The sequence below is a fragment of the Grus americana genome, chromosome 5 (genome assembly GCF_028858705.1).
Source record: "Grus americana isolate bGruAme1 chromosome 5, bGruAme1.mat, whole genome shotgun sequence".
Lineage (NCBI taxonomy): Eukaryota > Metazoa > Chordata > Aves > Gruiformes > Gruidae > Grus > Grus americana.
The window spans coordinates 7,487,066-7,553,140 of NC_072856.1; the positions used below are offsets into that span (position 1 = coordinate 7,487,066).

The 66,075-nt window shown below is 37.6% G+C and overlaps 1 long non-coding RNA gene across 1 annotated transcript; it reads left to right on the forward strand.

Annotated features, from left to right (window-relative positions):
• Positions 1–45,691: 45,691 nt before the first annotated feature.
• Positions 45,692–48,074, forward strand: LOC129207643 (uncharacterized). Its single transcript, XR_008577497.1, has 3 exons — positions 45,692–45,758; positions 47,342–47,405; positions 47,983–48,074. It is a non-coding gene; the product is annotated as an uncharacterized LOC129207643 (long non-coding RNA).
• Positions 48,075–66,075: the final 18,001 nt, after the last annotated feature.

The window sequence follows — 66,075 nt, forward strand, 5'->3', positions numbered from 1 at the left end:
TTTGACACAAGTGTTTGCACAGCCAGGTGCAGTCCTGCATATGGGTCAGGGCAATCCCAAGCACAACTACAGGCTGGGTGGAGAATGGATTGAGAGCAGCCCTGAGGAGAAGGACTTGGAGGTGTTGCTGGATGAGAAGCTCAACATGACCCAGCAATGTGTGCTTGCAGCCCAGACAGCCAATGGTGTCCTGGGCTGCATCAAAAGCTGTATGACCAGCAGGTCAAGGGAGGTGATGCTGCCCCTCTACTCCGCTCTTGTGAGACCCCACCTGAGTACTGCATTGTGGTGGGCTGACCCTGTCTGGAGGCCAGGTGCCCACCAGAGCCACTCTATCACTCCCTCTCCTTCACTAGACAGGGGAGAAAAGGTATAACGAAAGGTTTTGTGGGTCAAGATAAGGACAGGGAGAGATCACTCACTAATTATCGTCACGGGCAACACAGACTGAACTTAGAGAGAAAATTCATCTACTTTATTACCAAGCAAAACAGAGTAGAGGAATGAGGAATAAAATCAAATCTTAAAACGCCTCCCCCCACCCCTCCCATCTTCCTGGGCTCAAATTCACCCCTGGTTTCAACCTTCTCCCCCCTCAGCGGCACAGGGGGACGGGGAATGGGGGTTACGGTCAGTTCTTTCTGCTGCTTCTTCATCCTCAGGGGGAGGACTCCTCTCATCATTCCCCTGCTCCAGCATGGAGTCCCTCACACGGGGTGCAGACCTTCAGGAGCAAACTGCTCCAGCGTGGGGTCCCCCACGGGGTCACAAGTCCTGCCAGCAAACCTGCCCTGGCGTGGGCTCCCCTCTTCACGGGTCCACCGGTCCAGCCAGGAACTTGCTCCAGCGTGGGCTTCCCATGGGCCACAGCCTCCTTCAGGTGTCTCCACCTGCTCCGGCGTGGGGTCCTCCACGGGCTGCAGGTGGAATCTCTACACCCCCTCATCCTTCCTCCATGGGCTGCAGGGGGACAGCCTGCTTCACCATGGCCTTCACCACAGGCTGCAGGGGTATCTCTGCTCCGGCGCCTGGAGCACCTCCTCCCCCTCCATCTGCACTGACCTTGGTGTCTGCAGAGTTTCTTACATCTTCTCACTCCTCTCTCTGGCTGCCAAAGCTCTCTCTAACTTGTTTTTTTCCCCTTCTTAAATATGTTATCACAGAGGCGCTGATTGGCTTGGCCTTGGCCAGCGGCGGGTCCGTCTTGGAGCCAGCTGGCGTTGGCTCTGTCAGACACAGGGGGAGCTTCTAGCAGCTTCTCACAGAAGCCACCCCTGTAGCCCCCCCGCTACCAAAACCTTGCCACACAAACCCAACACACACTCTCAACAAGGAATTCCAACAAATATATCTTTTTGGCATATACTGTATTTACTGCAACAAACTAGGAGAGAAGCAAAGAATGAATCATCAACCAATTAGTGGCTGCAATGCCCCGAGGGTATAAAGTGGGCCAGAGTTACCTGCCCAGGAAGCTGCATAGGTAGCCTTTTAAAAACAATTGCTTGGTGGTGCAGACACAAGCCTCCATTTATTATGGAAGATCTTGATTTATTTTCTTGTTGAAGTATTAACGTCCTTTCCTTGCACCTTTTTAGAACAATGCGTGTTGAGCAATTTTTATTCTTTTTTTTTTTTCAACAGGCATTAAAAATAAATCTGGTAAACCTGGTTCTGATTTCACTGACAGAAGCATAAATCAGTTTGTGCCAGCTAAAGGTGATAGACCTCATTCTCTCACTTCTGGCACTTTTAGGCAAAGTATGCTTGTTTGTCCCATTTTCCTCTCTTACACTGGTATAAGTTTAAAAGAACTGTACCAAGGGAAATGAGGTTGTTAAAGTTAATAAAGTTTGAGAAGAACAAAAGGTTTCCTTGTACACATGTACATACACTGTAATATTGCCTCTGTTTATAAATAGGTGATAGAAGAAAAGGCTGCAGCAATATATGAACCAGTGTGTTGTGTTCTGACTGGTCAAAACCACTATCTGTACTGGTAAATTATCTTAATTTTAAAGCAAGATCAAAAAAAATCCCACTGTCTCTTATTAAGTATAGCATTAATTTTATTCAAAAGAATTTGATAATTTTGTAGACATTTTACCATGTACCTAATTCTAACAAATCAAGTTCTAGCAACATTGCTTGTGGATTTGTCTACTTACACATTTGTTTCTTACAGAGTGTTCTAATAAAGAGGCAGTCTGGAGCAAAAATGTAAAATAGTTTGACAAATACCCTACTCAGCTGAACTTTACACATTTCTTTCCTCATAACTTCTTGTTTCAAGGTGCTGACTTGAATTTTTGCCTTTGAAGCCAAGCTATTTGTGAGTACCTGGGAATTTCTAAAACAAGTTTTTATGTCTATATTTTTTTATATATTTACATCTTGCAAAGTTGCATTAGATCCTCATGTTGCACAACAAAAGACCTCTCTTGTTTCTGGTTTCCTAACCTGAATGTCCTGTAACGATCTTAATGTTCACTGTCCTGTCCTATGGAGAAGAGAAAATATTAACTAAAGTGCTCATGTGTAAAGCCTGGATGCTCTTACTTTTATTCTTGAAGGAATTCACATAATAGCAATTCCATGTACTTGTCAAAGTTCACAAGCATGTCTAAAGCCATAGTTGTGTTGCTAGCTGTCATTCTTATAGCCTGTGCAGTAGAATTACTGTTCGGGTTACATCAGGACTTGCATTACATTGTTTTCCCATGGCCATTATTTCATTCCCCCAACAAAGATCAGCTGTATGTTCTGTGGGATGCTGCTAGGGGGAAGGAGCAGCAGAGCTCAGCAATGTAAGGTGGTGGGGTTTTTTATTTACACCTCTGTGTCTATTTTTTTAGTAGCAGTCATTCACAAAGAGGAACTTTCTTTATGTGTTTATGGGGGAAAACAAGGTGTTCAGTTTGACAAGACAATGATTTGGTGATGAATGTAATTGAATCAGGTGTTTTGGGGATATCTGTTTGAAAAATGCGGTTATCTGAATGAAATGCAGAAAAGATTCGGAGCCTGGGGATAGGGTGTTTAAAAAAATTAAAATAAAAAAAAGAGGATGAAGAAGATTTAGCCACAATAATATTTTAGAGTAGCAACGGCTGGACTGCAATGTCAAAAGGATGCTTCTTTCCTGTCATGCACGTCTTGAAATTTTAATTGAGTTCAAAGTTTCTAATTTTTTCTGGGCTGAAACTTGATCTACAAAGTCAGAAAATCTGCTGTGAGTTGAAGTTAGAGAACAAATTATGATAAACAATTTAGGAATTTCTCAGTAAACTTGGAAGTACTAATATAATCCTCAATTTTTGTTTTGCTTTTCTCTTTATTTTAGAACATTTACCTAAGCTTTGAAACTCCTTTTTATTTGTAATAGTCAAAAAAGGTTCATTACCTTTTTATATCACTTGTGAGAAAATGCTTTCCATTTTCATCATAACCCAGGGAAAATGTTACCGTTCTTGACAGCTAACAAGAATGGAAGAGATAGTAAGACTGAAGTTTTTGCTTTGTTGACATAAGCAGGCAGGTGACCAAGGAGATCTCTCTTTATACCAAAATAAGTGATCTCATGTGAGGTAAAGAGATGATGTGAGGCTGATACCAAGTGTGCTAGCCTCGTGCTCAGAGTGTGAGCCTTGACAAGTCTGGTGAATACATTAAAAGTGTACATATTCAGATTTATACAAAGGATTATTGTTTTGGGTCTTACCTATGCAAACAGAATTCAGAATTATGCAGTGCACAGCCTACTCAAACTAGAGACCTGGTTCTCCTCTGTCAACATGTATCAGTTCCCCAGGATTTAATATAATTGTGAATACTAGTGTCTCCAGCAAGAAAGGGTCTTATCTGTTGGAATTACTTATGCTTTACAATAACAGAACCGATACTGACAGATCAATCTGTTTAAACAAAGTAAAACAGAGCAGAATCAAAGCCTATTCCTCTTTTCCCAAACTATTTACTTGCGTATAAATAACTTAAGTAGCTTATTCATGATTTCTAGATTTGTTATTCTTGGCAATGGTCTGTACTTGGTACCGGGTAATACATCTGCTTTAAATTGCATTGCTTTTTTTCTTATAATAGCTCTTGCTGCCAAAACACTTCCCCCTGCCTTGCAAACGATGATTTGATGCTCCTTAATGTAGATAAGTTAGTGTTATGACCCTTTATCCAGCTTCCATTCATTTTCAGGAATATTATCATTATTTTTGTCTGCTTTCATAATAATATGGGTGTACACCTTTAAAACCTGCTTGCAACTGTATATTTATGTCAGTCTAAATCAGTGTCCCAAGGAATTGTAAATATGATGTGCTCCATTTTCTGTCCACTAGCCTGTCTCATGGGAGAGGAGGCTGACTGCCTGGGAGACACCTTGGTATACTGAACGAAAATCATGCCCCACAGCTTTGCAGCGTGAAAATCTTGGGGATGAACACGCGGTTGGGCTGTCCGAAAGACTTTGTTATCCTAACTGCTTAGCTTGAATTCCTAATTTCTTGGCATTCCCTGCATTTACCCAAACCACTAGGTGTCTCAAAAATCATCTGTGAATATTAACGTAGCTGAAATTGAATGTAAGTAAATTTAAAATATATAGCACGTGAAAATTTTGCAAAGTAATAGTATGTACAGTAACGGATATCAGAAACTTACACTTGAATGAAAAATAACGTTTGGTATATTCTAGATGCCACTTGTCCTATTTACAAGATTCAGACAATGTCTGTACTCAGATATTTTACCTAAACTATATTGTCTGTTCCCAGAGAGCATCTCTGCCTTAACTATTAATTCCTGCAAACATAGAGTTCAGAGAGCATCCCAGAAAGACAAATGCCAACGGTCAACTGCAAAAAGGCAGCTTTTCTTTCCCCAAAAACTATAAACTTGCTTGTACGCTAGAGGAAATAAACCCTCTGCCACCGCCTATGTATGTGTAGCAGTGCCATCTAGTGAGTCTTGTCCTGACACTGAACAAAAATTCAGCAGATTTAGTTGTATTGCTATTCAACCCATTCACTATTCATCTCTTTCCTATTCAACTATTTGGAAACATCACTAGTCTGTGTTTTTTGTATTCTCCAGGTACTATCTTTCTCATAAATATTTGTCTATGAGTATTATGTGTGCTTTTTAAGACGCTAATATGAGGTGGGGTTTTTTGTACTTTTTTAAAAGCTGGTTTTGCCTCTCAGTCTTTGAAACAGAGTATGTTAGTTTTGCCTTACACTGACCATATTTGCTCTTTTATTTATTTTTGAAGTGTGGAGAGGTGTAGTTTTGTCAAAAGATGCTGTTTCTACAAAAGCTAAGCAAATGCAGGTTTTAAGCAAGCATCTTTTTTTGAAGTATGTTTCTTCCCTCATTCAAACTGAGAAAAAAGCAAATTACTTGAGTAAGATGACTGACAGGTAAAAATGTCACGAATCCACACAGCACATAAGAAAACTGTGAAGAAGAAAGTGTGATCAATGCATACAAATGTACAATGACCAGCAGGTTTATTATAGAGCAGAATAGCTGTCATAAATAAGCTGTTCCACATACATGCTGCATTCTCCTCAAAGGTGTGGCTATTACTAGTTAAATAGGTAGAACAAGCACTACAGAATGTTGTATTTCAAGTTACTCAAAAGAAAAAAAAAAAACCAAAACAAAACAGAAAAATATGTTTAACTATGATCAAACAATGGTAGTTTTGATGCTTTCAGTTTACCTTAGCATATATTAAATACTTTCAGAAATCAAAGAGTTTTAGTTAAGATCAGTATTGACCCTAAGTATTGATGATAAGTAAACTCACTAGATAAACAAAATATAATGGAAAATCCTAGAGTATTTTGGCATGCTGTTTTTCGTTGTGTTCTCTTGTAGTCTGTTAGCTCTCGGTGCTGACATCATATGAACGAACTCATGCAGGTGGAAAGCTAAGTTTATCTATTGCATGTATTTTCTCAAAAGTCTCTATATCTCGGGAGTATTTTTTTCAATGTGTATTTGTAACACAGAAAATATTTCATTACTTAATGAATCAGTTACTTTTATACTAGACTTCTAAAAAAGTGTTCGGTGCCCATGTTCCTAACAGTTTGTGAGAATTACAGCTATAGAAAATATCAAATATTTTATGATTCTGCATGGCAAATGCTAAAATAAAAAGGCACTTGCATTTTTTTATGGAAGTGGCTAAAATAAAGGAATGGATAATTGGGAATTAGTGGAAAATGAGAGTTATTCTTCAGATTTCCACTTAAATATAAGCAAGCTTGGAACAGTAATCAAAAGATATTACCATTTAATGACTGCCAATGAGTGACATAATTTGAGAGGCTTAGTTACGAATTGGCTGAATTAACATCCTATTCAGATAGCTATACTGCAATTGAACTCATTGTAGCTTTCTATATTATTTGAATCTACTAATAACTGATGATGTTCAACAGTTTATGTGGAAAATTTCACAACAAAGAAACTTTTGTCTAACAATTAAACCCACTCATAGTGGTTTTTAAGAGCTATCTAAGAACTGGAGGTGCCTCACTGCCAGGTTACGGAAGCAAGACTGTGGACCCCTGAAGTTTTCAAAAGTTTTGTGTCTGTCTTGCCTCTTCAGTGGTGAAATTTCATTGTTTCCATAGCATCCTATATTTATAATAAAATGTACCTTCTGGTGATTAGACATTAAGACCATAGTCCCATCCAAGACAGACAACTAGTAGGGGAATTTAGTCTTCAGAATTATTGTCATGTTTTTGTTTGGATTTATTTTTCTTTTTTCTTTCATTTTTTCTTAATTTTTGTTTCACTATTGGCAAAACTTGGGCTGGAAACCTTCAGTGTCAATTATGTCAGGATTACCCTACCGTCAACAGAAGTCAGAAAGTACATGTCAGCCCGTAAGAGCTGTGCTTTGGAAAATAGTGATACCACCAGCACTTTATTTACATTCTTTGCCTGCACTGGGCAGCCTAAGGTTTGTTGATGACTGGTGTGAATTTTAAAACAGCCTTCAGGTTGCCCTAGCAATTTGAAGTTCAGTGCAAATGTAAACATAACAAGGGGAATAAAAGTATGTTCCTCTGAGAGTTGTGTGGTCTAATCCTTAATCACATCCAAAAACCTGGGAATTAAGTCCCGTATGGCTGTAGGAATATTTATCCCTTGATTCAAGGTGTTGGTGGATTATTTGATGAAAACACATTAAACTATGCCACAGATAAATCTGAAAGATACCCTAGGTAAACCTGTTTAGCTTCTTTAATAGACTGGATTTGTATAATGTAAAAGTTCATGCAAATTTTGTAAGACAGAAGCAAAAAATGAAGATAATTATATGTATTTTCTGATCTTGGGTGTTGCATATGTCCTATATTGCTGAACTAAAATTAATTTAATTACTATACTCAGTTACTTTTTTTCTGCACTCTGCTTCTGTGTCTGAGTGATGAAAGATAATGTAATAATTACTCTCATTTTCTTTCAGAAATTATTAAGTGCTGAGATTTAAAAAGCAAAGGTTTTCGCATTCCAACTGATAGACATATATCAGTTCTATAAATAGATAGACATATATCCATTCTATAAATAGAACAGTTTACTGTTTACTTTCCAGTCCTGCATTCAATTTTACAAAGGCAAAAGTATTGCAGGTTTTGTGAAGTCATTCGTAGAGTTCTTGCAGCATGTCATTATGAGCAAAAGTTACCTTTGTAACTTCAGTGTTTGAATTTAAAATTGTACAGGGAAAGACTATGACTAGAATTCTTTACACATCTAAAAATAATTTTCTGATCATGAAAGGTCATACTTTTTGTCCTTGCTAGCCTTTCAAAAATTAATTTTCCCTGTGTGATGTTGCTTTAAAAGACTTGCTCTGCTTGTGTGCGAGAGAGAAAGAATCAGGATGTTAGCATTTTCATAACACTAAGTACTTGAAGTTATTTTTACAAAGCTTTATTTAAATGGTTAAAGGTTTTTCTGTTTGCTCCAAATGCTTGTGGAAAAGCATCTTTAAATATTAACAAGAGAAACACACAACTCAATGATAAGGGGAAAATTTATGAGCATGAATGATCAAAATTGCTTTTAGTTAGAAAAATGTCTGTATTGGGTAGCTAAGATTAGTTGAGAACCAGAGCTTTCCTCAAAATAGATCCAAGTTTAACAGTCAACATGACATTTATAGTAGACTATAGGTGATGGGAATAGAGAAGCACATATAAGAAGTGTGTGTATACATATAATTCAATATATTTTTAATATATTCAAGTAGCTAACAAACACATAGGCTGTTAGATATAATTGACAGGCTGACCTTTCTCCTTTCTTGACCTTGGTTTACATCTTATTGAACTTAATTCAAGTTAGTATGATGTCAAGACTATTCCAGTTGTAGATGAGACAAATTAAGAAACTATTGTACAAAAGGGCAAGGATTGTTGGTGAACTGTGTATGGGAGTTCGCAGTGAAGTGTTATAGGTTAGCACAAAAGTGCAACCATGCCAAAAGCAATGTTGTAACGGGTTGCATCATTTGATTGTTGTATATCTTTCATCTGCTGTGTTTACCAAATGCCTGTATTGCCTCCCTGAATTACCAGGCTGAATCCTCTGTCATCCGAAATTTTCTAGGCCATGAAGCTTTTACAGTTCTGTGAAGGAGCTAATCTGACTCCCTGCATTGCTCCAGGACCCCCTGAGGCATCAAGAATCCACAGATTTCATGGGAGAAAGTTCTCTCCCATGACCATTTTATCAAGGCAGCTGAGCTTCTGTTCATTCTACTGGTAAAACCATAAGGCAATACCTATTGAAACAGGATGCTAACCAAGTAAGGGTCTTGAAGACCATCTTAATTTTTTTGCACATTAAAATTACTATTGATCCTGAGTCACAGTGATGTGATTCATCCTGAGAGTTAGATGTGTCCTCAAGATTTTGCTGCATCAGAGGCTCATACTGAAATTATCATTAGGGTTCGTTGGTTTTCTGAGGGGGGTGATGGTAGCGGTGGTGTTTTTGCTTTTTTCCTTTGTTAACAAAGGGGAAGGGGAGAAGTGAGAGACCAAATTTACAAGAGAATATATTTTTTTCTTCTACTATTTAAATACTTAAGTTGACACTTCAACTAATAAACTAGATGTTCTCTGGTGCGATACCATGGTTGCTAACGCTTACTTCCCTTTTTTTTTTAAGGAAATATTTATTTACAGTATCTGAAAACTATGCATATAGTTGAGATCTCTAAGCATATTATCCACACTCCAAAGACTTGGGTGATTTCTGCTGGGTATAGTTATGAATAGTTCTCTGAAAAATCAGTCCAATATTCATCACTGGTCAAAAAACAAATAGAATGTGAGACATTACTAGCAGAGGAATTTAAAGCAAATCAGGAACTAATTTGTGCTGGTAGATAAATCTATTTGTAAAGTGGTGTAATTTTGAAAATTTAAATTTTGAGTACTTCAAGCAATTTTGCTTGATTAAATTCAAAAATGTATCTAGTAGAACTAGAAAGACCTTGATTGATCAAAAGCATGAAATATCTTTCATATGGATTATAATGTGAATTATAATAAATTACAACTTCGCGGCTTGGAAAAGACAAAGAGGAGGAGATAGACAGATATGCAAATATACAAATTGATGTACCAAATAAAATTATTAGCTTGTAAATAAATTTATAGCTAATGGAAGAAATAACTTTTTGTACAATTTCTACTTGTAGACCCCATTACCACAGGATGTTGTGGAGACCAAAAATATAAAGGGATCAGGAAAATATACGGAGTATGTTTCCTGATTACCTACCAAACCTGATGGTCCATATATGATTTCCAGGTTCTGTAAGTCTCTCAGATTCTTAAAGCATAACACAGAGGCAATTACTGTACATGCACTGTGATCTTCAATTCCTTCAGGAAAGTACGTTGGACTAGGCAGGCCTGGGTTAAATACTGGTAAATTTGTTCGTACATTCTGACAAGATGATGATATAATATTCCAAATATTTTGGATTTATAGTATCTGGCAAATGTTAATATACTTCAGAGACACCTGGTTTGAGAAGGCTGGAAATGCAGAAAAAAGATATTGTGAGAAATTAAAAAAAAAAAAAAAAAAGTTGCTTTGTATTTCTGAATGTTTGCAATTAGGTAAAATGCTACATCAGCACAAAGTGAACAAACGTCAGCTTCTCTATTTCCATTCACCCTATTCAGGTTTATTTTATTAGAGACATCTATGATTTGTTGATACCATTTGAACATTTCATTTTTGAAGGGAAACATAGTTTTAGAGCAAGAAGCCTCTAGAGCCTGCAAGCAGGAGGCGGAAGTGAGTGGGTTGATATTGAGAAAAGCACTGTTGATTGACATGATATATTGGTTTAGAGTATATTAACTTATCTCACACTTTAAAGAGTCAAAATTATCTCAGGAACGTGTTTAGAATCCTAACACCTCAACAGATGGAAAGCTCCCTTCCTTTATCCTCCCCCAAAATCACCTGGCAAAGAGTGAGCCAAGGCTAAAAAGGTGTTTTAGAGAATTTTAGTTTGTTCTGCAAATTATTTTTTTACACTACCAGAATAGTTTGCAGCTTTCCACAAACCAGAATGCATCTTCAGAGCTTTTCTTGTTTCCTCATCAAAAAAAATGCAGGAGTAGGGTTTATTTTAATTACAGTGCGTACAGTATGTCATGGTCTAATGCGTCAAGCATTGCTATTTTGTGTCTGTGCTTAATTCCAACTTTAGATGGACATACAACGTAACTATAAACACCTGCCTAGCTTCATTAAGGATAGTAAAAATATCCCATTGTGGGAGGATCATAAGCTGTGTTTTAGGCAGTTTGTGTGTGATCTCTGACAAGAACATACCGTGCTACATCTTTCTCACTGTCTGTATTCTCAGTCAGATGAGAAATATGAAATTCTGTCTCCGTCCTTGGCCACAATGTGCGCACACACACACGCATATGCAGAGTATTCCAGCAGTACATATAGAAATTTTAAATAATTTGCAACAGTTAGACTTTTTATGGAAATATCAAACTAAATTTAAAATACTACAACATTAGCTTAACGCCGTAATATATACAGATATCTTAGAAGTCATTTATAGTCGTTGTATTGCTGCCATATATTTAAGGAAGATTAATTATTAAAAAAAAAAAAAAAGAAAAAAGCTAGGGCAGTTCTGCTTTCATTTTTTTTTTTTTTAAAAAAAGAGAGAGAGAGAAAAAAAGATGAGGTTAGTGCTTAAAAAAAGGGTAGAAGTTTCCGCATAGGGATCCAAACATGAGTAACTTGCAAACAGTCCTATCATCTGTCAAACCAACTAGCACGTCAAATTCATAAATAGCAGTGTGTAAAAAGGAAACTAGGAAAACCAAATTCCACTTTAAGCATCAGAGAAATAGGAGTTTTTAATTAAAAAGCTGAGCACTGCTAGTGTTATTATTAAAGCTCTCTACAAAGTTTGGGGGTTTTTTTTGTTTTGTATTATTTTTCAGAACACTTCCCTTCTATTGCAACCACTTACAGAAAGAAAAACTGAGGCAAAAATAGATCAAGGATTCCTGACTCCTTTTGGTTTCAAGAGAACATGAACATGCTTCATATACTGTAATGCAGGGACTCATGTAGTCATGTAGTATGACTTTCTTCTGGCCCACACTATTCTCTCAAAGCTGAAAGTAATGTGCACTACTTGATTTTATTATCATTAGAGTTAGTTCAACAGAAAACAACTGTCTACAGCATAATAATCCCAATACTCCTGGCTCTTTAATTACCAAACTGTTGAACTGTTGAAGAGTTAAATTTTAAAATAAATAAGAAAATTGACCAAACACAGAATCCATAATTTGGATTTTTGTGTGGTTTTCAGTCACATGCAGTACTGATGGGCATAAATCCAGCTTGTCGTGAAGCTCCTGTTTAAAGCTGCTCATCAGCTTTAGTGTGATCCTGGTCACGTAGGCCTTTGTTTCTAGTCCACATCTCCTCCTACTCAGGACACTGTTCCTGCTGCTAGAAAAGTCATAGCCCCTACTGATTTCTATGGAACAACACTGAATAATTGAAATAGAATGACGTGGATGCTTGTAAGAGGTGTATTGGCGTAGCAGATGTGATAATTGGGATACACAGACTCTCAGCATCTCTGTCTTCCACTTGCTCCTTTCTCGATGGGTATTAGTACCTTTCTGAAGTCTCATCCATAAAGCAATTACTTCCCCACAAAACAGGAAGTACAGTGGTAGATATTTTCATTTCCCAGATTACATGGCAGTTGTAGTCTAAATGCTAAATCGTTTCAAAATTTGGTCAGCCTTACATTTACTGTGAATAGTATGGAAAGTAATTTCAGAGACAGTAATTTCTTTTTTTTAATCTGCAGTATCACTGTGCTAGGATGCAGCTCTTGGAATTTTGCAGTTGGTTATATTAACTCCAGCATTACATAATAATTTTTTTTGGCAAGAGATTTCTTGTCACAAGACTGATTAAAAGATACCTTTGGGTAGTTTTTGTTGTTATTTTGCTTTTAAGTCTTTCTCTGTGTGTTTGTATAAGTTTTATATGGAAGTTTATATAGAGAGAAATTCATATATATGAAACCAAATTAAAACCCCTTCACCTGAAAAATAGCAGATGGACCCTAAGAAAGTAGGTGACCCATGAGATGTCTTATTCCAGCAATGTACAGGTTGGGTCACCTCTTCTGCTGCCATAACTTGTACAATGTTTGCTATCCAGAAAGCTGACATCTGTCCTTCTGACCTATACATTATTGATACATTCAAACTCTGTAGTGGAGGTGGATTTCTTGCACGTATTTCAGCTGTTCTGGAGCGTGTGAAGTGTTCCAATGTGTTTCCATAAAAACAACTTCTAAGCTATCCACTTTTCTCCAGAAAAATCATTTGAGTGCTAGTAGCTATCATCTCCAATTGCAGTAACACCTGCAACTAAATGGAAGGTGCTGTTAAATCTTTGCTGCGTTTGTTTACAAATGAACCAGCACGGAGTGGTACACCGACAAAAAATGAAATATTTAACAAAGGAACATGCACCTTTACTTTAACTGAAAAAAAAAAAAAAGGAAGGATTAATTGAAATCTGTGACTTCATTATCCTGCTAGTTACATTTTTGTTTTCATAAATAAAATTCCATGAGAATAGACAAAGGAGTTATTCTAATGTATCTCTAGGGAATGAGCACACAGAAAATTCATTGGTAACTGAATCTGCTAGTAATGACTGCTCTAGTATGTCTATGATGAGGTTACTTTTGTATCTATAGAGATATGGTACTCAGATATTAGTTTCATAGATTGGATATGAGACTTGATTGTTTTTAAATAATGGTAATTCCTCAGGAGTGTAAAACATGGTAGGCCCTCTAAGCTTTAAAAAATATAAAAGAAAATCAAGTGTGAGTGAAAGACTTTTCAAATGATCCAGTGACCCATTTGACATAGACAGTAGTAATACTAGAGGATTTGTCTTAACTGTTTTTTCAGTGAATGATAGATAGGTACGGTTCAATAGGGAATTCACACCAAGAAAAATCCTTGTACTTTCAGAAAGTCTTCAGGTTCTTTTTCAGACCTTTTCAGGTCTATCTGTAAATAACCAAAGGCTTTATTTTTATTTTGTGTTTTTTGTCATTGTGTCAAAAGATGCCCAGAGGCTGATATATAGTAGTAATTTTCACTATATGCTTAATATTAAATTATTGTGATAGATCTATGTTGTGGTGGGTTTTTGTTTTTTAATACAAGACAGCTTTTACGGAGAAGGAATGATTTTCTTACTCTGCTTTACCTTTTTTTCTATTACTGCTTTGTTCTCTAGGTCCTAAAGACAGCTGATGCAGTCTTCTAGGGCCTAAGCCCCCTCAGTTCTTGTTGAAGCTAACAAAAGGTGAGAGCACTCACATTTTTATAGGGCCTGGCTTTTGCTCGTTTTAACGTTCTTTGCTCAGCCCCCATTCACTTTATAACATGAGTCATACTCTTAAGAGTATTCTTATAACACCTTTGATTCCCACCCCAACCCCCCTTTCTGGGTTGTCAGGTAAAAACTAGAAGATAAATTAACTTTGTCTTCAGCATCCAGTCAGTAAATCCAGTCAGTCAAAGTAATATAAAGGCAGCTCTAGGGAGATATTCTGTTTTCTAGGTATCTAATCCTAATTTTTCCTTGAGGGCTAAAAACACTGAAGTCCTAGCAAAATGTGTTTCCTTTCTTGCCTTTGTACACTGTTAAAAGCCTTCTGGGGGCAGGAGGAATCATCAAGACCTGAGAAATGGAGGTGGTTGACACGTTTGATGTAGTTTGTGATTAGCGGCTTAGTGGACATGGGGAGTTACAGCAGCAAGGAACATGGTTTCAGACCACATAGCAACTAGTTCTCAAAAGCTAGATTTTTATTTTTTGGGGTTTTTTAAGATAGATATCTCTAAAAGGCAGAAGAAAGATGAGGTGATAATAAGATGTTAAACATGCTTCAAACTCCTTTCTGCCTCCTATTTAAGTTTTGCTTTGCTTTTACTTCAAACTATAGTTTCAGAGTAAGAACAGCATATGCAAAATATTTATTTTTTATTTCATCTGAATATATACAACTCTGGAATGTTATTCACTGTGTTCTTCATTCTTGCTGCCTTTTGGGGAAGAAAAAAAAAAAGGTTTTGTTATCCTAATCTCTTTTTTCTTTCTATCTAATCCTATGCAACCCCCATATAAAATTAGCCATCTGGTTTTTTTATCTCTTCATTTCATTCCTCATAAGTCTAATTAAACTTGCCAAATGAACCTACAGTATTATAGAGGTTTTTCATGGAGTGACACTTTGAGACAAATTAAACTAGGCATGGGTCTACTTCCTTTTGTGTATGGACAAAACAAGTGCTTTGAGCCAAATACTGCCTCTGAAGCATGCTGTGATCTCCAAGCTGGTTGGGAGAGATGTTAGAGGGTGGAGGCTCTCCCTTCACTCTGGTGAGTGTTCTTGCTCTCAGAGCACTTAAGGAAAAAAAACCAGATCATGGTTCTTGGTCTCTTACTGCTGAGTGAGGTATTCCTTAACTCTAAACAGCATGTTATGCTTTACGCTGTCTGTTGATAGTCTCCTCTTGTAAAATTCTGTTTTGTGGGGTGGGTTGGTTTTTTTGTTTTCTTTGTTTTGGGGTGTGTTTTTGTTCGGGGGGGGGGGGAGTGTTTGGTTTGGTTTTGTCTAGAACAGGATTAGCATCATAGGTTATCTTGAAATTCACATATAGGTTTGGAATTAGTTTGCCTTATTTCTTATATTAGAAATCTGAAATAGAAAGGTATCACTTTCCTTTATTTCCCTTTTTTCCCTTCCATCCCTTTTTTTCCTTTTTTGCACCTCTCCCCCCTTTTATTTTTCTTTACAGCAGGGTAAGAAATTATTGTTATCTTACTTTATAGTTACTTAAAGTGTTGCAGGACCAAATTTCTCTTGGTGCACCAACTGTAATTAAATCGAAGCTCTTTCTGTGTTTTTTTGATGCCTCATCTACAGAGGAAGTGATGGTACCGTAAAGGCACAAGCTAGAATTACACTCTTATTAATGGAAGGCAAAACTAATGTTAGGCACAGAATCCAGAAAACAGGCACCAAGCTTGTAGGCAGGTAACCATGGCCTATGGCATCAATACATTGTGTTGTACGAATGCATAGTCCAGAGACCAAGTAGTGCCTGCAAAGAAAGCTGGTGGAAGTAGGAATGCTAATAGACTCTTTTTATATTTTTATATCAGGTCTGACTGAAATACAAGTTTTCTTCTTTATAAGTTATGCTTCATAATGCTTTAGCCTAGTTTAGGACAAAATAAAGCTATCAAATACAGAAGAATAAAAAGAGGTAATCATAGAAGAGAACCTAAAGCAGCAGTTAACTTTTCAACTCTAAAGCAGAATTTACAAGAGGGTAGAGAGTTAGACTTGTTTAGTTACCTTTAAGGTAACGAAATTAGGGGAAAAGCTGTTTTCCATATTTGTATTAATAGAGATTTGTATTAGTGATTAGATGATGAAAGATAGGCTCCTCCCAAAGGTAGCATGCAACTGCTGTTAACCTCATGTTCGTGTGAGGTTCATGCTCACTGATGCAAGAAAATTTTTGTTTCTTTCTGATTTAATATCTAGACCTTGAATAAGATTTATTCCTTGTAAGCTGGCTAGCTGTAAATCCTGAGATGTTAAGCAGAACTAATAAAACATCAGTATTAAGATTCCTTTCTTAAGGCTATTAATGTTATACAGCAAGTACGTTGTTTTTGTATTGAATTATTTTACCTCTTGTATTACATGGTTCAGTATTTTAACACCAGTCCTTTGAGACAATTGATTTCTCTAAAGCAAATTCCTTTAATTTTTGTTTTCCAGTTCATATACAGAAGCCAGCAATATAGAAATCCACTGTAAGAATGTCATATAGCTTCTATTTTCTCCTTTTAGATTATGGTAAATTTTGGTCATCAAATGATAGACGCTTTTTTATTGTTTTCTTAGAGTGTTCTCTCTCTCATTTTTAGAGTCTGAAAACAAGCACTTACAGTATGAGGGCAACCTTGAGCAAAGAGGTAAGAACAAGTTTATTTATATTTAATAACACTTTTTATTACTAATATTGTTCTACCTTTTAAAAATCCATTGCAAATACTTCATGTATATGAACTAATCTTTCCAAAATGAAACACTATAATTGTAAATCTATTTCTTCAGTGCCAAGAGGGAACCTAAAGTAGAGGAGAAAAATTTCAGTAGAGTTTATTCAGAGGCTGAAGAAAACCAGTATCAAACTATGATTGCACCTAAAATGAAAGGATAATTCTGTTGTCCTGACCAGTCTCAGGTAGTATGCTGTCTTTGGCAAAGGAAAACAATGAATATACTTTTCACTTAGGCTAATGTAACTGAGAATTTTTTCCATTAATTGTCCCTTAGTTTGAGAAATAACTTACATTAGTTATAAGAGTTATAAATGTTTTGCCCATCATTTGGTGTTGAAAGTGATTTATCTTGGATTTTGGTAGAGTAAAACGCATTTAACCCCTGAAGGTTAAACTGAATCTTTCAAGAGAAATTGCATTAAGACAAAATAGGAAGAGAACTGAAGATTGTGTCTCAATTGTGTCCTGTGACTTTGGAACTTGTCCCGGTTTTGGTCAGGGATAGAGTTAATTTTCTTCCTAGGACCTGGTATAGTGCTGTGTTTTTGATTTAAGATGAGAATAATGTTGATAAAACACTGATGATATTTGTTGTTGCCAACCAGTAAAGGACTTTTCAGCTTCTCAGACTGGCCTGCCAATGAGAAGATGGAGGGTGCCCAAGGGGAGGCTGGGAGGGGACAGCTGACCCAAACTGGCCAATGGAATATTCCATACCATATGATGTCATGCTCAGTATATAACTGGGGGAGTTGGCGGGGAGGTGGGATGGCTTCAGAAATAGCTGAGCATTGCCTCTGGGTGGTAAGCAGTTGTGCTGTACATCACTTGTTTTGTATATTCTTTTATTACTACTATTATTATCATCATCATCTTCTTTTTCTGTCCTATTAAACTGTCTTTATCTCAACCTAGGAGTTTTACTTTTTTTCCTTTTCAATTCTCTCCCCCATCCCACTGGGGACAGGGGCAGTGAGCAAATGGCTGTGTGGTTGTTGTATCTGCCAGCTGGGTTAAACCACAACAGAACTGAAGTCCTACCTTTTTCCTTGTGAGTTGCCTCCTGCACTGCAATGAAAACAGAACAAGGAGCATAACTTTGGCTGATCCTTGACTGGCTTAGCTAGCTTGGATGTAGGGGCCTAGGGGCTATCTGAACTCATAGAATCACAGAATGGTTTGGGTTGGAAGGGACTTTAAAGATCATCTAGTTCCAACCCCCCTGCTGAGGTCAGGGACACCTGCCACTAGACCACATTGCCCAAAGCCTCATCCAACCTCGTCTTAAACACTTCCAGGGACGGGGCATCCACAACATCTCTGGGCAACCTGTTCCAGTGCCTCACCACTCTAACAGTAAAGAATTTCTTTCTAACATCTCATCTAAATCGACCCTCCTTCAGCTTAAAGCCATTACCCCTTGTCCTGTCACTACACTCCCTGATAAACAGTCCCTCACCATCGTTCCTGGAGGCCCCCTTCAGGTACTGGTAAGCCGCAATTAGATCTCCCCGGAGCTGCCTTTTCTCCAGGCTGAAAAACCCCAACTCTCTCAGCCTGTCCTCATAGGAGAGGTGCTCCATCCCTCCGATCAGCTTTGTGGCCCTCCTCTGGACTCGCTCCAACAGCTCCATCTCTCTCCTGTACTGGGGCCCCCAGAGCTGGACGCAGTACTCCAGGTGGGGTCTCACAAGAGTGGAGTAGAGGGGCAGGATCACCTTCCTCGACCTGCTGGTCACACCTCTTTTGATGCAGCCCAGGACACGGTTGGCTTTCTGGGCTGCAAGCGCACACTGCCGGCTCATGTCGAGCTTCTCATCAATCAATACCCCCAAGCTGTTCTCCTCAGGGCTGCTTTCAATCCATTCCTTGCCCAGCCTATAGCCGTGCTTGGGATTGTGCTGACCCACATGCAGGACCTTGCACTTGGCCTTGTTGAACTTCCTGCAGTTTGCACAGGCCCACCTCTCCAGCCTGTCGAGGTCCCTCTGGATGGCATCCCTTCCCTCCAGCGTGTCGACCACGCCACACAGCTTGGTGTCATCGGCAAACTTGCTGAGGGCGCACTCGATCCCAGTGTCCATGACGCCGACAAAGATGTTGAGCAGTGCCGGTCCCAGTACCAACCCCTGAGGAACACCACTCGTCACTGAGCTCCACTTGGACATTGAGCTGTTGACCACAACTCTTTGAGTGCCACCATCCAGCCAATTCCTTATCCACCGAGTGGTCCATCCATCCAATCCATGTCTCTCCAATTTAGAGACAAGGATGTCATGCGGGACAGTGTCAAACGCCTTGCACAAGTCCACGTAGATGATGTCAGTTGCCCTTCCCTCATCCACCGACGCTGTAACCCCATCATAGAAGGCCACCAAATTTGTCAGGCACGATTTGTCCTTAGTGAAGCCGTGTTGGCTGTCACCAATCACCCCCTTATCTTCCATGTGCCTGAGTATAGTCTCCAGGAGGGTCTGCTCCATAATCTTGCCAGGCATGGAGGTGAGACTGACCAGCCTGTAGTTCCCTGGGTCTTCCTTTTTTCCCTTCTTAAGAATGGGGGTTATGTTTCCCCTTTTCCCGTTGATGGAAACTTCACCGGATTGCCAGGACTTCTCAAATATGATGGAGAGTGGCCTGGCCACTTCATCTGCCAGTTCCCCCAAGACCCACGGATGCAACTCATCAGGTCCCATGGACTTGTGCACCTTCAGGTTCCTTAGATATTCTTGAACTCCTGGCAGCAGGGAACACACTGCTGCCCTGTGGTGTGTGCACCTGTAATTCCTCCCCAAGGAGTACAATGGACACCCCAGGTCTCACTTTTAATGGCATTGGGAACCTTCCATGTACACAGCATATGTAGTCCATAGCAGGTCATTCAGCAAGACAGAACTATGATGCACACAGTGAAAGATCAGCAGCAAACTGTGATTTCTTTTTTTTTTTTTTAACAGGGTAGCATCTTCTAGACAGCAAAGAACGATTAATTTTTTCTTAGTTCCCTCCTCCAGTAGGGTTAGACGAACTTGGGGAATGCTCGGATTTGTGCAGGGAGGCAAATCTATTCTACAGTGATTACTCTGGAGTAATCAAAATCCTGTGTGTGATAGCCAACCTCTCCCAAGATAATCGGAGATAAATTTGAAAAAATACTATAAAAATCAATATTTTTTGTTAAACCTTGTCTATAAGCAAACTTGCTAATAGTGAATAGTGTGGTTTAAAACAATTGTTTTGACAGAAGTGAGGAGGCAGAACTGTTTGCAGGGATAAAAATGAGATTGTGAAGATAGGAGACCTGAAAATTCATAACCTAGTTTAGTTTTTGAAGCCATGTATAGTGGAATTGTCTTCCACGTGCAAGTCATCAAATAAAGCCTAAGAGTCCTGTTCTCTCACTATACTTCTGTCTTGCATATGACTTCTGGTTTGTGTGTTGAGCCTTAAATTTCTCAAAGCTTCAGCTGTCTGGTTAGTGAAGGACTTTATAGATGGCTGTAAAAGGGGGTTAGGTACTTAATTTAAGTGTCTAAATGGAACAGTTAGGTTCTTGAAAACTCTTTTTATAGCAGTTGCTGCTAACGTACTAAGCAAATACCTTCTAGACAGGCCCGAGTGCCTTTCCCTTAACCCCAAACCCTGTTCGTGCTGTGTCTGCATATGCATATGGCTTCCCGTGGAGCTCAATGTCTGAGTCTGGGTGCGATTCCCAGACTAATATTTCTTTCACCTATTTCCATCTCAGTCCTCAGTCTGGAAGTGGCGATGGCCCATGTCTGCTGGCTGACTGGCTGTTTACTGCAGTCACCTGGTATATGAGGATCAAAGGGGGTTTTTATTTTGCTATATGAATGCAACTTTTTCGATATTATCAGAAAAACGTAGCTCAGTAGAATTCCTTGAAAAGTCCATATATCACTTTAAAGCTTGATTTCATAGTGCTTTCTAGTACTAAGCAGAGGGCGTCATAGCACTTGTTTTCTCTCTCTTACATATATTTTGATTACTATTTACAACAGATGAGAACCTTGGTTTTTAATGAAGTGAATGACATTTATTAACCACCCCATGACTAGTTCAAAATAAATCAGCAAACTCTGAACAAAATAAAAATAATTAATCTACAGAGATGGTTATCTTCTGTGAATCACCTAATGCCACCTACCTCGGATTGGCGTTTCAGGAACCATTAGTGAGGATTTTTCACTTTGTGGCATGGCACAGTGATGGCAGATATGTCCAATTAGAGCTTTTCCCAGTAGGCAAGGTATTCTAATTATTTTTAAGGAACAGAAAAGAGGTGTCTGGTAAAGAATCATAGGAAAGAACTCTTTCTCCTTCGTCTGTACATGCGATACCGCACATACAGAAATATAGTTCATAACTGTGATCTTTAAGAAAACACTGAAGGAAAACATACATCTATAATAGCCTGATTAAATTTTATTCTGAAGTATGAAACAAAAGCTTCTACTTACAAATAGAAAAAAAAATCTATATTAAAAACCTGTTTCATATTTTAAAACAATTTCTTTTGAGATGTACAAAGAATGCATAATTCAGAGATTGTTAAAGTTCTTAATTTAGATGGATACTTTTTATTATGCTTGACTTCAGCATATGTGAAGATTAGTATTTATTGGATATGAATATTTATTGGGTGTAACAACTTTTTTAATATATATTTCAACAGTAAAATATAAGTTTATTAATAAAGTTTCACTTAGTGCGGTTGCTTTTCTGTGAAGACAAGATTGTCTCTAAGAAGACTGAGTTCTGAAATGTAATGTCACAGGGCAAGGAGTTTGACCAAAACCTGGTTTTCAAGAGGCCATATCATCTATCTGTTAGCTGGTTGTAATTGCTGTCACCTGAAAATTTTCTACTTCCTCTCAGTCTAAGTGAGACAGTAGTTTAGAAAGGTATTCGGGTATCAGGATCAATGATTAAATGATTTGGTTTAAAGGGATCTTTTAAGGGGTTGTTTTGGCAAGATCATTTTTAATCAAAATGTATTTAGTCTAGTAACTTGCAACCCCACTCCTTTAACAGTTGTGTTAGCTGAGGAGAAGGGATAAAAGGAGCAGCTAACTATCATGGCAAGGACTCCTTAAGATGGCTTTGTTGCCACAATCCAAGTCTATGTAACTTTGGACATAAAAAGGCATGCAAAATTCCATAGAGGCTGTGAAGCCTCTGCCAGACTGCACGTGCAGCTGTACGTAAAAGTAGAAACACAATCGGCTTATAAGTCATGAACTTGCACCTCATGTTCAAATACAATTTTTTACATGATTGCTTTCTGCGCTTTGGTGGAGTTGTCCCACTAGAAAGGAGCCCAAATTGTTTCCTCTGTGATTTTCCAAAGAATGTGTTACAACCTGTGTGTTCCTGCTACCTCCTTTCCCCATCTCCTGCATCTGAGCTTTCCCTCTCTCCACCCTTCTTTCTTTTGTGTTTGTTTGTGCGTTTGTTTTGTTGTTTTGGGGTTTTTTAGACTAACTGGCAAGAGAGGGAGAAAATCAAAGATGAGGTAGGAGGAAGAAAAGGAAAGAGCCAGAATAGAAGACAGTAAAAAATTGATACGAGTGTGATGAAACCAAGGTAGAGTAGAGAGACTTTTCACCATAGATTTCTGTGAGTCAGTTCAGGCTGAGACTGAACGACTGTTGCCTTGCTTTTAGGAGGCAGAAGTCATGAAAAATGACTTTTTCATTAAAAAAGGTGCTCAGCACAGCACTCTATTGCTAATTATCTGTTTCCCCTGTAGTCCGTATGTAAAGTACCAGCTTGCTTGAGGTTTGGATATGACTAAAAAATTCTGAGACCCCTGTTGAATCAACAAGTTATCCTGACTTTCAGAGTTTTGCTTACTAAGAATGAAAACAAAAAAGAAGGAAAACAATTAAAATTGCTCAATTTTGTCCTTGTACATGGTTGTTTCTTCATATAAAAGCCTAAAAAGAATTATTTAGTAGAGCTTCTTCCCCAAGCCCAAGAATAATCTGAAAAGAGATATTGGGATTGGGTTCTACAAATATGTTGCTTTTGCCAGCTGAAAATACTTTGAAGTGAAGCATTCACCTTGAAAATATTGAAAGCTAGAACTGAAAGAATTTTCCTATACTTGTACTTTGTATCAAAATCTGGTTTATTTCAAGGTAAAGCATGAATGATTAATTCTTAAGAGAAACTTACATCCTTTATAAAACTTTACTGAACGTTTATGTTTTTGCTCTATTTAACACATACCAAATATCTACAAGAGTGAACGCTGGCAGCTCTGATCAGGAAAAAAAAAAATCATGACGCAGTCACTATGTCATTCTATCATCATATTTTGGCTTCAAGACATTTTCCATGGTTTGTTCATTTCCAGATCTTAAAATTCCTCCCACACCTCAGAAATACATTTTAAGGTGATGTTGCATGTTCAGGATTCATTTCCAGCTTAAGAGAAAGGTGCAAGCAACTGCTGAAGTTTTGGCAACTGATACGGAGAGGCTTGCTATGGTAGAAACTACAGGCTGAAATCTAGTCAGATTCTTGGAAATGGGATAAATTCAATATGGTTGAAACTAGTACTTTTTCCAGTAAGAGGGAAAGGGATACTATAACTGTTACTGTACAAGCTAGTAGTATGATTCAGAACTAGAAAATATGTCTCCAGCTCTATGTGATAAATTTATCACCAGCTCCATCAGAAGGTATGAGAAAGAACTCTAGGAGCTTTATTTTGCACGTGTGTTTTTGAGAAAGATAGGAAAAGGGAAAAAGGAAACTAGGTTCAAATAAAAACAGTCTTATTTTGAGATTTCTGCAATAGTTTTGTAGAACTGGCTGAGCCTGGAAAAAGATATCAGTGAACAAGATTCCTATTAGCTTAAAAGTTTTGAAATTCTCACCTGGCAGAACCTTTCTTACACCACAATAAATTAAACCTTGGCTCCCTACGGTGAGGTTGAGAAAGAGGATCAGAGAGCTGTGAACAACTTTGCCGCCTTCTCTCTTTGCTCTGTGTAGCCTGGCAGCAGAAAGTTCAGTCTTTAATGCCAAGTCTGCCGCTGAAAGTTGAAAAGGTCTGAGTACTGGCGTGCATGTCTATCGGTTTTGATATATTTCCTTCTTCCACTTCACTTCCCCTTGTGCATGAAGAAAAGATTATAATGATGATTCCATGAAGTTAGAGGTCACTGTAGGCATTCCCCATGATGAACAGAAAAAGGAAAAAGGTTTTATACTGTATTGACATTGCAACTTATACCGTATTGACGTTGCATCACGTTCATTCAGCAGGTTCAACAGACAGCAGTTGCATATTACCTAAGCAGAGGACTTTAACAGTCAGAAAGTTCACAGTGTTTTCCTTTACGTGCTGTTTTAGGCTCATTGCAGACAAGACCAACTGCCCCTGTATTCTATTCTCTCATTTTAAAAGTACTCTTTACACAATAGGAACATGAAACTTTTAGAAATCTGTTTCAATATGGTAAGAATTTCAAGCAATAAAGAATTCAAAAATGAAACCTGGAACACTGTAATAAATAGTGAATCCTTTACAATCAATTTGCAATGAAATTTGGGAGTATATTGATCTAGTTTTTATTAGGGATCAAAATAAATATGTATTTTTTTAATGAGAAATTTAGAAATTGAGCTAAGTCCAAGTAAGGAAATGGTCACGTACAATAGAGGCTATTTAGAATTTTTTTTATTAGCTTATGAATGTTCTTTTTCATTTTTTGCTTGGCAGAAGGGAGAATTCTGCACTTTCCTCTTACATACTTATGATATTCAGACAGACTAGTTCTCACGTTTAATAACATAGATTCTTCCAAAGGAACTGCATCTCAGGAGATGAATTCCTTTGTTATATATGGAAGAAGCCGTGTTCCTTTTCTCTGGAAAATGTCTAGCATTATATGTCATACCAGAAGAGAAAGAGCAATTTCAGTTCCATCTGATTTGGGGATATTGTATCAGTGATGATCAAGTGGGTCAAACTCACTGGGTTTTATCTACCCTTCAGAAATCTGATGTTTCTTTCTTCTTGACTGTTCAGTATGCCTGCTGCCTCATGGCTTGATCCTCAGAACATTTCCTCATGTATGTTTCCTAGGTCTCAGTATAACATTATTTTTCACAAAGGTAAAAAATGGTCTTGTTCACTTTGTAAAATTGTGCAAATCAGAGCAATGTTTGAATTGATATTCTAGGTGCCTAAGTTGATGATTTTGGAGACATAGTGTGTAATGCAAGTGTCCAAAATACAAGCTAAGCATAATTTACTGGCTGGCCAGAGAGGCTAAAGGGCTAGCTTTCTACCACAAATATCTGCTGGGATGCCTAAAGTCCATGTGCCAGGAGGTATCACTATTTCAACTGAGCCAACCATCATGCAGGCCTATTTCCTATTAAAGATTTATGATTTCATTTCCACAGAATCACATTTTTTAAGTCTCCAAAGGTTCCTGAACATGTTTGATATGCACCAGAAAATTGAGTTCAGTGTTCAAGTTTGGCTACCTTTTCTCAGAAATTCAGACAAGAGGGCTAATACTATCCTCTTTTGAAGGAGAGCTTAGAAAGCCTAAATTCAGTTTCCTCGTTGCCCTGGGATAATACAAGCATGATACTTATTTTTTATTTTTTACTTTCCTGCAGAGTGTTTTTGCTAGCTGGCAGCTGAATTGCCCCAGTTGGGTGATTCTTCATCATCATGTTGAACCTGTACTACTTGCAGAAATTAGTATGAGAGTTATGGGGCAAAGAGGAACACAACTAGAAGAAAACTTAAGCTTGGAGACCAAGCAGTCGTTTCAGTTTTTCTGCAGTCCTGTTCCCCAGTGTTAGTGGCTGTGTTGTGGTCTGTGCTATACGGCCCAGCCAAAGGTGACAAAAGGGCTCAGGTGGTAACAGAGGACTTCTCATTCCAGAGGGCTGGAATGGTCCCATGCAGAGACCTCCCCAGTAGGAGCCAGGGAGATTCCTTATTCCTTCCACCAACATTCAGCTTATGCCTGACGGAAATCAGAATGGTGCAGTCATTGGGGATACCAATCTGTGATTGCATAGGTCAGAATCCTGAGCACATTTCCCAGCTGGTGTATAGCATGTTAGGATAATTCAAGAGTGCTGAAGGTGGGGAAGTTTGTCATGACCATAGAGTAATGGTGAAAAACAGAGGAAAAAGGTGTGTTTTCTAGTAAAAGAAAAATAACATAGATTAAAAAGCACAGTCCCAAGATAGTGAGAGAGTTATGTGCATAGATTCTGGATATTTTAAAACAAATGCACAAAGTTCAGTGCTATAGGGCATATCATTAATTAACTCTCTAAAATCACCTCCCCAGTTTGTATATTACATTATTCTTTCTTTTGATGGTTGAGTATCATTATATACAAGGTCATGAAAGTGCTATATTAAGTTCCATAGTAACAACAGGCTTTCTGGAAATTCCATATTTGCAAACTAAAAGAATTGCAAGTTACAAAGGTATAATTTATTATTACAAATTAACCGTTAATTTGCTACAACTTTGATAATTTCACAACAACATTATTTTCTGGTCAATTTTAGATTTTATGTTTGTAATCTTAGGGAGAGAACTGCAAATTTTGTTGTATAGAAACCATGATATAGAACATAGCCTGGCTTTTTTGCTTCTCTTTAGTTGGATTTTTGCTTTTCGATCTCAGCTGGACTATGAACTGTTTGAGATTTGCATGCAAAACTACCTCTTTACCAGTGTCTCCTAGAAATTGAACAGCATACATATTTTTGAAGGGCCTTACTCTAATCTCACATAAAATCACTGTAAATCACTTGTGATTCAGTGAGCTTCTTCACTGTCATGCATACAAAAAGAAAGTCCCTGGTGTACTGAGATAGCCACCTGTCATGCTGAATAGCTTTGTTTCACTCTTTCCACCACCAATCCCCCTTTTGTTCTATTTAATCCCTTTGTTTCTTTTTAAAATTTCAAATACATTATTTTTTAAAAGAGAAGGAACTCTTTCTTTGTGTACAATACCTAGCAAAATAATATCTTCATTTCCTGACCTAGGTACAGGGAGAGTAAGAATAAAAAAATCATGGGTTAATACCATAAAAATAATTTATACTAATAGTCATTGAATTATTTGTAGGTTTTTTAAATGAAATCCAGGTCAAAACAGTCCCTAGTCCTACCTTGCTATGTTGGAGAACAGCTGCTTGTGTTTCCTGTATAACACACCTGTACATGCATAGAAGCAGCTATTGGGAAAACATGTTCTTTAAAATGACCAAATATGAACTCTGCAGAAAAATAAAATAAAATAAAAAAAACCCAAACAAAATCACTTTCACTGCCTCTAAGGTCTTTATGAAATATTGTGCACAAAGATTATTAAACTGATGTCGGTAGCAGGTAAAGCCTTAGGGTCATTCTAATTGACCAAGGACAGCTTTCATGTTAGAGATTTTAAAATATGAAGTTCATTAATGTTTGCCTTCAGAGTCTGTGTATGAGACACCATAGACGCTAATGTGGAAGCACAGGGAGGATGAATATGTTCGCACGTTCTTGCCTTTGGCTACAATCTAACAGTCTTGTTTCTCTCAATGCACCAATATAACAATATGCAGTCATAGTGAGGTCACTGGAACAGAATCCACCAATGACTGTTATTAGCAGAATAGGAATTATGACCCATTGCTTTTAAATCCTGGACTTTTTCAAGATTTGAGTTAGATTTAATCATTAGATTAGTCCTGTAGATTGTAATAATCCTTTTCCTCTATTCAGTTTGGGAATGATATTCAACACACTGTGAAGGTTCTTGAATAGAAGTTGAGGTTTCAGGAGAGTTCAGCATCATTTTGTTACAGAATCAGGGCATTCCCTTATGAATTAGTAGGAACGGAGTAACAAACTCATGCATATTATGCTGTCAGTTCCACACAAAACATTCTGGAGGAGGTAGCACAATTCTGTGGTGCTACTGTGTTGGTGGTTGGTTGGTTTGTTTCTTTTACTGTACTAAGAAACACTACTTACTCTCTTATTCAGAGCATGTATAAGAAAATATATCTCTTCTGGATGTAGATAGAAGCTAGGGATTTCAGGTAGGTCACAGTCCTGTGCAACTGGAAAGGGAGAGAACACTGTCTTTCCAGACTGTCAGGCAGAGAGTTGAGCCAGACAGACGTCAATCTCAACGCTTACTTCATTTTCTGAAAATAAAAGGGGTGCAGAGGTGTGTATGAACAGATCTTCAGACTTTCTTTTGCCTTGTCTCTCAGTTTCTGTGATAATGAAAAGCTCTGTGAAACTGTTTTGATTTTGGCAGACTGTGAGCCATATTCCTTATTTGTTCTCCAGTCCTTCTACTTAGCACAAGAGGTTCTATTACTCCTGTGTGTGAAGAGGAGAGGTCATGTTTGCTCCTTAAAGTCATTGGCGAAGAATAACAGAATAGATTGGAGAAGTTAGAGAGAGTGGAAGAAGAATGGAGTGTACCAGAACCATGTTATTTCTGGTTTTTAAATGAGAAGTAAATGCATCAGAAGTCCCGCCAGTGTAGAGTGATGGTATAGATCCCAAGGGAAAAAACGTGAAGCCAGGCTTTTTTCTCTGTAGAAGGACATAGGCCTATGAAAAATGAGGACCAGAAGCTCTTCAAAGAAGTTCATATGGTCAAAAACTGTCTAAACTTTATCTTTGGCTTCTATTTGACATTAGTGACAATGCTGCATGTTCCTTTCACGATCTTGTTATTCAGCCAGTCCAGCTGACTCATGCATTCATTAATCTCTCTGAAGGAACTGTTGTTATAGACATGGCTGCCTCCCATCTGCAGGGTGAGGGAAAAAGAGATTCCCTGTCATCAGATTAGGGCTGAAACCAAATGACAAAAAGGGATCAGCTTCAGCAATTTAACTGGGGATGCACTTTGGGTAATTCAGGCAGAACTCTCTGGTATGTTAAAACAGGTCTCTCAAACTTTGGATCCTACCCGTCATGAAACCTCAGCTAAACTGGGGCAGAGAGCTTTCTTGAAATAAGAAATGGTTAACATATTCAACTGAATTTACTTGGGAGATTGTAGAAGCTTGTCAAATCCTGGCTTCTCTTCACAAGTTCAATTCTAAATAAATACATGCTGTATAAGATAAGATGCATAACTAAAGATATGGTATTACCATAGTAATTTTACTCAAAACTTGTAAAGTTTTAAGAATCAAAATTCATAACTGAAATGGTTATCTTTTTCTTTCTCCCCCTGCCCCCTCTCCCCCCCCCCCCCCCCCCCCCCATCCTCCCTTTTAAGAATAACATTATGGCTAAAATTTCATTATATTTACTGATACTTTAGGTTTTTAAAACTCAGATAGAATCTTTTTGCTTTTTAGAAAATCTCTGGAGAAAAGGGAAAGAACAAATTAGACTAAACAAAAGTTGGAAAAGAGAATATATTTAACATTGTGTATTGGTTAAAATAACAGGAAAAAATAGTAACTAATAATGTTCTGAATTGAAAACTAGCTCTGAGTCTCATTAAAACCTTAACTGCTTTAGGCTTTCCCTTCTCTCACCTGCCACCCACTGATGACCTATGAGTCACCAACTATTCCAGCTTCATCTGAAATCTTTATTAAATTATTTTAAACCCTAAAGCCCTGTGTGATAAGAAAAACAACAGCTTTTATACTTTTAAATTATAAGATTATCTGTAGATAACAGAAATCAGTTTCCTGTGTACATATCTACATGCATATATGTATTAACATCTACAATTTTCATAATTGTATAGTTTTAAAGCTCAAAAGGAGTAAATTATGAAAAATTATGATGTTTTAGCTCATTACAGTTCACTGTTCATAAACTAACCCTTTCAGAAAATAACTAGAGGACTTTCAGATTTACTCAAGAGTATCAGCCTCTGGGCAGCAAACAAAATGTAAATCAGGAAATACGTTTCTTCCCAAATTTTTTTTTCTTGTTGGTAAGTACAACTCAAAATGGCTATTGATTTAAAATTATTTTTATTCAATAACGTAGACTAATACTAAAGGCACTGTTTTGTCAGTGTTTTTCTCTGTTAAGAGCTTGGCTTTAGTCATTGCCTGAACGCTTCTCAACAATTACATGTGCCAGGTAACTACCTGCTGTTTGTCTCACCAAGGCACAGATAACAACTTTGTGAAAAATTGCAAGGTCATTGAAACTGAAAATCTCTTACTGACCTGATGCAACTGCTCACTGAAGGCAACTCTACTTGGGTGTGTCAAACAGTGGGTGAGGTTCCTAACCATACCATCAGAAAAATTAGAGATGCATTGTAGGGCTGCTTGGTTTCTGTTGTGTGTCTGGAAAAGTAGTCGTTGTGAGTACCTACCTCCATGAGAGGTCTTGCAGATGTAGATTCTGTAGTGGGAAGAAATCACTGTTAGTTACACCAGAGTTCAAGGGGGACATATGTAGTTCACACCCCCTTCACATGTACCTTTCACAAGTACTCTGCAGAACAGGATTTTCTATTGGGTGGCTTAGGTGCCTCCTCATTCAGCATTTCAGATTTTATTAATTTTGCTAGCATTGTTAATTCTTCCTGTGTATCATATAGGAAGTTAAGTAATTTACCTATCAATTAGGTATGATTTCATTACCCTACCATGTAGCAAGGTATGTAAAAGGTAAAGGCTGCAATATTAAACTCCTTGAAGTCGCACTGTGAGTCTGTGATGGAACACAAAACACACCCAGGCCTCCAGAGTACTATTTAGTCACTTAACTTTTTGGCCAACCCTTCTTTGCCACCTTCCCCTAGAACATGGGCTAGTATAAGTGCAAATCAAAATTCTTTCCCCAAATCCACAGGATGAAGGAGCAATACTTGAAGAAAGGACCCGATGAGTTGCAGCAAATAGTCAAAATAACGATACCAAAGTGGCTGATGCTTTATGGTGTGCACAGAGTGATGTGAGGCAGAGAATTACATAGGGGTTTAGGCTTCTCTATGATGAAGCACTTGCTTAAGTTCAAGCATATGAATAATCTTACAGAAATTATTTCAGATTTGTTAAGTTTCATTTAAGCATGTGACTAATAACTCTCCTAGGTCAGGACATTAATCATGTCTGAATGCCTTCACCAGTAGGTAAGATGATCATTGAGAGATGGTCATTTTGTGAATATGGTTTTATAACTCCTTTAAAATACAGATCTATGTCACTGATGACTCATATGATGGAAAGAGCAGTTGAGAAGATCAGTGCTAGTACCAAAATATAACCTTTTTCCTGCATGAACTAGACACGCTGACATACCAGTATAACTTCTTCTGGCTTAGTCTGAAATTAAATTCTGTCATGGTATGTACTTTTTTCCCCCTTTTTTCCTTTTCTCTTCTATTGTGATAATTAAGTGGACCCAAAAGTGATTGAGCTCTGCTTTTTAAGATAACCTTTATTTAAGACAAATTTCCACTTCGGTCAGCTGTAAAGGCAGCTTTCCGTATGTTGATTAAGAGGGAATCAAGTCTACCCATTGTAACATTTTTTTCTCTTTTGTGCTTATTTTCTTACGTATTTTATTCTCTCTTTTCTTCATACAATTAAGTACCTCCTTTTTATTTTTCAGTTCTTTTTGTGTTAACTTCCATTTTATACTCTATCCTGTTTTTGTTTCGTATTAATGTATGTAGACATTTTGCCATTTCTCTTTCCTTTTTTTTTTCTCCCCACTTGACTTATCTTCTCCTTGCCCCTTGCAGAAGTGAAAATATATCACCTCCATTCCTAGGAGTCCACAGATATTTCATGCCTGTTTCTGGGTCCATTACAGAGTCTCTGTTCCAAACCTATTTTGCATTTTTGTTCATGTTTGCTTGTTACACTAAAAGCTAAAAATCTGAAAATGTGTCTGTCATAATAACATTTTCATGGAATCCCCCAATCTTATGACTAGTTCATTTGATAAAGCTTGCTTAAAAAAATAAAATAAAAAAAAATCACAGAACTACCTCATCTGTAAAGCTACAGACATTTTTATAAAAAGAAGACACTTAGGTTTTATATATCTATATCAGAGAAATATCTTTTAAGACAATGTTTATATATCTGCTTTAACAACCTATGTGGGGAAAAAAAAGTAGATTTCACTGTAGATATACAATTATAAATAATTAGAACACAGTGAATAATGGTGCTGAATCACGGACCTCTTTTTCCTTGAGGCAGATCACCAAAACATATAGTGTTTTAAAATTAATTATTTGCAAAGGTCAACAAAATAATTTATGGGACTTTTTATGCAGATCAAAGAACTTTTGGTCCTTTTCTAAACTTGTAATAATGTAGATCATCTCAACTGCTGACCTTCAAAAGACCATATTTGACATCACCAAGTTCTACTGAAATGACTGCCTGCTCATTATGTTCATAGCACAATGAATTTTCTAATCCTCACACCTAAGCAGATTACATTGTTGTCTAGTAGATGCTGCCCTTTCCTATTTAAAAGCACCTTGTCAGACACTAACTATTATTGGGATAGAAATATCTTTTACTGTTCTTCTGAAAGCCTACCATAATTTCTCCTTATAAAGTAATAGAGGGGATCAAAAAAGAAAAAATCTACAGGATTTAATGAGTAGAAAATGTAGAGGAAGAAAGGGGGTGCTGTTCTTCCCACAGAAGAGTGAGCATGCAGATGAATGACCAAAACCAAAGAGCTGTAGTTTCCTGCCTTTCTTTGTTCCTAGAAGAAAGTAACCTGTCACCTTGCCGCTGGTCTCTTTCCACTGTGCTTTTGTTTTTTTTTTTAAACAGCCTCTATTTTCTATCTCCGTGGCTGAGACAAGTTTCAAAAAATTAATATTCTTTAATCCTGTCTCTCCTATTCTTGTGCTCTTGTGCTCCACAGTATCAGAGAAACTCCTGTATTTCTTAGTTCAAAATCTAGCTCAGTTGCCTAAGAGTGACTCTTTCACTTTTACTGTGTTCCCGGGACTCTAACAAATTGAGATCTTATTCTAAAAAGCTCTTTCATTTAGGCTGAGCTTATTCCAATTTAAATAACTCATGGATGCACAAGTCCTAATAAACATAATTGGAGATGGGGGGAAGTTCTAGATTCATTTTGACCTAGTGTAACATGTTTTGTCATATAGCATGTTATCCATGTTGAAATTATCTATTCAGCTATTTAGACAGAAAAAAAAAAAAAAACCCACCCACAAATGGGTCTGTAGTGATAAATCTGCTTGTGCTTGTCAGTCAAACTAGCTGCACTTGTCTGTTTTCCAAGAAAAAAAGAAAAGCTTTAAAAGCAGCACATCTTTTAAAATAACAAGGAGAACCAGTACAGTACTTAAATTCACACAGTCTATCTGAACGATAAGTAATGCAACATTTCCTTAACTGTAGTAAAGCTAAACTAGAGACAACCCACAGATATGGGCAGTTGGTGAGTGGGTAGCACTCCAGAACAGTCATGGCTGAGAAGTAATTGCATTGTAATTGGTATTTTTTGCTTTTGCTCTCACTTACACAGCTTCCAGCAAGTGGATACTCTTCTCCCCCCACACACTCCTCTTACCTGACATGGACTGGGGGAGTGCAGACAACTGAGAGAAATTCTGAAATGCTCCAAAGAAAATTCAACTTTTCTCTCAATATTTTAAAAGTAAGACATATAAAATATATCCATTTTGTTATTATAAAGATGAGCTGTCCCAGTGTGAAGCCTTTATTAATTGTTCAAATGTTCACTGCTGCACCAGGTTCTCTACAGTCTTCTCCTTCAGATTACTTTTATCCCACAGTAATTGCCTCCTTACTTCTCAGTAACTTTGTACCAAAGGACAGTGAAAATAGATGGTGCTGCGCTATGAGTTAGCAAACAATCTCAGGTCCTTCTCATATGTATATTGGGGGATTTTGTTTCCAAAACAGATTACGTTTTCTTCTGAAAACATCCTACTCACCAGCCCCTAGGGTGACGTTCACAGTCTTACTCAACTGTTACACAGTAGGTAGGAAGAATCATGTGGAACACATTTGACGTTTATGTGGAAAGGCTTGGCATAGTGGCCAGGGAACACCGTAAAACTTCTAGGTTTGAATCTCTTTTGAAGCCTTCAACATTTTGCCTTGAACTCCCCATAAAAGTAATTTTTTCACCCACAGATCTCTCCATTCTGCTGTCACATCAATGAATCTGCCTGGATGTTATTTTGCAGGGGAAGAGTTTGGGGAAAACTCTGTGTTCTTCTGGCTTTATTATGGCCTGCTCTTCAAGGACTTGAAAACAAAACTTATATCCGAGGTTCGTTATCCTAATTCGCTACTCTGAACTTAGACTAGATTTAGTTTTGCTCACCTCTCCAAATTTCAGGCTTAATCTTTATATAAGACTGGTTATCTTTGATAGTAAGTCTGATTTGACCTTTTTTGTGTTGTAATACAGCCAACTTTGTTCAATTTTAGGTGCAGATCAGGAATTTCCCAACATTTAAATATGCGCCTATGCTTTCTGTATTAGAGGTGCTTTCACTGGCACCCTTGCAGAAAACAGCAGTGGCAGTCAAGGCCATCTGCTAAGCACTATTATTTTGTATGTCTGTACAAATATTTTGTAGGAGCAGAGTTTGCAATGCATGGATTAATTAAAGCACTACAAAAAAGTCAATCGTATAGATTGTCGCTAACCAGTGAAAATATCGGCTCCTTATTGAATGAAACAATGCAGTTAGGCTAGCAATTGCAGGGGTTGTATAACTAGAGTAAAATAAATAGCATGCTGCTAGCCCTACTTTAATGCAGTGGTAAGCATTAAAGATGTTAAGAGTAGTGTTGCCCCCAAGGCATATACATGCAGTACCGTGTCTTTTAGTAAAAATTGGCAACATTGTGAAGAGCATTACAGAAAACAGACAGGACTGTTATTCTTGGTTTTGCCTATGCAAAATAGAATCCTAGTGAAATCTACCTAGTGACATCTAGAAAATAAGAAAAATACATATATATATATATATATTTGGATATCTATAAAGCCAGTGAAGCTGGCCAGACAAACATAAATTGCAGCAAAGGTGATAGAAAATTGCATCCTGAATATGCCAGTAAGACATTGGTTGAAGAAAGAGAAAAGCAGACAAATCCATGGGAGAAAATGTGAATATACGAAACACCTGATCAGGATGTGTTATATTTCACAACTGTCAATCAAGTTTTCTAGGAAAGACCATGGTACCAAATATGTCCACAATCAGTGTGATATGACACATGAACACAACCTTTCCTGGCAACTGAACTGTTATTGCTGTGGATAGTGGTTCAAAATTCAGTATGTGTACATAGTTTTGAAGAAAATAAAAAACCAAATATATCCTCATCCTCCAAGTCTTCAAAAGACAAATACAGAACTACTGTAAAACTTAAGACACAAAGACACAAAATAAATCAGTTTATTATGTGGTTTTACTTGACATCAGATACTGCTTGCTGCTGGGAATATTGTTTGACAAAGGACTGATTATAGAAGAAATGAAAGATATATCTTGAAAACTAATGAGAATTTACAAGTCACCCTTCCTTTAATTAAAGAAATAGAAGGGTGAAGATTATTTCGGTATCTATGAAATAGAGAAGTAAAAATACCTATAGTGTAAATAAAAATATATCTCTAACAGTCCCAATATGTTCACAAGGTTATTAGAATTCTATTACATTATTTGCATTAGATTTTTCTGAAGAATTCGATGCTGGCAAACTCTGATCCTGTTGGTTTCAGGAATACAGTGAGGTCAATAATCTGTTCTTTAGAAATGTATGCCTACAAATTTTATCCATGCAAGTTTGTCCCATTGTTAGGGAAGCTCACATTTTATCTCAAGATCTCATGATAGTAGAAGAGTTCATGACCGTACCCAGTTTGTAAACATTTTGCAGCAAAAAGCCTCCACTTGTGCTATTGTGACTTGTTATTTTTATTACCATCCAAATCTGAAATAGTTGTCAAGAATGGAAACCAGTTACATAAATTGTATTTTAGGAGTTTTGTTGAAGTTCGGTGTTGATTTTTTAAAAAAATTTCAAATTTACAGCAATAATTTGCAAATTTCTAAATATTTGAAAACTTGTTGAAACGTTAACTTCTAAATTAGAGTTCACTTAGTGCTTTATTTTAAATAATAGTGTTAAGCTTGGTAGGATTATTTAGAATCATAGAACAGAATCATGGAATGGGTTGGGCTGGAAGGGACTTTAAAGATCATCTAGTTCCAACCCCATGCCACGGGCAGGGACACCCTCCACTAGACCAGGTTGCCCAAAGCCCCATCCAACCTGGCCTTAAACACTTACAGGGAGGAGGCATCCACAGCTTCTCTGGGCAACCTGTTCCAGTGCCTCACCACCCTCATAGTCAATAATTTCTTCCTAATATGTAATCTAAACCTACCCTCCTTCAGCTTAAGGCTATTACTCCTTGTCCTGTCACTCCGTGCCCTTGTGAACGTCCCTCCCCAGCTTTCTTGTAGGCCCCTTTAGGTACTGGAAGGCTGCTGTATGGCTTCCTTTGAGCCTTCTCTTCTCCAGGCTGAACAAGCCCAACTCTCTCAGCCTGTCTTCATAGGAGAGGTACTCCATCCCTCTGATCATCTTCGTTGCCCTCCTCTGGACTCGCTCCAACAGCACCATGTCTGTCTTCTGTCCCAGAGCTGGACACAGTACTCCAGGTGGGGTTTCATGAGAGTAGAGTAGAGGGGCAGAATCCCCTCCCTCAACCTGCCAGTCACAATTCTTTTGATGCAGCTCAGGATACAGTTAGCTTTCCAGGCTGCAAGTCCCCATTGCCAGGTTACGTTTAGTTTCTCGTCCACCAACGCCCTCAAGTTCTTCTCCTCAGGGCAGCTCTCAATCCATTCTCCACCCAGCCTGTATTTGTGCTTGGGATTGCCCCGACCCATGTGCAGGGTCTCACACTTGGCCTTGTTGAACTTCATGAGGTTTGCATGGGCCCACCTCTCAAGCCTGTCCAGGTCCCTCTGGACTGCATAACTCCAGCATGTTGACTGCACCACACAGCTTGGTGTTGTCAGCAAACTTGCTGAGCATGCACTTGATCCCACTGTCCATGATGCTGATGAAGATGTTAAACAGCGCCGGTCCTGATACTAACCCCTGAGGAACACTACTCGTCACTGGTCTCCACTTGGACGCTGAGTCATTGACTGCAACTCTTTGAGTGCCACCATCCAGCCAATTCCTTATCCACCAAGTGGTCCATCCATCAAATCCATGTCTCTCCAATTTAGAGAGAAGCATGTCATGTGGGACAGTGTCAAACGCTTTGCACAAGTCCACGTAGATGACATCAGTTGCTTTTCTCTTATTCACCAATGCTGCAACCCAGTCATAGAAGGCCACCAAATTTGTCAGGCATGATTTGCCCTTAGTGAAGCCATGTAACGTAAGGTACAAAAAATATCATGGGATCTTGTGGTGGGTTGACCCTGGCTGGAGGCCAGGTGCCCACCAGAGCCGCTCTCTCACTCCCCTCATTCACTAAACAGGGGAGAAAAGGCATAACGAAATGCTTGCAGGTCGAGATAAGGACAGGGAGAGATCACTCTCTAATTGTTGTCACGAGCAAAACAGACCAAACTTAGAGAGGGAATTCATCTGATTTATTACTAGGCAAAACAGAGTAGAGGAATGAGAAAATAAAATCAACTCTTAAAACACTTCCCCCCACCCCTCCCATCTTCCCGGGCTCAACTTCACTCCCGGCTTCAACCTTCCCCCCCTCAGCGGCACAGGGGGACGGGGAATGGGGGTTACGGTCAGTTCATCTCACGGTGTTTCTGCCGCCTCTTCATCCTCAGGGGGAGGACTCCTCTCATCGTTCCCCTGCTCCAGCATGGAGTCCCTCACACGGGGTGCAGACCTTCAGGAGCAAACTGCTCCAGCGTGGGGTCCCCCACGGGGCCACAAGTCCTGCCAGCAAACCTGCCCTGGCATGGGCTCCCCTCTTCACGGGTCCACCAGTCCAGCCAGGAACTTGCTCCAGCGTGGGCTTCCCACGGGCCGCAGCCTCCTTCAGGTGCCTCCACCTGCTCCGGCGTGGGGTCCTCCACGGGCTGCAGGTGGAATCTCTACACCCCCTCATCCTTCCTCCATGGGCTGCAGGGGGACAGCCTGCTTCACCATGGCCTTCACCACGGGCTGCGGGGGGATCTCTGCTCCGGCGCCTGGAGCTCCTCCTCCCCCTCCATCTGCACTGACCTTGGTGTCTACAGAGTTTCTTACATCTTCTCACTCCTCTCTCTGGCTGCCAAAGCTCGCTCTCTCTAAGTGTTTTTCTACTTTTTAAATATGTTTTCACAGAGGCGCTGATTGGCTTGGCCTTGGCCAGCGGCGGGCCCGTCTTAGAGCCGGCTGGCATTGGCTCTGTCAGACACAGGGGGAGCTTCTAGCAGCTTCTCACAGAAGCCACCCCTGTAGCCCCCCCACTACCAAAACCTTGCCACGCAAACCCAACACAGATCTAGTGAAGGGAGCAAGATAAATTGAAATAATATACACAATGATTTAATTACAAAGCTGGTTAGTGAATGGAACTAGCTATCAAGATATCAGTTCTCTGTTTTTTATAAGACTAGGTGATTTTCTGTGTATGTGTGTGTCAGCCTAGTAGGCCATTAGTGGAAAGGTCATAATACTTTGTAGTCAAGTAATGATGGTATGTTGAGTCTCTGATGTTTACTTCTGTATTACTTGTTGAAGTTGACTCATGTATTATTGTGTATTTACACATCTAGAGTGAACTCTTACACTCCACATAGACCTATCTTTGACAGCAGAGGCTTCAGGAGAGGGATCATTGCACCTGCTAGATTTGTGGAATTGCAGGCTGCAAGATTTCTGTGGCTTTAAAATAACAAGAGATTCCTGATATAGTCTTTTAACTGCAGCAATTAAATGTCTTTGAGAATTGTAGGGTAGCTTGTTCTTCCTTTGAGAAGGGACTGTTTCTGCTGAAAGCATCAAATGAGCAATATTGTGTGATTAATCATGAAATATGTTGTTTCTGAGCCCCACTTTATCTGTTGCATACATGAGTCTCTTGATTTGTTAGAGTTCAGGAGATGCATGGAGAACTGGTCAGCCTTGGGTAGATGGTTCTGATATGCTGGGTTTCTTCCATTTCTTTCCCTCAGATAAACCCATCTAAATTAGTATTGGCTTTTTAAAGGTCATAAAATGTAAAGGATATTGACTCCAACATACCAGCTCCAACACAGGTGGGGAACAAATTCATGGTTTTCTGCATTTTATTGATCTCTCAGTATCATATCATTTGTCTTTCAGTCTTTCTACCACATAAGGAGCTCCTCATTCTATACTACATGTCTAAATTTTCTGTAAAGTGTACTGAGAAGGTAAATATTAAAGAATGATATTCACAGAAGTTCATAAACTTAATAGACAACTTCCCAAATTCATCTGTTGGAAACTGAAAAAGGGGGTGGGCTAGATGTTGAGCTCTGGATTGCAAGAAAACAACCATTTCTCCATGAATTCTCATGTAGTTTAGGCAACCAAGCCACGTGTCTTTCCTCTCAACTATAAATAGATACTCATATTCCTACCCCACTGAAACTAATAGCTCAGTGAAGATGGTGCCTAGCCAGGAGATAGAATCATTTCCATTTACTTGAAAGCAGTCAACTACCCTGCTCCAACTGGAGAGAGTTTTGAGTCCTGATTCCCATACTATTTTGATTTCCAAGATAATGCCCTAAGGGTGTACGATTTAGTCTGTCTTCAAGCCTCCTTTGAAGCTTTTCCACTTTGAACAAATAACCAGCAATACACTGGAGAAAGGACTGACACCTGACTGTTTTCTTAGTCTAGGTGAGTGATTTATCACAGGACTTGTAGAGTCAATCTCTCATTCATTCTTCTGATAGGACTAGAGCAAAAAGAAAGGAACATGTGAGCAGCATAAGGTCAGTGCACAGGCAGAAAGAATCTGAATGCAGATAAACTCAAATTAAATGTAAGGAAGCCAGCTAGCTAGCTAGGGTGCAGGTTGCAGTCTAGTTGAAGTAGCCAAGGGTTCTGCTCAGGCTAATATTTTCTGTTAATTATCAGAGTGAACATCTTCCACAAAACACTCTCTAAAACCAATTCACTTCATTGGAGAGATGATGATCATTTGCTTCAAAAGCTGAGCCTTTCATAATCAGTCTAGGAAGCCAAATTGCACACAACCTAATGGTCCTTTGAGAGGCTGGCTGGGTACCCTGGCAGATCCCAGAGCTGGTGAGCTGTGGACATTTTGGTGTCTTATTACACTAATAAACTGATGTCTAAACTGACCCAGAAGTTAATTATGAAGTGAAAAGCACACCTGTTGTATCACTTGCCACCAAACTAAGAGCAATTATATTAATAAAATTTAATTAAAACTTGTAATCAGTGAGCAGCAATCAATTGACACTGAAAATTGAGACTTGGTGTTTGAGTGACTCATACAATACTTTAGCATTTTAGGAACTAATGACATAATCATATATAATTATTTTAAATATTTTATAAACTGCAGTGAATTTCCTAATTCTGTTTGCTAATTATGCAATATAATTTTAAGAAAATTTCATGGATGTTGTAGTATAGCTAGTATGAGTCATTTGTCACCACAAGATTTTAGAGAAGTCCTCACTCCTATAAATAGAGCCATAGGCATTATGTATACACTGTGTCTTTTTATTTAGTGGGTTTTTTTAAAATACGTGTACCTCTAGTTACTATCGCTATTTTGATATATATAGTAGTACAAATGTTACTTTATCTGAATACTAAACAGTACTGGCAGTAGTTAGAAATATCATGCTTGAGCTACAGCAGAACAATGAGCCTTCTAAAACATTGTGTCTAGGTTATTTCAGAAAAATATCTAAAGCAACTATTCCTAGGTATTATAGAAGCATAGAATGAAAGAGTTCACTATCTAGACTAGAGCAAAGAATAGGCAATAAAAAAATGTGTGAAGAGATTGGAAACTTTTATGCAGAAAGTCAATGGTAGTACTAAGAGTGGAATTCTTAGAACCTTTATACTATTATTAAATACTACTACTAATAATTATAGTACTGAGAGGTTTGGTTAGGATTAAATTATCATTGAGTACAAGATCAGCAGACAGAAAAGACTTTCTGAAATTATTCTGAATATTTTCTATCTAATGTAAGAAAAGACACAGATTATTATGAAAAGCTATAGATGAGCCAATATAGGAAAAGCTGTGGAAACAGGAGACAGACTAGGCTACCTATTATCATCTTGGCTACATCTTATTAATATGCTTCATTCTATAAAGATATAAAATAAAGTCCCCATTCAGAATGTTTTCATTCTATGCTAACAGGAAATACATGTCAAACACCTGCTGAAATCTGTGCTCTTATATTCATCTTTAGACACCTGAGTAACAACTTTGTTCTTGAAAATGCTGAGCTTTCAATTACTGCCAGTGACACCTGTGGTCCAAAACAAAAGTAATTTGCTACTTTTTTCTAGAAAGACAGCCATAAACTTTAATTTAAAAAAAGAAAAAGACAGCTATGTTATTGCCTTTAAACAAACTTAAGTGCTGATTGGATTTGGAAAGTGTGAAACAAAAGCCCCAACAAATCTGCAAGTGCCTGAACCCACACATTGGTCACAAGTGACAATGCTTACAGAACCCTTGATCTGACAAAGACATGTACTAATGTGTGGGATAAAATGCAAAGATACCTTCCTGAAGGTGATAATACTTCTTATGAAGTCTCCAAAACTTGTCATTCTCAATGCATGTACCATTTTGAGGGAGTGTCCTCATACTTGGCCATGGAAAAGGACTTTCAAGCAGGTCTTCCTGCTGAGGTCGAACAACCATGTCCTCATGTGCTTCTGCAGCAAGACAGCATGCACAGCCCGTGAATTTGACTTGTCGGCTATTATTGTAGGTACTCTGGTAAGATTTTATAGACACAGTGAATAAGTTGAAAAGGCTCTTCAGGGTTATCAAAGGAGAAGTTGCAAAGAGTTACTGTGCCTTCATCTAGAGTTTGAGCTAAATATCACAGCTCTTTCAGGCAGGTCATTGAAGTATAGGGAAGAACTTTGACTCACCATGCAGGTAGAGTACTTTGAGTTACTTCACAAGAAAAGAGATCAACCTGATTCTTCCTGACAGTTTAACAAATGAGTCATGCCATCTGTTTTTAATAGTAGTTCAGATCTCCCCAAACTTTCTGTAGATTAACTAAGAAATTACAAATTATTGTTCTGCATGCTCCTATGTCTACTAATTCTTTAGTTAATCTGCACTGAATAAATACCTGTATGCTGATTGTCTTTTCTTTAAACGATTACCATTGTCATAGTCACTTGTTGGCACAGGACAACACAGGGGTTCCTTCTATAGTATTGCAGAAAGGAATATATGCAGAAAGCAATCTGAAGGCATAATCACTGAGCTACAGTTTTTCTGTTTTGCATAAAGAAATTAAAGACATCATAATTTAGTATTTTCTAAGCACTACTGATTATAAAAAAAAAAGGGATCTGGCTGGCATGAATTAAGTATGTCGTGTGTAGATACTCTGATTTTCTTTCTAATGTAACAATTTCTTCCTGTTTTACTTAGTGGCTGAGTAACTAATGCTTGAAAGTTTACTGTTATATGCTGATAGCTTGCTCTGAAATATGGACTTCTCATTTTCATTTGTAGATGATTACCCAAGAAATGTATGAAATGAACAATTATGGTATATAGTTTGAATAGAGTGAAGCCACACAGATCAGTACACTAAAAGATGTCATGTACTCATCACTAAAATGGACTACTGAGACAGTAACAGGAAAAAGAATCTGGGAATACTTTTGAAAAATACTTAGTTTACAGGCAACAAGTGCAAAGAGAAGGGGGAAGAAAATAGAGAATTTTATTTGCATAACTTAGAAAATGCCCAAAGATGTTAGGGTATAGTTGATAAGACTTGGATTCAAGAAGGACTTCTTAAAAGAAAATGCAGTAACCTCACATATAAAGGCTCTTATAAATAAATAGTTGTCACTAAGATCACGAAATAAATCAGTTATCTGTTACTCAGATCAGCACACATGTTCAAAAAATTAGCAAATAACCTTTGACAAATTTGCAGATATTTCTAGCAGAAATGACAACAATAAAGAAGCAGGAAAGATGAAAAAGAACAACTACAAGTATATGAAAACATTCATGATTCTAAGACACTTTCTTGAGAGCCAAAAATCCAAGCATAACTGATTTTACTGAGAGCTGATACCATCAAGTGTTTCATAGTGATTACCTGTTACACTGAGTAAATTAGTTTTCCTGTAGAACACATTCCTCTTCTTCACTATAGACAGTGTAGTCAGGAGACAGTAAGTTTTTCAAGAAGCTGCACTGGGGGGAGGAGTGGAGGGGCCCTACAACCACTGCTGCCCATCACATGAACGTCCTGGAAATGGGCAGCAGCTGCATTATACCATGGTGTTCCATAGCCAGATGCTGCAATACTGCAGGAAATCCTTGTAGAACCTGATGTTGTTCAATGAAGCATTAGTTTTTATCCTGTTCTCTTTCCTGTCTTCCCTTCTCTAGGGCTGAGAAGATTACTTTTCTGGGCAGCAGGGAGATCAGAAAGAGAGAGTACTTTGCAGTTCAGGTTAGGTAATGAGTTCAAGGATTAATTGCAGAAGTTAGTGCACAGGAAGCAAGGGAGTCAAAGTACACTGCACCAACTATCCTACGTTACATCTATAGCCACGTGCTTTTGAGATACAGACATACAATAAGGGAGCTTTGACTGTTTTCAAAAGTGATTCTGCTATTCAAAGGAAATTGGTGTGTACCTCCCCGAGTGTAAATGAAAGCTGTTTGTTCCATCTTTGTATACACTAACCTTCTCTATAACCAGGCACCGTAAAGGGACTGTTACTGAGTGGATGCCCAAAGTTCCACAGCAGTGTAAGCAGGTTGTCCCAGTTTCCTCAGTCTGGGCCTCTCCATACCCCAGACTAGTGAAATATGCTGTGGGTAATAATCATTGTGGTTATGGGTATATGGGAAGATATTGCTTCAGCTGTCTCCATTAATTATTCATTTATTAGTGGTCTCATCAGGACGAGAGCTTCAGCTCTGAGGCTGGATATGTGGGATAATCTCATTGTCTTTGGCCAGGAAACGCAACTGGACAGTAATTTACAGTGAAATAATGTAACCCCAGCTCCCCAGAACTGACACCGCTGTGTCACATCGCATCGTTATTCAAGTGTGAAACAGCTGCCCCTCTCCATCCACGCCAGACTTTCAGCTGGAAGAAATGCTGAAATGTTTCTTCCTGTAAGTTTACAAGACTTTTAAAAACATGCATAAGTTTTGAACGTGGCATGTTGGTCAATGATTTTATAGCTACCTTCACAGCCAATTTCAAGCTGCTCTGATGAGACATATCAAATGGCTGTCTTTAGGAAGCAGCTAAGTTCTTTGCGTAACCTTAAAAAGCAGAGTTCAATGCACCTCTTGTTTGGTACTATGCATGTTTTGCCACAGAACTCTCACAGCTTTCATGACAGCTGTATTTTGTTCTTAAAATAAGCTTAAAAAACAAATGCCTTACATTGACCTATATGGAACAAACAATTTAGCAGGAAGATAAATTATTAGTCTAAGTTATTTGAAAGCAGTAAAAAGGAGATGAAATTAATTTGGTCCAAAATAGATGGTAAAAATTTAGGCTAGAGTTTCTCAGTGGAGTCAGTAGGAGTTATTACTTAATAAAATGAATTTGTTGAGTAATTTTAGTTTGTTGTGTGACTCTGGATCTGACAGAGGGATGCCCACTAACACCCCCACCCCCAATAATCCAATGTATTCTCTCCACTGGATGAGTGGGGAGATGCTGCTAAGGTAGCTTTTCCATTGACTGTACTACTAGCATGTATCTCAGGCTGCTATCTGAGGTCAGACCACCAAGAAAAATGGTGATCTAAATATGCCATATCATTTCCGTCAGGTATATTGGAACATCTGCTGTGGGGCAACTTCCTTAAAATCCCCTGGGTGTAATCCTTCATGTTAGAGTTCAGAAGGGAGAGGGGAAGTCCAAACTTTGAAAGTGTCTCCACCAGGAAATAGAACATCTTTTGTTTTACTTTGTAGGTACTGTTTTTGTGGACAAAAATATACCCTATCAACTGTGTATTTGTTTGGTTTTGTTTCCCTGTTTGTTGCATCAATAAAATCTGCACCTGTTTGTTTTGGCACCAGGAACAGTTAGCTGTCTAGCCTGTATAAACATTTCCCACCTGCCTTGCTTATCTCTCCTCCAGTGATAAATACCCACTACACTTGCTGTGGGTAATTAGAAGGCCAGTTAATTCAGAAGAGGCAAATACTTTCTTTCGGACATCTGCAAACACGTTTGTTTTTTTTCCCTACAAGCACTTTTCTATTAGAAATTACAAGAGATGAATTTTTTTAAAAGATATATAGGGAGAAAACAGAAAGCATTTCTAGATGATGTGTTGTTATGATGAACAGGCATTAATAATTGACATTCGTGGTGAGAGAGAAGGCAGTACGCACTCTGAGGGATTGTGATGATATCATGGTAACCATGAGAGCAAAGCCCGAGTGGTCTGTGATGACGGCAGATATGTGCATAGCTTTATACAAGCTGTTCCTCTGTTGGATGGTTTATATTTGATGGAAATCCGTTTATTAAATTCATACGTAAAATATCTACACATACTCCTGAATGTTTTCTGGGGACAAGATTAGGTCAGCTCAGTTGTACAAACATGGGGAGAACAAACCGCTACTAACTTTAAGCATCGCCCTAGTGAAATGAAGCAGAATTTCCGTCCTTGTGTTACAGGGGGAATAGCTGTGCTGCAAGGGAGGAACCTGCAGATGAGCGAGCCTGCTTTCCCGGAGAGATAGGTGAGATTTTCATCCTGTGTGCCCAGGGCACAGGCTGTTTTATGAGGGATTACAGTCAGCTCCTATGAATTGTTGTAATTACAATTTCCTTTTGTAATCTCCTCTGTAGTCCTATTCCAAGCCTTCCAAATATAGTGCAAAGATGTATCTCTTCTGTGATTACAGACACGCATCCTATTGCCTTTGCATAACTTAAAATCTATATGATCCCACAAACAGCTGCTATAACTTGTCTTCTTCACACCCTTGCAAACTAGTTTACAGTAACTCCTGAGAAGAATATTCTTTTTTCAGACCTTTGTTTGCCTTGATAATTAATACACTTCTCAAAATCCAAATAGTTATTATTTTCACTCTAATTGTTAACTCAGTTAATTAACTTGGTGGCAACAATTTCAAAGGGCAGCTTTTTGGCTGTCAATGCATAATGCGGGAGGACATCCTCAGGTCCCACCGTTTCACGATGGTGAAAACAGGCAGCTTCTGAGCTAAGACTGGCACAGTACAGTGGGCCTCAAACCCACGTTTAGCTGAGGTTCTGTTGCCTCAGTTTGCTGCTGCCATTCCTTGTTTGTAAGGGAAGGCTGCATGCTAGCAGTGATACAAAGCTGCTCCTTGTTTCAACGTGCTTAACTAAGGCTTTTTTGTACATTATCACTTTTTACTTGTGTTCAGCCATTCTGTTTAGCTGCGTGAGCTGGCAACGCAACTGAGTTCTGACATTAGAGAATCCCTCTGGTATGAGAATTTCTTTGCTGGCAGACAGCTCTCTGCCTTCACACTGCCAATGGCGACAAGGGACCAGCCGTCAGTAGGTACTGTTCTGTTGTAGTTACTAAGTATGTGTTCCTGGGAAAATAAACATGTAGCAGGTAGCTGCAGAGCACTTGACACATAATGTGTTCTTTGTCTCTTTCCTGGTATACAACTCTGCTGCATAAACCTCTGTTTCGGGTGGTACTTGTTTGGCAGTAGTATTGTTTCAGGCTAAGTATGAGCAGGTATGTCTTGGTTGTCTTGTCCTCTATGCAAAGGATGGCAAAATCATAAAAACTATGAAATGTAAGGCTCATAATTTCATCCTCAGCCTTCCAAGATAGGAACTGGGGCCTCACAAGCTGCCATTAATTGAATGATTTTTTGTGTGTGTGTTTGTTATTTCCTATTCTGCCTGAATACACTAGTTAGGCAAGTTTAAAAGTCTTTTTATTTACTGATGGCTTATTTTTATAGAAATACACTCATATAACCTAGGACTGCATACAACAATTGTAAGAAGTATTTGCTCTAAAGTCAAACAAACATGTGCTATCACTTAGAGACAAAGAAATGATGGTTGGAAAAAAGAAAATCTCTTCAATGTTAGAATTTTAGTTACCATTGCAATGTGAGATACTTAGCAATGGCACATCTGGGTAGTACCTTATATTAATACATGATCAGTTCAGTATAGCTTGTGGCATCTCAGCCATCACTTTCCTTCAAAATGATTTTCAGGACTGCAGGAATTTCCATGAAATGCTGTCTTAAGAGAGGTGTAGGTTCTCTGACATGTAGTTATATCTTTATTGTCATGATTTCAGGTGGGAAGAGCAGGGCACTCTCCTGAGCAAATGAAGTGTCCCAGTCCCAACTGAAGGATAAGAGGTAAATATTAGACCTTTTAAAAATGTCCCAGGAATTTTCCTCTTTTTCTTAGTTCTCGTGTAATGTCCTTCTTAAAAAAACATGGACACTGGACACATGTATTTCATAGATATTGAAATCTGTGATAGAATGAGATCTGAATTCATAAATGTGTTATCACTCTTCACTGTCCAGAGGGATGCGTAAGGATCACTGACCAAGTTCGTCTCTTTTTCCCATAGTAGCCTAGTTATCTGAATTCTCTCTTATACTTTTCCTGTTTTCATCTCTATTAGTATCATTTCCACATAACTTAAAATGTTTTTTCATTTCTCCTACTCACTAAAATATCAGGAATGTTTTTATTAACCTTGGTGACAGCATTTTTTATTACAATAAGCATTTTGTTGGCAAATACCCAAACATTTCACAGTATAAAGTGTTGCAGTCGTTGATCGCTGCGTACAGGAGGCCCCACAGTTTTCTGTGTTTAGTGTGCAGACATACATTTCAGAAGAAAGTCTTTAGAAATGGATAAGGAAAAAGAAATATAATGAAAATGTACCTCATTTGTTTTTCTCCCTCTTTCCCTGAGAAGTAGAAAACAAGAGGAATACTCAACATTCTGCATAAAGGCAAAATAAAATACTTGAGCATCCTGGGGGAAGGGAGAAGGAAGGTTCAGTGACAGGTAATTTCATGTTCCATCTTTATGAATTACAAACCCATTTGAGGTAAGCACTAACTTTTCTGGTGTCTGTCTGGAGCACCTATGTTGCTGATTGATTGTCCTTTTTCACTTGCACTTACTCTTCAACTTCTGTGGCCATAAGGTAGGTTAAAAGACTAGTTTCTACAGGTTCTGAGGATCAGCCATCAAGGCTGAATAATTTTCATTGTATTTTCACCCTGTTTTTTCCCTCAGGGTTGAAGAACTAATAGGTGTGTTGTTTAGCAACTGAAATGAGCCTGTTTTGTTCCTATTAACATTCAGATTTAGCTCAGGAGAAAGTACTCATCCATTTCAAATATCAGCTTTGTGCCAGACCAGCTATTACAGACCTGGAAGGCCACTGTAAAAATTGGCATTAGTTTTCCCATTGAAAAAAGTAGGAAACGTATAGTACTGGCACAAACCCAACATTTCCTTTTTTAGATCAAGAGGTTTAAGTATACACCATGTTTGTAGGCTGATAAATGAGATCTCTTCCAAGGAAGCTAAACTAAATGTTTTTTTCTGTTTGCTTTGTATAGGAATTGTTCATTGAGGACTGAGCACTTCCATTTGAATAGCACATTAAACAATTATTTGCTCATTTAGGCCACATTTTTTCATCTGTTTCTCTCAGTAAGAGTGCCAGGTCAGACTGTTTCTGCCACATTGTCAATAGTTCATTCCTGTCCTGTGCAGTTATTTTCTGCAGGCTTATTTTTAGGCTGGATGAGTTCCCTAGTGCAGTTTACATGCTTTTATAAACAGTTGTGGGAGAGCTACGTGGGGGCAAACAAGGAGAGAAGAGAAGGGTACATGGGAAAAGATTCTACTGAGCTGAGAGGAATGTCTGTGGAATCATGACTTTAAAACTGGCCTTGCTAGGATGATCTTGCTGCCTCCTTTTTGAGTCTTACAGTGTGTCCAAGTAAAAAGCTTTATCTTAGCTCAGGTGTTTTGCTGCACACAGGCTCTATGTTCTCTGTCTGCGTTCAATATTGATTTCTCATCTCACTTGGTTTCCCAAGATTTCTTAATACTTCCTTTTCAGATTTTAGACAGGTGCACTGATTTGTTTTGATTTATATGAAACATTTTAGACTATTCTTTAATCTACTTCCGTGTATTGATTTTCTTGTCTGATGTTTCAGGTGTAACAAGAAAGTTATTTTAGTTTTGAAAAGAATATCACTCAAATATTTTTCCATTAGTTTCAATACAACTTTGTGGCCGATTACATATTTTTCCATGTTGTTCAAAATAATAATGATATACTTTTATATACAGATATTGTGGATATTCAAACAGGGTTCACCCTCCAAAATCAGATACAAAGATATTTTATGTCTCTGTTTTACTTTGGTGACTATGTTATTTTATTAACATTTTAGAATTATTTATGGGTAGAAGATTTACATATTTAATATTAAAAATTAAATTTTAAATGGGAATTATTAATTAAGGCTATGAATCTCTTTCTACAAAGCACGCAATATAACAGAATTCTTAATGTGAGATAGTTTCACAAAGTATACTGTATTAGCAGAGGATGGACTAGAAATTTGACTCAGGTTCCACTGAAGCTGATGGAAGTCTCTGCATTGGTACTTAGGGGGAATACACACTGCCTAATTATAGCTTAGGCTAAATCTCCCTAATTTCTTACTATAGTCAGGGAAGAGAGATGATCTTCTCCAAAGGACAGTTTAGAGCAGAAGCCTAGCATAGCTGTTCTTATTCATGCCCTGGAGGATCATGTGGTAGAGTCCTCTTCAGTCTCTAATTATCTGTATAACCTGAGGATTCTATAGCATCCAGTGCCATAGCAGCTAATCCTTCACATGTTAATTAGATCGGTATTAGGGTATAAAATAACAATATTCATTTTAACTTTACATAGAGTAGAAAGTTGCCACGTAGGTAGGTTTTATAAAAATGTCTGTTATAAAATTCCATAAAGCACATTATTATTTTCTATAAACATACACAAAGACAATAAAATTAGCAGCAGAATGTTTAAGCGTGCTTTTAGGCAGATTTCTTAAAGATAAATAAGGGGTCAATGAAAGAAGAATGTGTCCCATTATTTACTACTTAATAGGTATCATTACTTCCTAAGCCTGATTAGTAAAACTATTCTTCTTGGTTCAGACATGCACACTACACACACACATACCATTTCGTAGAAGAAAAGTCTGCACGATTTATTCCATCTTGCCTTTGAGTTTTAAAAGGAAAAGATTAAAAAATGTAATAAGTCTGGGTCAAGGCATTTCATGTTATAAAATACATGAGGTCTTGGGCAAGTATCACAAGTCCCAGGGTCAACAGGGAAAACAGTTCTAATGGTTTTATCCTAAGTCCCTGAAAATGTAAGCTTTTAGTTACCTTTAGTCAAATCAGGACACTATGTATTCTTGTTAGGTCAATTCTTTTTTTTTTTTTTTTTTTATTTTTTCAAGGATTATATAGCTCACTTCCTCAGTTCAGCTGGGCTGTATAAGAATCTTCTACTTCCTGCACCCTGAGGCATTCTCAGCTTTGCTTTCAGTACAGTTATCAGTTCCACATGTCATCAAAGGAATACACAGGTTTTGGGTGACTGTTGAATATTGTCCTTTTAGTTTCTCTTTCTCAGTTTACTGAGCAGCTGCATAGGAAAGAACCACCCAGTTATGTTTAAACCATGCAGATATTTAAATTGTTTTCTTGTTAAAACATTAACATCTAAACTATTAATTTAATTAAGGCCTATATAATCCTATGGCAAATACCATAACATTGTAAAAATTACAAGGTTCACCACTGTCCACAACCTGAAAACAGTGCTGAAAGATGTACATTGGAATCAAACTACCTACTAGAAAAAATTAAAATCAGATAAAGTAAGCTACATCACTCTGGTATCAATTAATGTTAAACCAACACTCAAGATGACTGAGGCTGCACTGGATTGTACGTATTTTTCAGCAGCAGTGCTGGTTTAAATAGTCTGCACCTCCAGCTGCTAATTCCTCCCTTTTCCTTTCAGTGTGCCGGGATAGCTAGTTGTGCAGCTGTGAAGTTCAAACAATTGAAAACCATTATTTTCTCTGCTGGGTTACTTGTCAGTGAGATCAGTTCCCCACTTTGGTTCACAGTGTGGATGAGTAACCATTTATGCCAGGTCAGCAGAAGAAAGAACAAAATGGCAGGGATGAGAAGCCAGGATGCTTTAACTGGCCAAAGACTGTCAAAAGTTTTAGAGACACTAAAGAAACCTTTCACATCTTCCCATGTTGGTAAAGCTCAAAGAATCCATATTTTCCCTTACGTGTACATCCGGAACTCTTTATTATATTGCAAAGGAGTGGACTAATCAAACCAGAACACATTATCGTTTCTGAAGAGCCGAGTTAATTTTGTCAGTATAACTTCACACATTGCTACATACAGTTCATACGTGTATATCTAGATGTTTTTTCTTTCCATAGTGCATTATTTTGTTCCATAAATATAACTTTGCAGATGTCCATTCACGCAAAAAATAAAAAAGGAGAGGGGGTGAAAAAAATCTACGATGTCTGCTCTCGGAGTGATGTTCAACACAAATACATTCTAAGAATTGAAGGGTATTCTTTCTTTTGTTTATTCACTTCTAAGCATAAGAAAGGGATTTTTAAGAGCCATACTAGATGTTCATGGGTGACATTATAAAAGAAGGAATCTTTTCTTTTTTTCCTCAGTATTTCTGTGACATGTCAGAGATTCCTTTTTTTTTTTTTATTGTTTCAGTTGAGTGAGTTATGCTGGCATTTTAGGCCCACTTACAGATTGTATTAGAGCATGAGTATCAGAGTGCTTTTTCAACATCTCCGTTTAATACAGCCTTCCTACCTGTGCACTCAGATCTAATTCTTTATTCTTTTAAGCCAGACAGTCAATTTTAGAGGTTTCTGTTCCTAGGCACTTGTTCCTGACCCCATGCCGCAGTTTTGGTTGTGCCAACACTCTGGTGCATGGAGTTACCTGGCTTAGAAAAATTCTTCCAGGGTTTTCTGGTTTGTTATTTAACCTGAAAAAAATAATTGAATGAATCTACAGCATATTTCTGTAAATGCTTTGGATTGCCACAACTCAAGTGACAAAAAATTTCGTCAGAACAGCAGGAAACATTGGTAAGGGTGAAGAGTGATATATGAAATGTATCTGCCATAGAAAATTCCACATGTGGAATCTGGATTTGGTCCCTTGCTCTTGGCCCATTGGGAGGTGAAGGTTTAGGAGACACCATATTTCTTCTTGTGGATATGCTACTTATTAAATTGTTCTTTAGAAATGTTCAGCATAGTATAGTATTAAGTAATAGTGATCATCTGGGCTGTAGAGCTTAATAGCTAAGAGCTGTCACATAACTGCATTTTCCACTTCCCTGTCTGCTGCTATGGATGAGAAGGGAGGGGACCTACTAGAATCAGTGACTTTCTCTATACAAATTTCCCCCTCTCCCCCAAAAAAGGTTTACATTTTTCATGATTCATTTTGCATCGTGTGGGATTGCCAGTTGTATATTCTTGCAGGCAACTGCTCTCTTTACACATTGAAATCAGGACAAGCTTTTTTTTTCATGATCACAAAATAACTTGCTTTAAGATTTTCAGAAATGTTTTCCCAAAATTTATTTTCACAACAGTACAGTCTCTTTACACCCTCAATAATTCCAGTGCCTATTCTCTGATACTTAAAATAGCTAGTTATTTCTGTAGCTTCCACCTGCATCTTTTGGAAGTGTCACAGGTTTATCTCTCATTACATTACTTTCTATTACTTAATCTTAGCCATTTTGCTCTAGTTCTTTATAATTTTCCTTTCAGTTACACGTCTTATTAAGGTACTCATATGATAGCTTTCATAATAATCATCAATCATTTTTATTTCAGAGTTTAACATTTTCTCTTTGATGTCTTTTAATTTTAATTTAACATATTCTGAATATTTTTTTTTAATTCTTTCATTTTCCAGTAACCTATTATGCCATCTTTCATCTTTTCCTATATAATGAAATTCAAATAGTGGTTTAGCTATTCATTCCTCAATTATGAACTGTAGAGACTATGAGGAGATGAATAGGTTTTGTGTGATAGATATTTTAGAAGCAGCTTTTTGGTTAGATTTAAAATAAACAGGAATATAAAAATTGATCAGAATTTAAATAAAGTGAAAACCTAAATCCGTATGCCAAGCAAAGAACCTAATTTATTTTACCCATATATAACATAGATTTTTCTTTAAATAGCCAATCACCAAGAAAAATAAATTCTGATGCCGACTTATTCTTCTTAGGTCTCTGAGAGAACTGGCAGAAATGGCTTACACTTAAGACTATATTAGGGTCTCTCCTTGTGTAGATACATAATAATAGTATTTCACAGGACTACTTCAAGGCATAACTGGCTAATCTTTGGAGAAATCATCACCAGCTTTCAGGTCATAAGAAAGATGGCTCAGTACTATTAATAAATATGTCCATTTGTTGTCACTGAATATTTACACACTTAAATCAGAAACATTTATATGGTGGTATGTTAAGCAAAAGTTTTATTCTGTTTTGAATCCTTTGTTCTGCAAAACCATTTTACTACTTGGTAGAGTTCGTGGATTGTATGAACTATGATGATGGTAGAGCTGCTTTGTTAAATTGTATTGCTGCTACACTGCTAGATGTGAGGAGCTTAGGTAGTACCCAATGGCACTCACCGTCTGTCGCTCCCTTGAACTGACTGAAGGATCTCAAAGTATTCCCTATCCATCACGACCACCACTTTTGTTACCGCCTTCCCCTTACTTCTGCCATTTCAATGCCATAGTCTGGATGTATACAGTGACGTTCAGGCTTTTCAACAGCATGAATGTGAAAGAAATGCAATACAAATATTTCTCATCAAGTAGAATTTTCTGTATTTCAATAACTGTTTCTTCCCTACTTGATTACATTACATCAGTGACTGCCTACTGTGGTTTGTATCTCCCTGCACAAATGAGCACTCCGGTGTTTTGCTTCAGGTATGAGAAATTTTTATGAAAAACAGATCCATTATTCCAATAGGCTTACTAACTTAGAAACAGATGATTTACAATATAAAGTTTTTAAAGTATTGTCTGATTTATGGCAGTTAAATTGTTGTAAATTTGACAAGTCCCTTGGACATCCAATGTTCTTATGGGAAACATGACTTTGGATTTTTCCTTATACCGATTTCACAGAAAATGTTCAATACTACACATTTAGTTTTACTGGTAAAGGTAAGTCTGAAATTCATGTCAACTCATTATAAACTTACATTTTGTTTCATTTAAAAACAATTCTCCTCCTGTTTCTGCCTCTTCCCACAAATGAAAAATATACTTTGGTAGAAACAGGGCAAAATCAGGCTCCTATCTTTTCCTCTTCTACTTCTAAGAGAAATGCAAAGGTTTAAAAATCACTGAAGAAAACATGAAGCCCTATATTATTTACATGAGTAAGGATTCTACAGATGGAGCTTGACATAAGGGTGATTCAGTGGTGTGGGTAAAACAGAAACTTCTCCAAACCTTTTCACACTAGTGGAAATATCTCTCATCTAGTATTTTTCTGATGCCTGGAAAGAAAAATACCCTTTTCCTTCCTCTCTATATAGTTTGTAATAGTGTAAGTATGCATTCCAGGTATTTTCTCCTGGCCACCTCACTGACTTCAGTGGGCATTGTATGAGGCCTTACTAGCAAAAATCCTTAGGCTGGATCTGTAGCAATTATAAATACATGGAGCTTTGTTAACTTGAGTGGAATTTTGCAGCTCAGGTGGTTTGCTTGTGTTTTCATGAGATTGTAAACCTCTATACATGCATGAACATAAACTGATATAAATGCTTACAAAGTACCTGCAGAGCAAATTCTTGCCCGTTGTGGTAGTTAAGCACCATAGTGTTCTGTATTACCAAGGACTGTTTCCTGTGAACATGTATACATACATACAAAAATATGTATGTTTGTGTTAGGTTGCAAAGCTACCATTGCATGTTCTTTATTTTTTAACAAAATCAAAATCCAGGATTCAGTAGCTAAATGAATACTGACATCAATGAGTGTTTTGCAATTTGATGAGAGCATGAGATAGGCCTAGATTTCTGTGGCTGAGTGGTTTTCTGAGTCCAGTTTCAAATGGTGCCATGCATCTCCAGTTTTACTTTGATGAGATATGCAGGTACATAGTCAGCTTCTTGTTGATCTGAAAAAGGTACAAAAGAAATGCAGAAACCTGATGCTTTCATGGAAACCATGGGAAATCAAGGGTCCTCAGCATGTTTGCAAATTGCATGTTAAGAAGTGCCTGAAGCTGATGACAAAAATTGGAGTTCCCTGAATGGAACTCCAGAGTACATTTCACACAGTGCGAAATCTCCATTGAAAATACTCTGCTCTGTGGCATTAAGATCAATACAAACTAAAAATTAAATGAAACTCAAAAAAGTAGTACCAAAATGGATAACCCCAAATCTTCTGACTCATTACGTCCTTTAACTGAAAGTTCATATATCCTTCAGCTGATACTAAAATACTTGGCATTAATCTATTGTTATGAATGTCACTGTTCTCTACAATTTGTTTAGGATTATATCTTTTTGAGTATTACAATTGGCAATTTGGCAGAGCATAAAGTATGAGCTAATGAGTTGAAAGAACAGACTGTACTTGCAAATTCAAAGCATTTACATATGAACTATCTGCAGTTTCTTCTGAAAATTTGTATTCCGAGTACCAGGTTCTGACCTCACTTGCAACTCCAGTACCCCATATTCAGCACAAAGAGTAACACTTTCTGATATAGTAGTTTCCCCTGTGTAAAGAAGTATCTCATATTTTGAATGTGTAACTCAAACACAACTTTAAAGTTACTGATGCTCTGCAACTTTCTCAGCACTGATGAAAGTCAGAAGGTAAGGATAAATGTGCCCCATTGCTTCTTCCTCTGATCTTTGCACATTAAACACTACTTAAAACACTTTCTAAAAAGCTCCAGGCCATTATTTTGGCCCCACTTTCCTGTGGAGGACTGCTGGAGTATGCCATACCTGGCTTGCACTTCATAAAAATAAAATAAAAAAAAATTGTTTATATCATAAATAATAAATCTCTATAGAGGTCTGTATAGAGGTTAAACAGCTTCTATACGGAGAGTTAACACAGATCGAGAACTTCATGGCTACTTAAAAAGATGAGCTGCTTAACAGATAAAGAGACCACCTTTTTTATTTTTAACTGTAGGATAGGCTTTGGACTACTCTACAAAGGCAAACTGATTCACAGAAGACTTAGAACAAAATTTGTTATAAGCCAGCAACAATACACTAACTCCCTCGATAAAGTAAAATGTTGCTTAATCTTTTTGTATCATGGTATCACCTAAGAGAGATATATTAATCAAGCAGCCTGCTTTACCATTCTACTGTAGCTTACTCCACATTAATTTCCCTCTGTAAACAAGTTCTGGAATTCATATGGAGAAAAAAATTATAAAATAATACAAATCTCTTACGGTGCAGGATTTACATTTGTCAGATGTTGGTGATTATGAAAGTTATGAAACTGTAGTTGGCAAATTATAAACTGAGCACAGTTTGGTGGTCTTTATGCTCCTCAAGCTTGTCCTAGAAGCATAAACATTAATAGGCCACTACCCCTTCCCCAATGCAACCAGCATCTATACAAATGCTCTATTTTCACCAGTCCTTCTCCAGATATGGCATTACTCTTTGTTTCCTCCTCATAAATTTTCTGGAATTGTTAACCTGTAACTTAGCTTGGATTCTACCAGTGCTACATGTCACTTTTTCAAGGAACTAATATGAGTTCCTGTAAAAAATATATGAACCAGTTATGCACAATTGTGTTTTCATGCTAATTGTAAGATTGGCTAAATTTCTGATCGGGCAAAACTAGTGGAATGCAGCCAAATTCCTAATATTACTTACAAGTGTAGAGAATAGCAATGCCTTTAGCAACTTCTGTTCATTAAAACTTTGAGATGGGTCCTTTAAATTTATGTTAACATTGCTTTCCAGTTTACTAGAAGGAGGAAAGTTATGCTGACAACGAGACAGTGTTATGGGGGGTGAAAAACATACATGGTCCAATCAGTGAAGCCGGAGGTGGGAGGAACAGCTGCTTCTTAAGTAATGACATATAAGTAATATTAGTCCCATTGGTTTAATTACATTGTAACCTTAAACAACAAACATCTGTTTTGCATGTTTTCTTCCCAGAGGCCCTGACATTTCCAACATAACCAAACCTTCTTATATTTTTCATGATAAAATAGTTTGAGGCAGTCAATATTAGGAATATTACTAGTATTTAAAAAAACACACAGCCAAACCCAAACTCAATCCACAGGAAAAACATAAACATAGCACAGTTGTTCTCATAGTTTTCTTACCCCCTATATTCTACTTGGTTGTATGCTACAGAATGCAGACATGAAGGATGGGGGAAAGAGTAGATTAAGATGTCAGTATTTTTTTTCTCCTTTTCTCCTGTCCTCATGAATGTTTGCAAAGAATACGTACCTGTGATCTATGAGACATACTTAACTTTCAGATCAATTCTGTTTCCAATATAAAAATAGCTGGTGAATCACTGTGCAGATCTCAAGCATGTTTTTAAATTCCATTATGTTTTCCTTTCTGTCTTTGATGCATCTACAAAAACAATCCATTTTTAGGTCTTGTATACTTGGTGTATGATGTACTGCTGTGATAAAGGGTGAGGGAATCTGCATAAGTCTATGTGCCATACAGGAGGTCTGAGTGAATCACAGAAAAAGGGAGAAAATCCTACAGGGCAAAGACTTGTTTTATAGTAAAATTCAATGTCCTGAAAAATTGTGTTTGCAAGTAGATGCTTCTAGATATCAAGTCCCGGGTCCCTAGAAATACCTAGAATGAGACAGCTAGGTAGGAAAGTATGTGGGAAAGATAAGTTGGCTGGATTGTCTTGTAAATATGGTTGTGTGCTTGTCTTTTGGAGAAACTTACCTAAAATCAGGAAGTCAATAATGTTCAGTGGAATTTAATTATGGTGTAGAAAATAATTTTTGAAGGAGGATTACAAATGTAGAAATGTATATAAAAATAAATATTCAGGATGCTGTAAATTGCATTATATTCATATATTTCAAGAAAGATACTGTATTTATTAAAGACGGAATTCAAGTTTAGAATTCATTTCAATAATTAATGAAAAAATCGTTGGGGTAATATTGTAAATTTTATAGATTATGGTACATACAAGATTAGTTGTGTCTATGAAATTTTATAAATCTGTAGGCTGTGGAAATTCACAATTAGAGATATGACCCAAACCCCCAAACTGATAATGCACTAACCACACACTTAAAAGGCATTTCATTACTTTAAGTCTCATATTAGAATGTACTGATTGTTAAAGATGTATTAAAATAGTTGGAAAATAACTGCTTTTCACGTTGTCAAAAAATATTTGCAAATACATCATATTCCACAAATACTCTGATCTGAAATACAAAAATATCTGTTTGAAATATTTTTATATGCATTCTAAACATAATAATCTTGTGTTTTGATACAAAATGTGCCTGAATTTAATTTAAAAGGTGTAAAAACTAATTGGAACCTACAAAAAAAAATCAGAATGGAATCTTTGCATGACATACTTTTTCGTTTTCCAGGAAGACTGTGTTGTCTTGCATGCAAAAATGGGTAATTCCCAGCTACTTTCAGTCTACCTAGCAGTTATTTTCAGAGACAGATTTTGCTTTTAAAATGTTCTTTCTACAGTATCACAACAGAATACCTTTTACTTGCCACTTCCATGACACATGTTCAGGATCAGATCAGAGTAACTGGCAAATCTTGCTGCAGCTCTTCAAGCCATTACCAGTGCCAGCTATTCGCCCTGACCCTTTTTTTGAGTGTTTTCCTCTCAACTAGAGAGTCAAGTTACTGGAATGTGCATGCCCATCTTAGCCAGTCTAGTCTGAGCTAGCATTTTAGCTTGAGCAACTCATAAATGTGGATTTTAACCTAAGATTCTGAATTATGAACTGAAACTGCAGAGACAATAACAGACATTGTCTTCTTCAGGCTCTGCTACAGGAAAATAACCTGAAGCAGAAGAACAGGCATGCAACGAAAAATAATTGAAATAGTAAAATTTCTGAGTTAATTTATCAGTATCTTCTCTGCCACATTAGCAATCTTAATCATGGTAGTACTTATGAACTAGGATGAAGTTTTCCAGTCTTTCTTCTCAGTGTAGTGCCTTTAATCTGTGATGGAAGGCCATATTTTTAAACTGTAACATCATTCTTGTGGTTTCTTTTTAATTTGTAGGTTTCTTTTTAATTTGTAATGCATTTGTAAAGTGACCATCAAAATAATCCTCTAATCTCACAAGATACTACATCATTGACCCTAATCAGTTGTCGTCATATTATGAATGCAAGTAATAAATTAGATATCTTAGGAAAGCATCACTTTGGGAGTTGTGATAACCTCAGGTATGTTTATATACAGACTCACGTCATGAAAAGACGTCTTCACACATTCTGTGAATAAGATGCACAATAGTAGCTCCTGCATGCATCGTCTCGCATTTAGTTGTGTTAAAATGCAAGTTTGTTAAACAGCCATGGAAGTTTTCAATTTTAAACTGGGCCAATGAGATAAACATTAGATGAAGTCATCCGACTCCACTGGAAAAACTCCAGTTAATAAGGTTCCCCATTAACACAGTGGATTGCAATCTGTCAGCATCTTCTGTTTTATATTGATCTTTCCATCCATATTTCTCAATGCTAAATGAAATGCCTAAAATCTAGAAATTTTATGTGAAAAACAAACTAATTTGCTCAAAATTTCTACATAGTTATTTGACATTTAGTTCCATAAAATTAGAACTGATTGGCAACACTTATTTTAGTGTTTCAGCCCATTTATTTTTTTGTCTTGTAGTATCTGTTTCTAGGCTTTGTTTGGGCCTGATTCAAAGCTGTTGCTCTTAATATTACAATTTTTTCTTGGAGCTAGATATTGTTTCACAGTGTATGCTGAGGATATAAATAGGAAGTAAATGCGTGTTATTTGTGTTTTAGATCCCGTTACACAGGGCATATCTAAACTGCTAATGATGGCCAGGAAGCACTGGATCCCTGATCATTCACTCAGTTCCTTGGTTTACTTAGGATCATTCCAAAGCTGGAATTGGAGTGGTCCCAAAAAGCAGGCTGAATCAAATCAGTGCATTAAATTTAGCTTCCGCTACCTATGCAGTCTTTTAAAAATCTCAGAATGTTTAGCACCGTCATGCCACTCCTTTGGTCCTTTCTGTCACCTCAGTTTTGTGCTATGAAATCAAGCGCTCTGGTAGGCTGTAAAGAAGCCATTGTATTATTACAGACGCTTTGACATTTTAAAAGTGTACATCCATGATAACATATGCGGGCAACAGAGCACCACATGGGGATTAGAAGATAGTGAGATCCAAAGGCTAGGTACCCTGGATGTGGGCAATCTACCCCAAAAGAGGCTACCCTTAAGTACTGTGGATGCAAATCAGTTCACTCCACGTGATGTTGGGGTTGCTTAGGTATTTGAAATTGGTAGTGTTGAGAACATGAGAAAAAACATTCAGGGTTGGTTTTCTGCTCTACCTAAATAATTTTGCATGGGAGGAAGTGGTTTAAATTTGAAATTTTGTGTTGCGCTCATTCCTAGTTAAGGATAATTTTTTTTTTTTTTTTTAAGAAAAAGAAAAAAAATGTACTATCCTAAAGCTCTTGGGAAGAAAAAGAAGTTTTTGTCTGTAATGAAAGGTGTGGTAGGACACACTCACATGTTAGCTCTGTACCAGGCCAGTCAAATGACAGGTAGTGTTGCATTAAGATAGCATGAAGATTTTCCTTTTCAGGATTTACAAGGTGTAAGTAGCGTATCATTTCTGGTGAATGATAACTTTAAGAACAATGTGTAATTGCAAATTTCAGGGAGAAAGAGTATTTGTTGGCTTGTCTAGATTTTCTTTCTTCACTTCAACACAAGAAGCCAAATGCAAAGCCCTTCTTGCATTAGAGTTGGCAATATCACCTGAGTTGTAGAAGGTGACATTTCCTATTTGTTAAATTTTCACAGCATCTTGTTCTCTGTGCAGTTTTTATCTCTGATGGATCTTGGTTTTGAGCTTTTATAGTAAGGAATGAAGGACTCAGAAATAAAGTAACTCCAGAATCATACTAAAACCATATCCATGCCCAATTAATGGACATTTTTGACGGGTAAAGTGCAGCGGCTTGGCTGTAAAATCTAAAATCTCTTGACATATAGTGCTCCTGAGCAGTGGGAGAGGTTTTTTCTATCATTTCCAGTAACTTGAATGTATGAACAGGAATAATTCTAGTGTCTCGTCTGTATCACTGATGCTGCATATTGAACACATTGGAACCTCACTATCTTCACTTCTATACCCAACTTGAACCATCACTTCCATCCATACTAATTCTTGCAAATAGTGAATCTTCCCATCAAACTCAAAACGTGTGGAAGGGACTTCATTATCTTACATAGCTGCTATGCTGTGGGTCTTAAAATGCAAAGGTTATTAATAGAGGTTACATGTCGATCAATCTGCAAAGACTGTGAGGAGATAATGAAAAAGATTGAAATAAATTGAAGGTGGCATCAGCAGTGATTGGATCTACCGTGTGTGAATAACCTTTGAGGAGCAGGGCTGAGAAGGAGCCAAGAACTCACTGGCACATCTGTAAAACTCAATTTCCTTGGATGTTAGCCTCTCCTGGGTCTTCAGGTTTTAAGAACCTTTCACTTTGGGAGTTCTACAGTAAAAAATGATATTAAAAAAAAAAAAATCCAAAATATTATAAGCTTTCCAGAAGACCATGTAGAACATTTTAGTCTGGAAATAAGGCAATGCAACGTAGATTTTTCCTATTTACACTCAAATAAAACCTATTTCCTTTCAAAATAAATTCACACACTCACATACAGTGCTGGAATCCTTACTCTAAATCAAACAATTATAGAAAAACAGTAGCAGAGGGGGCCGTGAGAAGTCATGTGCTTCACCCCTTGGTGCTGAGGCATAATCCATCCTATTGCTCCTCAACCTCTATTTGTACAGTGGATATTTAAATATACTTAAAATCTGCTATTTTTCTCACTGAGACTTTCCTGTAGGGCCTCATGACTGGACCACAGAATTTGTCCATTGTTTTATCCTAGGATAATGTATGTGTTTCCAAGCAGAGGACTTAGCCATCTTCATTATCTAACGCCAAATATTCAGACAATAGAAGCTAAGCTTGTTGTCAAATTGCATTTCCAATTGACATTCTGTGAGACATTAGAAGTCACTACATATATCTTCAGTGCATGTGGGAGTCATGACATTAAAAATGACATAAAACTTATTATGCAGACAGAAAATAAACATTTTCTTCCCTTAAAGAATTTAAGATTGATGGATAATTACTTTGCTTGCCAAGGAGAGACTTCCATAATCAGAATAAATCATAAGGTCATTAAATTGGTAGGGCAATGAGAAATAAATCAATGCCCTGAAGATGACTTGTAATTGCTTGTTGCAGGATACATGGCTGAATGATATTTTGTAAAGACCATACTGTGCATCTATCTAATTGGGTTGGATGTGTTAGAGAGTCTATAACAGAGCTAGCTGAATAAGTCAAAGACCACGCACATATGAACCAAATGACTTACATGTCTGTGGGACACTCAGAAAAATCTGTACTTAATGCTCTATCTCAACTCTATCAGGAAATTCCAAGGCTGCCTTAAGAAAGGATGGCAAAAGAAACAAAAGGTTGATGCAATTCATTTTGTGTAGTGTTTCTAAACCCAACGATACGGAGACAAAAGTGACACGCAGTCATAGCGACAGCAATGCTATTTTGGAATGTTCTACTTGTACATCTTTCATAATTGGATTCAAATGACCAGAAAGTGACACTTCTCCCACAAGCAGCCAGCTCGCTCTTGTAGCCAAATCTGATAAATAGTTCAGAATCAAAATCTGAAGAAATTAAGACTTTGCAGTTCGTGACCTTTTAGTAATGTGTGTTCATAAATAATATATTCATCAAAATCAACTTAATTAACATGTGCGTCTGCAGAAAGGCAGTAAATAACTATTCTAAAATTGAAGTAAATTGTGGTACAGGATTATCAGTGGGCTTCACATTCTAGAGAATTGCCTCGAGTCTGTTTTGCAACCTGGGCAAAATAAATGTGCATATCTAAGGCCCACTTATTCTGCTGTTTTCCCTGTGGATTCCGGACTTTTTTGTTCTCGGTTAATGTCTATATCAGTCTGGATTAACTCCACTAAACATAATAGGATCATTCCAGATTTACATCAGTGTCGTTTTGTTTTAACATGCCTGTTACTAATGAAGTAAAAGGCAGGGATTTATTAAATGTTGCTGCTCATTCAACATGCTTAGTTTCAAGCAAATGTATTTGTTTAGTATGGATGACAATGATGAAGTGGTTATATGACATTAGGGCTTAATCAGTGTCTAATTCCTGGTGTGCTGGGAGCTGTACAAATATAGAAAAAGACATGTTCCTTACCTCCTGATCTCTTAAGATTACAAATGCAAATAATAGGCTTGGCAAAGTGATGCATTGTGCAAACAAATGGAAATAGTACAATTAATATAGTTTTGTTAGTTATGTATTGTGGCTGGGTTTTTAGGTTTTACTCTGTTTGGTTTTCGTTTGGGTTTTGGTTGGTTGGTTGGTTGGTTGGTTTTTTACCTGGGAGAAGATATAATGGAAGAGGAGACAGTAGGAATAGCCAGAGTAGTTACCACAAAAAAGCTGGGAAGGCACAAAAGGTGAGGACTACATATTTGCCCAGTAAGTTACTAAGAAGAGCAAAACAAGTCTGAAACGATTATTTAATCTGAATCCCTCAGTTTTATTGTTTGTTAACTGAGAATACGCACATACACAAGTGTTAGAGACTCCTCAGAGTGCTTATTAAAGCAGTTCACTATCTGCAGATTGCCATGGCTACTATCCAAGCATGTAATTCAAAGAGCAGTGAATATGGCATCATTCAAAATTCCAAACATTATTCTAGATTAAAAATTTGTGTATTGCCCTAATATTTATAAGGAGCCAAAGCAAAAACCACATCAGAACTCCAAAGCATACAGGCTGTTCAAAATTGAAATTCATTCTTCTGAATGAAACTCGTCAATATATTTCTAAAAACAAACTAGATGAATAAAGCAAAGAATGTATTTTACACATTTTTCTCATGGTTAAATCCAGTTTTAAATTTCATTTATGTTTATATTTAATGTTCAAGCTTTGATGTCAAATGAGTAAGTCACCAGCAAAATAGTTTCCCGTCTGTCAAATTACAGATAAATCTCTTTAGCTGGTTTAGAATGAAGAACTGAACTGTCCTGAGGATTTCATGGCTATCTCTATTTGCCTGCATTATGTTGAGTTAGCCTGAAGAAATTCCGAATGTTTTGAATGATGTGATAACATGAGCAATTAGAAAATACACTGCAGTGTCAACCATGATCAGTTTTAACATGGATACTTCAATAGTCACAGTCTTCTAGTAAAATTAGTTTCCTGAACATAATAGAATGATGAAATTCCTTTTATTGCTTGATTATATTCTACTTTCACTTTCATCCTGTCTCAGACCTTTTCTGAATCATGACAATTGCTTTTTTCTGGTGAGGTTTAAACAGTTGTCCTTTTCTGTTATCCATGAGTAAGAGAAAAACAGTTCACACTTTTCTGAAAAGTTGAAGTTCTTATGTTTCTGCAATGGTTTCTTAGAGAAGATAGCGGGCCAGATTTTCAGATGCAACAGTTCAGTGCAGTTCCATCAAATCTGGTTCTTTGAATGACAAAGTATGCAGTCAAGACGACAGTACACACGAGAGGTGAACAGAATAGGCCTCTGAGCCACACGAAGTTTGAACTTTGTTGAATGCCTAAAAATAAATTTATGAAATAGTAGAAAAAAGCGATTTAAAGATTTCAAGGCTGCAGTTGGATAAAGTAGACCCACAGTATCCACTGCTGTTTGTTGCTTATTTGCAGCATCTCTGTATAGAGAAGCGAAAAAGAAGTCTTTGAAGCCTTTTCCAAACAATGATCTCGAGTAGTTTTCTTGGACTTGAACCTTTTCAAAGACATTTCTGTCTTACCAGAACTGGGGACAATATTCTTTTTTCAGCACCACTGGTGGGCATTTTCATTTCCAGCAGCACTGTCTGAATACAGACAGGGAAGACCATAGGGCGGCACTGAATTGCCACATTGGCAGTTGTACTTAAAGTTAATCTTCGTGATGGTGAGGTCTATGCTTCACGTGTTAGATAAAGAGGAGTTGGTTCGCCTGTTAAGCATCTCAACTTGGATGCTTATGTGTAAATTGTACAGAAGATTAGGTAAGATTTTTGAGTAAATGCCTAAATGTCTTTGAGAACAAATCAGACAGACACTTAGGCAGGGAAGTAGACTAAAAGATCTTTTCTATCTCCGTTTTCTACAGTGCTGTGATAGCTCCGTGCCATTCCTTTTTACTTTCCCTACACTTCCACAATGACTTGGTAAAAGAATTGCAAATTGGCAGATGCAATTTCAATATTACCTGGAGAAGCAGACAGAAAGAGGGAAGCCAAAGACATTTCTTATTTCATTTTGGGAATTAAAGTTGAGGATAAGGGGTGTTTTCCCTTGGCCAAAGAGGCGGAGGGAAAGGAGGGATAATGCCAGCTGCTCTGTTACTCATGAAAGCAAGATCTCACTGATTTGATGTTCTTCTCCACCTACATACAGAGAATAATCATCGCCTAAAAATATTTATACATCCATACTGATTTCAAATAGAACACATGCTTCCAAAAAT